The following is a 55929-nucleotide window of genomic DNA, read 5'->3' as shown; positions in this document are numbered from 1 at the left end:
CATATATATTTCTTTACCATAGATATAAACTCTATGCCAAAATCCTTGATTCCTAAGAGACATAACAAATTAAAACTAACCTCAACCCTATTTTAAGTATTAAAGACATTTTGTCGACTTCATACCAAATAATTCTTAATCTATTGATATGTACTGCCACCTTGAACGAACTATACTACTCTTTGGCTAATTTTTTTGACCTTATAACTGCTTTTGGCTTCTTCAAATAGAAGATGATTTTATTATTTTTACAAATTATAATATATAAAATATTAAACTGAAAAAAATGTTTAATTGGTTCTTAGAATTATATCACATTCGAATTTACCATATTTTGATCAGAGTAATTAATGCTTTTTGTGGTGGAGTGTTTAGACAATTCAGTTTTTCATCGTTTTCAATTCAATAATAATAATAATAATAATTATTATTATTATTATTATAAAGAATACTTATTATTATGTGTATAAGAAAATTTATAGAAATGAAATAATCAGCTCTATTACTTCATTTATGAGATTAATATTAATGTAATATTTTCAATATTAAATATGTATCAATTATCTATAAATGAAGTAATTGTTTTTTTTTAAAATATTGTCTTTTTGTATGAACTAGGTTAAATATCGCTAATTAGCTTAGAAGAATTATTGCAATGTCTATAGTTAGTTTAGACGAGTATTTTAGTGTCATTGCTTAACTTAGATTTGTCTCATGGATTGGTTCTAGAGAAGATCCTCCAGACTATAATAGCCAAAGTAATTCGACGATAATTGGCTCCATATATAACAGTTCGATCACAATTAGAAAAAAATTTCTTCTGACCTTTTTCTTCCATCGTGCCATGCTAGTTGTTGGTAAAGTGAGCCCAAATTGTATGATCTAATATACAAACTAAAGTGATAAGAGTAAAGGTAAATATTAATAACAAAAGTTGTAAAATTAAAATTCTATCACTCAATTTTCTTTTTTCCAACAAAGTATATGATATACATTTTAGGTATTGTTATTTTTTTTAGAAATCAATAACAAAAAAACTCCATGGCAAAGCCGTAGAAGAATCAATAATTGCAACTTACAAATGCTCTCATTTGTATTCATCTAAATTTTCTGCCAATTACAATTTAAGAAACTGATCTTGATTGAAATTATTGTAAACTTCCGCCATAAAATACAATATATCAAACTTCATTCACCCAACAAAATCAAATAATTACAAACTTACTTTATTTTGTAGAAGATTTCTCAAAGAACACGCCTTCCTCTCTTTAGACAGGAAGTACAATGGGAGTAGCATAACGATTCTTGGTCGGAGCGGATGTCAAAGGTTAGGGAGATGCCGGTGGTTGGAGGCAGTGGAATGTTCCGGTTTGCTAGAGGATATGTCGAGGCTCGGACCAAGTGGTTCGATCGCAAGACTGGTGATGCTACTGTTGAGTATAATTGTTACGTTTTGCATTACTGATGATGATGCCTAGAAATATATATACCCACTTAATTTAATGGAACTTCTTTTCTCTTTGTTTCTTCATCCATTTTTTATTTACGTATACCGATTTTAATGGGGGGATTATTTTAATACTATTTGTACACTTGTTATCAAAATTTGCATTTTGTGTTGTTAGTATTTGATGTTTCTGCAAAACACCTTTCAGTTGACATTCTTTGCAACTTTAACCAATTCAATCTGCATTATATATAACCTTGGACCGATCGTGTATAGAATTTTGTAATGCATATAATTTCACTATATAACAACATTCCATAGTACATACGTTTTGTTATCCACAATATACAATCTTCCAAAAAAGATGTTGCAAAAGACAAATGCAATGCATTCCCATTTCTATAAAAGATTCATATGCCTATAGAGCTAGCTCTCACTATGAATACTCATAGTACATCATTCCCATGTATTTGATTTTGGATTTAATTCCCTTATACCCTTTGACCAAAAAAACATTTCTCAAATCCCCTCCTTGCCAGATTTATTTTATTTTCTGTTTTCTTTTAATAAAAAAATTACAAAACTACTTTGTAACCCTTGACTTGTCAATATTTACTAATCCAACCACTATTTTTTCGGACCCCCCACCCAAATTCAATTACCAATGGATCTACAACTTACTTTATTCTAGTTTTATTTTATATAGATCTAAAACTCAAAAAACTTCATCTCTCTCTCTCTCTTTTTATCCTATTTGCTCTCATTTTCTCTTGGTTCTACTTCTTCAAAATCTTCTCCGTTGTTTCACAAGATTAATCAATTTTCGTCACATTCTTCAGCCTCCTTGACAATCAAACATCATAGAAATTAAAAACTATAAAAAAAATTGATTGTAAATTTAGGGTTTGTGAAAAGAGATTTGGTACTGGAAAAGCTCATGAAGAAACCAAAGATTTCACATGAATGACACTTGATCTTTAAATTGAAAATTGAATTCCCTTCCATACATAGTAGTATCTTTGTGTATGATGTAGTGTGAGACAAATTATTTATAAACAAATGGATCTCATAGGTACAACTGGATTTTGTATGTACAACTGAGACTATTTCAGTACAACTAGAACTCTTATGTACAACTGAGACACAGTATAGCCTATATAACTAAAATTGATGAAATTTTAAATAAATGAATTTAGATATTGAATAATTTAAAATTAATATTAAAATGAAACATGTGTCATGTGTAAATAAAATAATTATACTAATTTATCTAACGCATGAAGACGCAAAAGAAAAACATGCTTAAAGAGAAAAGTTATATATTGATAATTTTTTCAAGTAGTTGTACTCAAACTTTTAGTTGTATTGGCATTAACGTAGTTGTACTTTGGTAATTTAAAAATATAAATAGTTGTACTCAAATTTTAATATTTTTTTTGCAATTGTACTTATGATAATCAGTAATTAAAATACAATTACAATACGTACATATCAATATATTTGTTCAAATATGTTATTTGTTTGTTTCCCATAATAATGTTGTGATTATTTACAAAGTAATCATAAATGTATAAGGTAGTTGAAGTTAAAATATGAGAATAAGATAGATAATGATATAAATTTGAATAATCTAGATTTCAATCCCCAAAATATGATTTTTTTTTATAGTTACTAATATAGATGTGAATAGTATACAACAAATTTTATTTTTTATTTTTGGTTTGCTAATAAACTTAATTGTAACAGTTGCACATAGTTGTATCACGATGGAACAATTGTGTTTCGAAATAAATATAATCATTCTGAAAGCAAAGATATAAGTGTCCACTATTCTTTTACTCACACCCTTAGTTTATCATTACTAATTAAAAATGATTCTGGTATAAATATTTTATTTTGTATATAACTAGTTTTTTTCAAACGTTATTAAAACACTAGTTGTACCGGCCATATTTAGTTGTACAAGTTTTTTCACGATTTTGTCAAAATTGGTGGGACCAAAATGAAGGTGATTAATGATTGGCTGGGAATTTTTTTGAAAAATAATTATTAAAATTTAAAATTAATGTAATGAGTAAATAATAAATATAATATTCAAGGGTAAAATTGGAATTATCTTTTATTATAAAGGTAAGAGGGTATGTAGAATAAAATGGGATAGTGTAGAAATGTTTTTTTGGTCAAAGGGCACAATATAATTTATTATTATTATTATTATTATTTTTTGAGCTCAACAACAACTTTCATTATCCAAATCATTATCCAAATCAGCTTACACTTGGTTAATCCACTCTTACAAGAGATTTGACCCAATTTGGCTCAGTAGAATACAACTTAGGGTCATAATTCTAGGCACAAAACAGATTCTACGCTCTTGAAAGTTGAGCAGCAAAACTTTTATGTCTTGGAGCATGGGAGCGTAGGCTGGCCATATTTCGTCATTATTGATCAAATTAACTGCCCCCAATGAATACGATTCAAAGATCACTCTATTATAGTTCAGTCGAATCATTGATCTGATCGCTTGCCTTAAAGCCTCTAATTCCACTTCCAACACTGATCTTGCTCGCTGAACAGCTTGTGCGCCCAACCATAAAACCATTCCCACTTTGTCCCGAAGAACCCAACCTATACCACCGGGGTTACTTTCACCATTCCAAGACCCATCAGTGTTGCACTTAACCCAAGCATCCGGAGGTGGTCGCCACACCATTCTTTCAGATGATCGTGGCTCAGTACAACCATTATCTGGTTCATCTGATTCTTTCCTTTGACTCCACTCCGTCGCATCCTCTTGTGCTTTTCTCACTGTATCTAATGCATTGAAGTCCTTTCCTTGGAAGATGAGAGCATTCCTTGACTTCCAGATTCTCCAAAGCAGCCAAGGGATGATCAGTTCAAGGCCATCAGGCTGAGGAGTATGTGTCTTAATATTCAAGACATGGAACATATTTTCATAAATAGAATTACTCCAGGTACCACTCGGTGGAGCCGGAATAGGAGAGAGCCCAAACCTGTCTTGCATAGGAGCATTGGAATAGGAGATGATTCACCGTTTCTTCCTCACCATCACACCTTACACAGTAGGCATCTCTATTCAAATGGCGGTATGACATATTCCTTGCAACCGAGATGCAATTGGTCAAACATTTCCACAAGAAATGTTGGACCTTGGGGCTCGTCTCCGTTTTCCAAACATGGTGAATTAACGGGTTTAAGCTAGGCTGATCCACTTCTTGAATTCGTTTCCTTGGAATGATGATCTGAATTAAATCCTTTGATTTTCATATGTACTTCACACTTATATATTTTTTACTATATTGTAGCAAGTAATTATTATAGTAAAGCTTTTTGTTTTCACAAAATTTATTTAGAATTATGTCTTTTTTTTTCGAAACCTTATGTCTTAGAAATTCTCTTTTATTTTTATGAGATTGAAAAAGGGGAATTTGTATATATATATATATATATATATATATATATATATATATATATTTTTAAAAAAAGAGAGATTTAGGGATTTAACGGATAAAACCCAAAACAAAAGTTCTGAGGTTTGGTTTCAGTTTCAGAGTTTCAGTTTATCATTACTAATTAAAAATGATTATGGTATAAATATGTTATTTTGTATATAACTAGTTTTTTTCAAACGCTATTAAAACACTAGTTGTACTAGCCATATTTAGTTGTACAAGTTTTTTCACGATTTTGTCAAAATTGGTGGGACCAAAATGAAGGTGATTAATGATTGGCTGGAATTTTTTGTTGAAAAATAATTATTAAAATTTAAAATTAATGTAATGAGTAAATAATAAATATAATATTCAAGGGTAAAATTGGAATTATCTTTTATTATAAAGGTAAGAGGGTATGTAGAATAAAATGGGATAGTGTAGAAATGTTTTTTTGGTCAAAGGGCACAATATAATTTATTATTATTATTATTATTATTTTTTGAGCTCAACAACAACTTTCATTATCCAAATCAGCTTACACTTGGTTAATCCACTCTTACAAGAGATTTGACCCAATTTGGCTCAGTAGAATACAACTTAGGGTCATAATTCTAGGCACAAAACAGATTCTACGCTCTTGAAAGTTGAGCAGCAAAACTTTTATGTCTTGGAGCATGGGAGCGTAGGCTGGCCATATTTCGTCATTATTGATCAAATTAACTGCCCCCAATGAATACGATTCAAAGATCACTCTATTATAGTTCAGTCGAATCATTGATCTGATCGCTTGCCTTAAAGCCTCTAATTCCACTTCCAACACTGATCTTGCTCGCTGAACAGCTTGTGCGCCCAACCATAAAACCATTCCCACTTTGTCCCGAAGAACCCAACCTATACCACCGGGGTTACTTTCACCGTTCCAAGACCCATCAGTGTTGCACTTAACCCAAGCATCCGGAGGTGGTCGCCACACCATTCTTTCAGATGATCGTGGCTCAGTACAGCCATTATCTGGTTCATCAGATTCTTTCCTTTGACTCCACTCCGTCACATCCTCTTGTGCTTTTCTCACTGTATCTAATGCATTGAAGTCCTTTCCTTGGAAGATGAGAGCATTCCTTGACTTCCAGATTCCCCAGAGCAGCCAAGGGATGATCAGTTCAAGGCCATCAGGCTGAGGAGTATGTGTCTTAATATTCAAGACATGGAACATATTTTCATATATAGAATTACTCCAGGTACCACTCGGTGGAGCCGGAATAGGAGAGAGAGCCCAAACCTGTCTTGCATAGGTGCATTGGAATAGGAGATGATTCACCGTTTCTTCCTCACCATCACACTTTACACAGTAGGCATCTCTATTCAAATGGCGGTATGACATATTCCTTGCAACCGAGATGCAATTGGTCAAACATTTCCACAAGAAATGTTGGACCTTGGGGCTCGTCTCCGTTTTCCAAACCTGGTGAATTAACGGGTATAAGCTAGGCTGATCCACTTCTTGAATTCATTTCCTTGGAATGATGATCTGAATTAAATCCTTTGATTTTCATATGTACTTCACACTTATATATTTTTTACTATATTGTAGCAAGTAATTATTATAGTAAAGCTTTTTGTTTTCACAAAATTTATTTAGAATTATGTCTTTTTTTTTCGAAACCTTATGTCTTAGAAATTCTCTTTTATTTTTATGAGATTGAAAAAGGGGAATTTGTATATATATATATATATATATATATATTTTTTTTTTTTTTAAAAAAAGAGAGATTTAGGGATTTAACGGATAAAACCCAAAACAAAAGTTCTGAGGTTTGGTTTCAGTTTCAGAGTTTCAGTTTATCCACGACCACAACACATAGCCATCCCTGAGTTTGGCGACGAGTTAGTCTTCTTCTTACTTCCTTCTCATTCTTGTTTCGTATCGTCGATATTGTGAAAATGAGCGCTGAGAGATAGGATCAGCAGAGATAAAAAAGTAGAGAAGATGTCGTCTTTCTTCAAATCTTTTCCGGGAAATCCCAGAGAAGCTGCTGCCATGGCGATGGTTCAGTCTTCATCTTACAGAGTATGTGGTTCACTCTTCAGTCTTCATATTACTTTGAATCCGTCTGCTCTGCATAATATGTTTTTGCAGGAGTACTGAGAAAGTGATAGCCTTTTTTTTATTGCCAAGTTCGATTTTTAGATTACATTTTTCTTCGAATTGGTCCATATTATCATTGCAATTGCAATTTCGGGTTTGTGGGATTCGTTAATGTAGTTCTCTTTTTTTTTTTGTTGTGGGACGGATAAATACGTTTGTCTAGATTGGGGTTCTTAACGTTTACTATTGCACACCAGTTGTTCGATAAAATTTCAGAGACTTCTGGGTTGACTTTTTTATCCATTACAAGTAACTGTGCATCTCATGAAGTGCTTACATGTGTCCTCTGTAATGCTTAGAGAGCCCTTTTATTAACCAAAGCTCTGTTCTTTCTTTAGAAAAATGTGTTGTCTTGCTTGGCAAAAACTACTTCACCTATATCATTCTTCTTGTTGACAACTTGCGTTGAAATAGTTTTTGAGATGTGGTTTTGTCCCCGTTCAGGTATTGTCAGGTAGAAGTTCTTCTAATTTAAGGAGAAACACGCCGTTGGATTCTTTTCTTGCCAAGGGAAGGTCTTCCGTCAAGGCTTTTTCGTTCCTATATGTTTCACGGTATTCAACTGAATCAAACAATGAGTTTGGTCATTCATCAAAGCGAAGGTCTCGTGGGCCTGTTATGGCAGCAAAGAAAGCATCTGAAGGTTTTGCATCTCACAACTAGTACTTTTCCTAATACTGCTATTCTGTTATGCAATGTGACACTCATTTACCATTGTGTTTGGTTAGGGGAAAAACAAGAAGATGGAAAGTACAAGCACACAGTTGATTTGCCAAAGACAGGTTTTGGTATGAGAGCGAATTCTTTGACAAGGGAACCTGAACTCCAGAAGTTGTGGGAAGAGCACCAGGTCTTCAAGAGAGTTTCTGATAATAACAATGGAGTAAGATTCTCAAGATTTTTTCCTACATCAACTTTGCTTTGCGAAACTGGTGTCTAATAATTTAGTTGGAATTTCAGGGGAGTTTCATTCTTCACGATGGTCCTCCTTATGCCAATGGTGATCTGCATATGGGTCATGCTCTTAACAAGATACTGAAGGATATCATTAATCGCTATAAGGTATTCTCTTTTCCTGACTTGGACATCGATTTATTCTCCTTATGGCTTCTCTATCTTTGCTTACGTCCAATATAGGAGTTCTTCTCATCAAAGTATCTGCTTTATGCAGCTGCTCCAAAACTATAAAGTTCAGTACGTTCCTGGGTGGGATTGCCATGGCCTCCCAATTGAGTTGAAAGGCAAGTACATAATGGTTTATGGGCGTTTGAGTTATTAGAAACAGAAAGTAACTCTGCTTTTGTTATGTTCCAGTTAGTTAGTTGCCTGAATAATGTGGCTGTAACCATCAAATATTTCAGTTCTGCAGTCCCTAGATCAGGAAGTGAGAAAGGAACTTACACCATTAAAATTAAGGGCAAAGGCAGCGAAATTTGCAAAAGCAACAGTCAAAACACAAATGGAATCATTTAAGGTGGCTATCAAGCTTTGTTTTCATATCTGAGTTCCTGTTTTGAATGCATCAGTCATTATGAATTTTAGATATCTCAGGGCATAATAACTACTAAAGATATTTTGTTCGGTATTCCATTAACATTTAGCATATCTGGCATAATACTTGATGTTTATAGCGGTTTGGAGTATGGGCAGACTGGAACCATCCTTATCTAACTCTTGATCTGGAATATGAAGCAGCCCAGGTAATGGTCTTACCTCCAACATTATGTACTGGATTAATTATCCATGTAGAAGATGATTATTAGTAGAGTTCTTCAAAGCCTGATAAAGTCAACATATCTTTTTATCGTATATTGTAGGTTGAAGTATTTGGCCAGATGGCCTTGAAAGGGTACATCTATAGAGGTAGGAAGCCAGTTCACTGGAGCCCTTCATCTCGGACTGCTCTTGCAGAAGCTGAACTAGAGGTTAACTTGACTCCCCTTTTCTTCTCAACTAATCTAAGAATAATAATAATAATAATAATATTAATATTATGGCCAGCTCAGAGAAACATTTAAAGTCTGCTAAACCCATACCAGTCTTCCCATTCTTTTTCTTACTGCTGTTGACATTTTATCATAATGTGATCTGTTGTCCATTAGACCGAGAGTAGTTCTTTTTATCCTTAATGAACGCTGGTTTTGTAGTCATCTGTTCCTGTTCTTAACGCATGCTGCTTTCATGAAATAATGTTTTGACGATTCCACACTTTACCTTGTTATCTGATATCAGTTCCACCTGTATCTGCTGATATGTGTAGTATCCGGAGGGTCATATTTCCAAAAGCATATATGCTATTTTCAAATTGGTTGGCGGAGCAAAAACAAGCCTTTTAGATGAGTTTATCCCTAATATATGCTTGGCAGTATGGACAACTACACCTTGGACTATGCCAGCCAATGCTGGTGAGGCGATATATTAGTATATGTTTGCTTTGTATCCGTTCTTTCTCACATTTGTTCTCCAAATTAGTATATGTTTCTCTCAACTTTCAAAATGATAACTACTTTTTTTTTTGTATGGTTTTCTATTTGAATGCTATATAAGCAATTAAGCACATTTGGTGACTCTTCCTTTAATTCTTGTCTAACTTTCAGCTGTCGCGGTGAATGCGAAGCTTCAGTACTCTGTTGTGGAAGTGCAGTCATTCTCAGAAGATGAATCTGTTGTGACAGGCAACAAAAAGAAAATGTCTGGGAAGGTTCTAAAGAATAAACAAAAGCTTTTCGTGATTGTAGCAACCGACCTTGTGCCAGCATTAGAAGCGAAATGGGGTGTGAAGCTTATCATAAGTAAAACATTCCTTGGTTCAGATCTTGAAAACTGCAGGTAACATTCTAAGTTAGAGAATAAATAGGAATTTCAGTTTTGTATGTGGTGCTATAAATTGAATCCCTTAGTTTATGGTCGGTCATCATGGTTGTAGGTACACACATCCAATTGATAACAGGGACTGTCCAGTCGTTATAGGGGGTGATTACATAACTACGGAATCAGGAACAGGGTTGGTCCACACTGCCCCTGGTCATGGTCAGGAGGATTATGCAACCGGCCTGAAGTATGGGCTGCCTCTTGTCTCTCCAGTAGATGATGAAGGAAATTTCACTGAGGAAGCTGGACAGTTTAGAGGGCTCTCTGTCCTTGGAGAAGGGAATAGTGCTGTTGTCAGTTACCTGGATGAGAATATGTCTCTGGTCATGGAAGAATCGTATGGTGAGTTTGATTCAGATGCTTTCTGAGGAATCATTTGAGGAAACATTTGCTTCAGAGTCTCATGATTTAATTTCCTTCTTTGCCATGCAGCTCATAAATACCCATATGATTGGCGAACTAAGAAACCTACGATATTTAGGGCGACTGAGCAGTGGTTTGCATCGGTCGAGGGGTTTCGCACGGCCACTATGGATGCAATCAACAATGTAAAATGGATACCACATCAGGTACCAATTTGAACACATATAGAGTTTATGAGTTTACATTTCTTGAATATCATGTGTGGATGTTAACTGTGAAAGGAGACTCACAGAACATGAACCACATGATCTGATACACCTTGCTCTTCTATTTTCTCAATGTTGACATGGTATCATACTGCTTGCCTAAGCATCTTCCTTGTGTTGTTTGGAGTTTAATTTGGCACCTGTTATATTTTGGCAATTTGTCATTCAGGCAGTAAACAGAATATCTGCCATGACTTCCAGTCGATCTGATTGGTGCATCTCGAGACAAAGGACATGGGGTGTCCCTATCCCTGCCTTTTATCATGTTAAGACGAAAGAACCCCTCATGAATGAAGAGACAATTAACCATGTTAAATGTAAGGGCCTATAAGAGAGTATGGTCTCTTTATTGGTTATTATTTACTGACTGTGTTTTCTGTAACCTTATTTGAATACTTTGTCTGGCAGCCATAATTTCCCAAAAGGGTAGTGACGCGTGGTGGTATATGTCAGTGGAAGACCTACTTCCTGAGAGTTATCGTGATAAAGCAGCTGATTATGAAAAGGGGACTGATACAATGGACGTCTGGTTTGACTCAGGTACTATGATAAAAGAAACATAATTAAAATCAGATAGTCGCACAAAGCACTCAACAACTATTTTACATCACTTTCTTTTTCATTTGTATGTCAGGATCTTCTTGGGCTGGTGTATTGGGGAAACGTGAGGGTCTTACTTTCCCTGCAGATGTGTATCTAGAAGGAACAGATCAGCATCGTGGGTGGTTCCAGAGTTCTTTGTTAACAAGCATTGCAACACAAGGTGATTGCACACCATGATGATTGCCTTCTAAATTGAGATTATTCGACATGTTTTAGCTTTCTTGGTGTAAAGTGGCTTTTCATTTTATTTTCTTTCACGTTTTGCATGATTGTATAGGAAAAGCCCCTTATTCAGCTGTTATAACACATGGATTTGTATTGGATGAGAAGGGTATGAAAATGAGCAAGTCTCTAGGTAACGTAGTGGACCCACGTTTGGTCATTGAAGGAGGGAAAAATTCAAAGGTTTGTCGCTGGTATAGAAACCAATACTATTGTTTAAAAACATCTTCGTTATCTAACAAATCTGTTTCCTGACAAGGGTTTGTCTTTCTATGCCAGGATGCACCTGCTTATGGAGCTGATGTTATGCGTCTTTGGGTTTCTAGTGTAGATTACACAGGGGATGTACTGATAGGTCCACAGATTCTTCGTCAAATGTCTGATATATATAGGAAGTTGAGGGGAACATTACGATATCTCTTGGGCAATCTTCATGATTGGAGAGTAGGTTTTGAACTCTAAGCTTTACATAGAGTAGTGTTTTCTTTTCTTTCCCCACTTTTCAAGATTTCTTGATTGTGTTTTATATCCTGACGTCGGTGAGAATCCTTAAATATTAAGTTGTGGCGGTTTGTAGGTTGATAATGCTGTTCCATACCAGGATTTACCTATCATTGATCAGCATGCTCTCTTTCAGCTTGAGAATGTAGTAAAGAACATACAAGAATGTTACGAGAACTACCAGTTCTTTAAAATATTCCAGGTACCAGACCTCTCCATCTTATTTTGGTAAAGTTGAACTGGCCAGTACCTGCAAAGTAGTCTCTTTAGATGTGTCACGTTTCCTGACTGTGCCAATTTATTTTATTTTCTTAATTTTGATATGGAGAATGGCCACATTAGCTTAAAAACAGGGAGCCACTAAATGATCTACATTATTTTTGTATGTATTCCTTTGCCTGTGACGGAAAACAGACATAGATTACCGTTACAAGAGTTAGTTTATTAATTAGTATCTAAGGAACTTAAATTCACCAATTACTTACTGTACATTGAGGTGAGAGTGGGGTTGATGTATTTGCAATGGATGGCTGAACCTCAGGAGGCTGAATTTCATGTTTTAGATCATCTGTGTTACTCAATGAGCTTTCTTTATTTCAGATCATACAACGATTCACAATTGTTGATCTGTCAAATTTCTACTTCGATATCGCTAAAGATAGACTGTATACTGGGTAAGTTTTCCATCTTCTTTTAGGTTGATATTTGCTGCAACCTTTGTAGAACTTTTCTTAATATGGCTGTGGTACACAAGGTAATCTGGACCAAAAATACTTTTTCTCAGGGGAACTTCAAGTTTTACCAGAAGAAGCTGTCAAACAGTTCTTTCAACACATTTGTTATCCATATTGAGAGTGATTGCTCCGATAGTACCTCACCTAGCGGAAGATGTCTGGCAGAATCTTCCATTTGAGTACAGAAATGAAGATGGCTCTGCAGCAAAATTTGTCTTCGAACTTAAATGGCCTACAATGAATGAACAATGGCTTTCATTTCCTGCTGAAGATGTTCTCTTCTGGCAAAGGCTTCTCGAGGTACCAAAGCTCCCCTAAATCATAGCTGATACGCACAGAATATTTCGCATCTTTATACTCTCTTCTCTACTTATAATTAAAGTAATAGAGTTCCTTAGCTACTGAGTGGTGATGAAGTCAATGAAATGTTACGCAATATCAGAATTTTTACTCGAATGTTATGTCAAATTGATCGTGTAGTCAGTTCTTATGATATTGCATTATCGAAAGTTCTCTGGAAGAACCTTTTAGTTTTTTTTACTGGCCGATTCTTCCTCAGACGACATGTACTTGATGCATGTTATGTAGCGAGGATCTTAAAAATGCTTATGGTGTTTGTGTGACAGTTAAGGACCGAGGTGAACAAAGTGCTGGAGCTCGCACGTAATGAGAAAATGATTGGTTCCAGTTTAGAAGCAAAGGTGTATCTGCATACTGGAGATGCAGGCATGGCTACAAAATTACTAGAGATGAGTGAAGCAAAGAACGAAGCTGACACTCTGCAACGCATATTCATAACATCACAAGTAAGCACTAGACCTACTTATGTGCAAAATCCATATTCCAGTTATAATTCAAGATAAATTAAAACCCTTTACGGCCATCACAACAGATACCCCTGGGGTTTTCTGTGTAAGGTTCAGGTCGCCAAACTACAATTAGGCTCACTTGATCATTATAGTTACTCAATAGGATTCATTAGATACAAGCAAAGTAAAATGTTTTAGAGTAAACAGGATTAGGCACAAAGCGAAATTTTATTTTGATCCAGCCTGGTTCATTCTACTCAGATTTTGATGTGTAGGGTAGGGTCCTTTTTGCACAAGTATCGTAGATATAGGATTGCGGCCAAAAGAGAAATGCTGAATGTTTATAAGATATAGGAAGAGTACTTTTATAGCACTAGATACATGTAGGGATTAGATCTATGGAAGACATTCTCGAACGCCCCAATATGCATAAGGGATAGGTATGAATGAGGAAACATATGGATCAAAAGATTACAGCATTTTATTATACAGGTTATAATGATTCATCTGGCATTCCTCATTATTATATACACAATTTTTAATTAAAGTTGAGATTCGATCATAGTGAGTGCATTTCTATGAGACTAGCCATGAAACTGTTGTGCATGTGTATACAGGTTGAGGTATTGTCGTCAATGAATGAGATAGTAAGCAGTGTACAACACACAGGAGAGTATGTGGAGGGAGAAAACAAAGTCTGGATTGGTGTGTCACGAGCTGAGGGGTCCAAGTGCGAGAGGTGCTGGAACTACTCGGGCCAGGTCGGGTCGTTCTCCGACCATCCTACTCTCTGTGGACGCTGCTTCAATGTCATTGTTGCTAATCCTCCTGAGCCTGCAGTTGCAGCCGTAATCAGCTGAGCTTGAAATTTGCTCTATACTGTACAAGTTTCTTTTGCCCATTGCACTATTTGCACATACTGCAATTCATTTTTGTTTCAAAAGTCAATAGATTCTAGTTGATCTCTATTAAACCAGAAACATTGCGGATTTGAAAAACAACTCCAATTACTCATTTATTTTAATAATTGCAATGTAAGAACATGCACATAAATTGTAAATGAAATCTTTTGGGAATCTGTTGGCATGACACACGAAGATAGTTTTAAATAACCAGGAAACTCTATTTAACCTGGTTATAAAACCAAAAAAACAGAATCATTTGCGTGTGCTAATACTTTAAATAGAGTCGAACCAGACATGTAATACCCAAGATTTAATGTCTGAAAATTATGGCTCGGAGCTAACGTAGGAACCAAACACAGAGTACAAAAACATGGATGGAACTACAAGGATTTTGTTCTAGTTCTATTTCTAGAGCTGAGCGTTTGCGTTATGTTGTAGTACCTCTACTTCGTCCAAGTCATCGCTCTGTATATGAAAGTCGTCCTACACCAAGAAAATGTAAACACATGTTGTAAATTTGTAAAGCTTAGATGCAAAATTCAAAGAATCTATTTGAAGTTGTGCTATACAGTGATCATATCTTAATTGTTTGGTCAAGACAATAACAAATGCTTACTTGCGGCTGAGCTGGTGGTTCCTGTGTAGGGTATACTTGAGGCTGAGACATTCTATAATAGGGTTCCTTCAGATCGAGTTTGCACGATGATGTCTGGAGTATTCCACCTTGATTGGCACCGGGTCCCCACATTTTAGCTGTTTAAAAAGCCAATCAGAATCAGAAACAAAGTCGAAAGTAGATGATATGTATCAAAGGAGAGATGTAAGAAAGCAAGATTAACCTGAGAGTGTTAGATTAATAGTGTAACTCTGAGCACTGTGGGCAACCAAATGAAGTCTACCAGTGATCTCTTGCCCTGCCATGACATGAATAGGCTGCGAGAGAACACATCTTATTTGGTACCAATGGGTTGTTGGTGCTCCAGGAGCCGTTGTGAACCATCTTTGTACTGTGCTGTTATATAGACAGAACAAATTAGGTTTGTATTGTTGCCTTTGATGATTGAAAAAAAAAAGGAATATTAATCTGAAGGATGGAAACATATATGTAAATTGTTATGGCTTCATACCTTCCGTCAAAGAGAACGTCAAACCAGCACGCAAGTCCATGCACTCTAGTACACACTGACGCTGTGAACTTTAATGGGATATCAATCTCGTAAAATTGTTCTTCCTGTGAAAGCGAATTGACAGCTAAATAAGTTTGGATTATGTCATTCACCAAATTAACAAGGCTGCACATAGATATTCCATAGATGTGAAAAGAATGAGAGAAAAATGTCCAATGTAAAGGAAACACTGTGGAACTGACACACAGAAAATAGTTATACCGTCATCTTAGTGAAATCTATCACATGTGACACTGAGGGAGCCACCAATAATCTTGGATCAAATGCATCAACAACAGGCTACAAAATCAGTGAATATGAAGGGTGAGAGGAGAAAAAATTAATCAGCAATTCACCGGTGTAAGTAAGATATACCTGGGAAAAATAACCCTGGTGGGCTGACACGTATAGAGGTGTCAAATCAACTCCATAATAGTTCTGTTGCTGCCAAAACAAAGCCTGCATAGAGGTAGAAAGCCTAATTACTGAAAGCTTTAACCATCACATACTGAATTCAAATCCTTTCTATGTTGTAAGCAATATTAGATATATTTTCCTGATAAGATGTCCGTTATGTACCTTATTTGCCATTTCAACAAATAAGAATTCATCGGCGAAAGGTGCCATATGGATCCTACAGTGAAAAAGTTATATGAGAAAGAAGAGGTTTATGAGATCGAAAAGTAAAACTATCGAAACTTTACCTTCCAACTGTTGGAAACATTTTTCCGTTTGGAGACAGAAATCGGTCTCTAGCAATAACATATGTCTCCAGCATCCTCTCATTGACCAATAGGGTGCCTACAGGCACACATATTTTATATATAAGGAAGGTGCTTTCAAAAAAATCACTAAAACTTTGAATCAGTATTGATGTTTCTCCACTTTTTCTCACAGACCAAAATTTGCCTTCTGAAAGATTCTGATTTTCATGAAGAGCACGTTAAAAGAATCCGTTTGTGAAAGACATACCCATTGGTTCAGAGATCAAAACATCAGCCTTCTCAGGCAACTCAATATCCTCAATCTTTCCCTTGATGACCTACACTTGTCCAACTCAAAGAATATCAGAAAAATGGATATATATGGAAAAGTGTACTAACGAAACTGGACTACAGTCTACAGGTCTTAACTGTGATCCGTTCAGCAAGCAATGGGTTTCCAGCAATCAGCTTACGGGCATATTCAGCCATTTCTGACGCTTCCACAGCATACACATGCTTGGCACCAGCCTAAATTAAGGGGAAGATAATGGACGTCTATAAGAAAAACAAAAAGCAAAAGGCAGATCTATAGTAGTTCTAAAACCTTTTCGGCCCAAAGTTCCTTAAATTTTTGCATACCAGTGCAGCAAATAATGACAAAATGCCACTTCCAGCTCCCACATCTACAACAACACGACCAGCAAAATCTGAACGATTCTCCATAACTGCAGCATGATATGTACCTGAAGACAGTAATATGACATATAAAGAGCTATCCTCGGCCAAATAGCAATGTGGAAAAATTAAAAATATTTATCTTCTGATAGATATGCTCCTAAACCAACAAAAAAGTCGGAAACAAATCTCTAATGTAACAGATGCACAAAAGCCAGAGACCTTACCTGTCCTCACATAATCCTGCAGCATATTTTGCTGATGTAAAAGTTGTCCATAATAATGGAAATACATTTTAGCAGAAGCAGCCTCTATCTTATCATCGAACTTGCTTTTATTAGCTGAAACTGTTCCATTCGGCAAAGTTGATCCTAGAAACGAAAGAACGGGAAAGACATCAAAGAATGAGTACAAACAACAGTCATATGAATGTAGTGTAATCAATATATATACCCATCACTATGGTCAAGTGCATCTGAACATCTATTATTAATTCAAGAAACAACAAGAAAACATAAACAATTTGAGAGAGGCACCTTGCTTAACAGCATCCTTTGTCCATTGCTCAAATGAATCACAAAATTCCTTGCTTTCCTTGTCGTCTCTAAATTTTATTACAACTCCTCGACAGAATGATTTCTGGTTTTAAAATCAGCAAAACAAGTTATATATCAGATACACACTCGATATATATAGTGACCGAGGGTGCACACACTCAATCAAATCATCTCCTGAAACCAATCTCTATAACACTCAGAAGAAACTGAACAAAATAAATGTATCACACACCTCTTTTGCAGAAGAACTCGAACTATCAGAGACACAGATGAACTGAAGCGGCCCCAACTTGAACAGCTGAGCAACAACACAATATGAATACAAATACAAAATGAGTACACTTAATCCAACCATAGAAACGTTTCAAAAAGAGATTAAAAATAGAATCTTGAGAACCACCACCACCTGAGTCGAACTAAGATGGAAAGTGAAACCGTCGGACGATTCAGATTCCTGAAATCGGAGTTCCTTGACTTCATTAACACAAGAAAACGTAGCTACAACAGAAGAGGACGAAAGAGATGATGTGTCAGGAGACATGAGATCAGTGACGGAAGCCAAAGTGAACTCCTGCTGCTTATTCAGAGAAGGGACCTCCATTGTTCTGTTGTGAATACAACCAATGTATATAATAGATACAGTATTTGTATGTCTGGATGAATCGAAAGGGAACTTTTAGGGTTTTTGATTTCTGAGGAGAGAGCTTCCTCGCGAGCTCCGACGAGAAGTGGAAGAGAGAAAAAAAAAAAAAAAAAAAAAAAAAAAAAGGAGCGGCCAAAGGAAGTGTGAGGGGTAGGTGTGTCAAACGGGCCAGCCCGCGCCTATCTAGTCCCCATCTGCGGACATTTAATTCGATTTATTACAATTACAAGCTGAAACATACATGAACTATTTCAATTTTATAAGCTGAAACATACATGAACTATTTCAATTACAAGCTGAAACATACATGAACTATTTCAATTACAAGCTGAAACATGTATGTATATGAACTTGAATTTGAAGTCCTTTTTTAACAATCGTAGAGATATTTTTTTATACATGAATTCAAATGTCACAAACCTTGTTGAAACACATATTGAAACATCTACTATAGTTTTTTTTGTTATAGGGTGTTAAAACTAAAATATTACGACACAAACTAGTTTTACTAGTTGTGTTACATAACACGCAAGCAGAAAACTCAAACACCAAAATCAAATCGAACACATGAACTGTATACTGTAGTTTAGTAGTTATACCAGAAAACAAAAAACAATAGAATTCAGAAAGTTGTGTAGAATTTAACAACATGCCCATCTACTTGAGAAAGCCAATACAATATAGTGTATTCCAAATCCAACACTATATACAGTAAATTTGATTGGCAAAAGGTAAAAACTAGAATTCAGAAAGTTAATATAAACTATATTTTCTAAATTGAGACACTGGTGTTTTGTTTTCTATGGCTAATATCTGTTCACATCCTCCTCCTCCATCAGGATCTTGCATCAAATCTCTTCATCATCAACGCAAGCTGAGAAAAGAAAAATCAAAGGAATCCGAATCAGAGAAATCGAAAAGGAAGAATCAGTTATCCAAATTCAACCATGATTTTTTTAATCAGAGAAATGCTAAACTGATGCCATTTGAGTGATACGAAACTAACATCTTTTTCTAAAACTTAATCAACAATCCAAATTCTATGCCTGAGAGCTGATCAGGTTTCACACAACCTAGTTGCAACCAGAGATCACACAAATACTAGTTAAAAGGGAAAAAGTGTAGAGAAGGTTTTTATCACCTCCACAGCAGAAACAGCAGTAGCAGCAAGAAAGAACCATGGCAACATCTCTGCAAACAAGAGCAAACCCACCACCAAATGAAATCTCGGTGCTGCCTGATTCTTTGTTGTCGCCGTCAAGGAGTTTCTGCTGATTGCTTTGGCTTTGTTTGCCACTGTTCATCCTTTGGAATCTCTTCTGGCTAGGGCTCTTGAAGGAGTTTCGAAGTTTCAATGATGGCCACAGATGCATCTCTTCTAAAAAAGTTGATAACACTAAAGCAGTTCTTGGCCGGAAAAGCTCACACACAGAACGATCTTCTAACGTCAACAGCACCTTGGATCTCTGGTTAAAGATTGGCAAAGAAGTCAACTTAAGAGAAAGAACAAAGAAACAATTTTGACACTACAAGCTAAGGAGAAATACAAAAGCAGGCAAATCTCAAATCCTCACAAGAACTATATGTGCAAGAAAGATTAATTCAACCAAGAAAACTCAGTAAAGAGTTATAGAGATAGTCACCAATTTGCTAACTTCAAAACCAAACTCAAAGGACAATGATTTGCAGTTCTATATGCAATTACCAGGAAATATATTCACTGTTTATGCTGGAAATTGTTAAATCCCAATTACCAAATTTGACAAAGATTTCAATTCCTGTATTTTTTTTAATAGATAAAATTTAGATTTTAGACCACACAGAGTGGTCGGAGAAGATATTTAGGGAAAACCCAAAACCAAAAATTCAACCTTGATCGACTCGAATTTCAAGAAAGCCAACTCAAGATTTGGGGATCTAAACCTCTATGCTCTCTATCCAAGACTCAGCAGAAGAATTTTTATTTGGTTTATGGCGGCACACGTAACGTAAGAGATATTTTAATAGCCTTTTTGTTTCTGTTAACTAAAAAGATCTTTTATTCTTACGGTTTTTGGGGTTACTCGATCTATCACTGAATGGAACAATTACAAACATATCTAAGAAACTAAAAAACAATAATAATCTGATGTGAGGGTTGAACCATTGTAGACCAAATATAGTCTAGTTATGGTTAAAGCCTTAATTTTGGGAAGAAAATGAATAGCTTTGCTAGACTGCAGGGATACTAAAGTTTTTTTTTTATCAAGACATAGGGAAACTCAAAAGTCAAAACAATATAGTAAAAATTCACTATACAACACAAGCAAATCAGGTTCATAACATAATGAACAATGGTAGCACAATCTTTCACTTATGGTTATGGTAGCATTATTGAGCTCAGATCAAGTCAATTTGGCCAGATTCGATTGCTCCTTTAACAATCTTGTAGCGTATGAAGTAGAGATCACCGCGCTCCATTTCCACAGTCTCAGGGCTCTCTCCTCTGCGAAAACCATAGTAAACTCACACTTAGATTAAATAAAGGTTGAGTATGTGTATGGAGGAATAAGGTTAAGGAGGGAAGAGAATTCTCTCACTCTTCATATAGATTGAGGGAGACAAAGTTGTTGCTTCTACAAACAACAAAGGTCTCCAAATGGGGCTGCGGCACTGTAAATTCACAATTATAGTCACCACAAACAGTCAAACACACACAACTCCTATAGCTACTGTGAAGGGATTGTTCAACTATAGTGACAATCTTAACTAACTGATATTATGGTTCAAAGTGATTAGGTTTAGGGAGGTACCCATATCATCCACTTCACTTATTGCGGATTGCTTGAGGACCGACTGATAATTCTGGGGTAATTTAAGCAGGACAGTCTCTTCGAAATGCTTTGCCAAATCATCAGCACACCTGTGAATGTGATCATTCAAATATATGTCTCACAACAACAACCATTAACGTAAATTGTAAAAACTAAAGTTTGAAGTCTGAATTAACCACTCAAACGGATACTCTTGAAAAAGTAACTAGGCTACGTGAGGTTTTCAATTTCCAGGCGAGTTCAGATCCTCCATGAACAAGAGTTATATTCATATGTGGGTTCATTCTAATCCCATTTCTAACTTGTAAAGTACCAGACATATCCCTCTACCACTATCTATATACCACACAGATTCCATACCAAACCTATAACATTTACTACCCCACAGAACAAAGGCAAAACAGCTTACAAGGAAAAAGACAAGCCAAGTAACATAAAAGATCAGACAAGTAAGAAGACAAACTTTGTAGCAAAGACTCTCTCCTGCTCAGAAAGCCGCCTTTCAGCTTCTTCTGATTTGAGGTTGTGGAACATAAACTTCTCAATCTGTAACAAACACTATCCATTAGAGATGATAACTAAACAAAGGTTTTCTACACAACATTTCCTTGAATTAAAACTCACAAAGCTAATCTGAAACTCCCAGTAGACAATGTGAGGGATATATAGAACACACCTTGAGGAGCCTAACCCTGAGATAAGATCTGAGTAGAAACTGGGTTCTGTCCAAATCCATCTGATAAAGAGACACCACCAAAGGGTCTTTACCATTTTCCACATAATCCTCAATTGTTTCTTCCTGTAGTCATTACAAACATTTCAAAACTCAAAATTTCCAAAATTGTAGATAAATTCAAAAAAAAAAAAAAAAAAACCCCAACACAAACAAAAATTAGGGATTTAGAGATATTTACCACTAATTCGATCTGTTCTTTGGCTCTTTCAACAAGAGCTCCTTCGTACTGAAGAATCTCCGGCGCCGCCTTCTCGTTACGCCACGCCCTCTTCAATAGCTCAACGTCCGATGTCGACATCATTGTTTCGTAATCCGCCGATGATCCCCCCACTTCCGAATTCGACGCCATTAAATCAATGCACTCAAGAATCTCTCTCTCTCTCTCTCTGCTTGAAGATTCAGATCAGATCAATTTGGTCGAGCGGGAACACGACTGTTGATTTGGCGCCAAAATGAAGGTCAAGGAAGAAGGGATTTAGTAGAAGCGCAAAATGTGTGCCTGTGTGGGCTTTTGAGTTTGGTGCTGAAGTGATGATTGTCATCATAATACGGGACAGTTTAGTTATTACGTAAACCGAATAAATAAACCGTAGAGAAAATTAAAATAATTTTGGTACGGTTTTGAATATCGGTCCAAATTCGGTTTTATAAATTCTTATACTGTATGTGTCCAGTTTTCTATTCAGGTATCTCATGTTCCTACAATCCTACATGATGACAGAGTCTAAAAGCCTTAGCTTTAGTGCATATACGAACTGATTGTTACACGAGAATGAGTCAAGAGACACATTCCTAGTGGTAATGCAACCATTGGTATACTACATTCCACTATTGCGGTTGAACCAGTAAATAGTTCCAGTTAAAGGAACATAAAAAAAATACTGATAGGACAAAGACAAAAGGCAAATGGACAGTGTTGAACGTCCATAAGCATGTCTTGCCTCTTGGAGTCTTAAACTTGTTAGTTAGGTAAGACAAGAGGTAAGAGCGCATAGATTCTTCACATCCTTAGTGAGTTGTGACGTATCACGTATGTTGTGATTCTCTATTGTATTTTTTTTTTTTTGTTAACTCAAAGAGTAAACCCCCAGACCTATAGAGGGGTCCGACACTAATCTTTTTGGGGAAGGGTATCCCACGGGTAGGGTCTCCCAGGTATATAAATGGACCGTAAGCAATGAGCCCATACCCATGTGGCCAAAGAGATAAAGCTAAGCAATTATGCGCTTGGAGAGAATCGATCCCTGGCCTAGACCAACATGGCGAATCTTCCACCAAAGCTAGAATCACTAGCCCACCACCTCGTGGTTAACGAGCTCTATTGTTTGCAAACCAGTTTTGAAGTTGTGATGCTCTTTAATTAGTGGTAATCGCACTAGTATAATTTTCTATGATAGAATTCACTCCCTTATTATTTCTCTGCTTCAGTGGGATTAGAATTCGTTTTTATTGTGTGTGTTATGAACCAACTATTTGCTCGAGAATTAAGAAACGATTGAAAGCTTAGCTCCCTCTTAACCCTAATTCTCTCTTAGAGATTAAGATTAATTATTGGGGCTTAGTTTCTCATTAATCAATAAAGACCATTATATAGGCCTTTACAACTTAATTAAAACCCTAGTTAAATATAGTAAATACTTTAACTTAGAATGAAAATTATGCAAACCAAATTCATAAACTAAAGCACCAAAACTAATTAGATAAAATGTCCTAACCAATGGCCTAATCAACCTAACCGTAGTCTTGTATCGGTGTGTGTGTTCGGATTAGGGTTTACTCCTTACTTGAGTACATCTTAAAAAAAACAGAGTATAAAAGAGGAGCTTTCTTGTAGACAAAATATAACCCTATAAAAATTTAATAAAACCCAACAAGAATGAAGAAAACTCAAAGCTATATTGATTTCTGATATATCATGGTTTTTGTGGTTTTTAACCATAATATAAGGAGTCTTTTTGAGTCTTTTGATTTGTTTTCTAGGATGTTTTTGAGTCTTTGCAGGTTTTCTAGAACTTTGGCACAGAAGGAGCAAAGTGGAGCAATTTGGATCATTTTGGAGCATAAATCTCGAAGAATCAATTTGGACTCGGATCAAAACAAGGGCATCGATCGACACCACTTAGGAGCATCGGTCGACACCCTCTTCAGCCGATGAAGAATCACAAATTTGGAAGTTTTACAAAGTTGCCCGAAGTTTTTCATATTTGCAACACAAGTCCCTGACGTGTTTTAGGACATATATATAGTGTTTTTGGGTTTTAGAAAACCCCAAAAGTTTTATTCTAGCAAGTTATTTTCTGCAACCTTTTTGAGAGAAGAGATATTGAGAGCTTTTGGGAGATAGATCTGAACTCCTTCGAGAGAAGAATTCCTAAACTCCTCTTTTTACTTTTAATATCTATTGCAAGTTATTCAGAATTATGTCTTGTTCTTCATTAAACATGTCTGAGTAGTTTGCTTGTTAGGTTTAGGGTTTTTCACAGAGATTTTATGATTTATTAGATCTGTTTATTTAGGATTCTTTATCTTTCTATATCTTCATCATAGGTTGTTCTTAATGTTAGATCTTTGATTAGTCATCTGAATTTAGATCTTAGGACTATTGATTGATATGAGAATATAATTGATTTTCCTGACAAAAACCTTTTGATGAGCAAAATTACTTTCTTCAAAAAGATTTGATTTAGTGATTTTGTGAACAATCTAAACCTGTTTTTAAAAAATTTTAACCTAGAATTTTACAAAGAGATTTGGATTTTCTGGTTTTAAATTTAGATAATATTTGCAGTGAGAACTGATTTATTTTACAAAAGAGTTTAGAGTTCTAGATCTGATTTTTAATTGCTTGAATCCTAATTAATTTATTGATTTAATATTTTGTAATTTCCTGAGAAATTCCCTGGACCTAGCTTTTTGATCTTCTGAATTTACAACAGTTTTATTTAATATTTTGCTTTGCTTTTCTTTATTTAAATCAACTTGTTTAGCTTAATTATAAAACTTATTAATTTATTGTGTAGACTTGAGTCCTTGTGGAATTCGACCCCTAAGTATTACAATGAACTCTTAATGAGAGAGTAGCTCTAGGGTAAATTTGAGCACATCAAATTTTGGCACCGTTGCCGGGGACTCTTTGATCTACCATTAGATTTGAGTTTTTAATTTCGTCTAAATTTTTCTTTTTATTTTCTACTTACACATTTTTGTTTTTCCTCTCTTTGGTGTTTCAGGTTCATGCCTACTAGACCTCACACAAGGAGCAACAAGACTGATCCTACTGTGAATCTTTCAAACCAAGAGTTGGGAAAACTTGAGCGTGAGAACAGAAAAGCAGCCAAATCCTTGAAGATGGTTAACACAATCATTCTGGTTCGTGATGAGGATGGTGCTTTGAGAGATCAAGAGGGTCACTTGCGCAATGAGCAGGGCCAAAAGCTTGATGGAGAAGGCAATGTGATTGCTGAAGCTGTTGGCGACGAGCAGGCTGATGGTGTCGATCGACGCCAACTTGGCATCAATCGACACCCCCTTCCTGCAGACGGACGTGGAGCTGCAAACCACGTTAACAATCCGGTTCGAAGACAGGAGCACAACCGAGACTTGATCAGGACTATTGCAGACTTCAACAGAGCTGATTTGATGTATGAAAACCGCTCTGCAATTGTTCCTCCTCCATTCCAGAGGAATGATTTTGAGTTGAAACCTGCATATTTTCAACTAGTTGGGCAGAGACCTTTCTCTAACCTGCCCAATGAGAAGCCTTTGGACCACATTGAGCATTTTGAGGATCTTGTGACCAGTATCAAGGCTAATGGAGTGACTGAGGATTACATCTTCTGCAAGCTCTTCCCTTACTCACTTGCAGAAGAGGCATCTCAGTGGTTGAAGCAGTTACCAGCTGGATCATTGACAAATTGGCATGACGTCAAGGTGGTCTTCCTCAACTACTTTTATGATGATGCAATGTCAGATGAGCTGAGAGTCAAGCTGTCCTCTTTCAAGCAAAGACCAGATGAAGCTTTCAAGGCAGCTTGGGTGAGATTCAAGGCTTATCAAAGGGACTGTCCACACCATGGAATTTCAAGAGTGAAACTGCTAAACATCTTTTTTAGAGGAATTGACTGGGAATATCAGCTAGCTTTGGATGCTGCAAGTCATGGGAACTTCAAGACAATATGCTGAAGCTTTGATTGAGAATTTGGCTTCCAGCAATAGCACTAAGAGAGCAGATAATGAAAGGAAGAGATTACATGGAGGATTTGATTCAAAACAGCTAGCTTTTGTTAATGCCAAACTGGATTTAGTTCACAATCTTCTAGTGGGTAAGAAGCCAGTTCAATTTGCTGCTGAGGTTGAGACATTTGAGCCTGAGCCAGAGAATACTGAGGAGAATGTCAACTATGTGTATGGAGCTGGGTATCAAGGACAAAGATTCGGTAATCAGCAAAGCAACAAGCCTTACAGTGGGAACTCTTTGGGCTACACTGCTAAGCCTGATTTTCAGAAGCAGCAACAAGGGAACAATTTCACAAGGACTTATGGGAACTCTTCCTATCAATCTCCACATCCACAAACTCCTTCTGAGAACAGAATGGAGGCCATGCTTGAGCAGCTTCTTCAGGGACAAGAGAATATGACAGTGACATTCAATAGGAAGATTGATAATGTCTACACAGAGCTTATTGGAAGGATTGATGCACTGAATGTACATGTTAAGCAATTGGAGAGTCAAGTGGCACAGACTGTTGGGTCTGTTAAAACACAAGAGGGTTTTCTTCCTGGAAGAGCTGAGTCAAACCCCAAGCATGCTTGCAATGCCATATCAGTGAGAGATGAAGATGCTGGTGCAATTATTTCTGCAGAACAGGGAGAAAAATCGATCAAATTCTCGGGTTCAGATGATGGTTTCGATCGACACCACCTGGGTGTTGGTCGACACCCCTCTCAGACAGAACCCAAAGTTGCTAAATCTCAGGTTCTAGCAGTTGAGAGGGTATACCAACCTAAGATTCCTTTTCCTAAGCCAAGAAAATCCAAGCAGGAGATGGAGGAAGCTAGATGCAAGGCAATATGGACAAGGTGATGATTGAGATGCATTTGATTGATGCAGTTAAGCTTTCACCACCTCTTAAGCGGTATGTGAAGAGTATGGTATCCAATGGTTTGAGCCTTGAGGATGGAGCACTACTTACAAAAGATGTCAGTGCAATTCTGTTGAACCAGCCTGTTCAAAGGAGAAAAGAGAGGAAGCAAGAAGTGGTAGTCTCTGAGAGAGTGAGTGCAGCAATTCAGTGTAGGACTGCTAAGAAGTTACCAGATCCTGGAAGCTTTGTACTTGATTGCTCAATCTCAACAGGAAGGTTTCCACACTCACTTTGTGATCTTGGTTCTAGTATTAATCTGATGCCACATTCTGTTGATGTGAGACTTGGGATGACAGATTTTAAGCCAACTCAGATATCTCTTATCTTAGCTGATCGATCCCGAAGATTTTCTGAAGGTGTTTTAGAAGATATTCCAATTAAGGTTGAAAACGTCATGATTCCCACTGACTTTGTGGTGCTGAAGTATGATAAAGAGCCTAGTGATCCTCTGATCTTAGGAAGATCTTTCTTGGCAACAGCTGGTGCAATCATAGATGTGCAGAAGGGACACATAACACTGAATGTGGAAGGTTTGAGTCTGAACTTTGAGATGCATAAGCTGAGGAGAGCTCCTACTATTGATGGACAAACTTTTTCTGTTGAAAAAGTTTCTGATATTCGAGCATCAAGCTCAATGTCGATCGACACCGCTGCAACATCGATCGACACCCCTCCACGATTGAGCCCACACTTGACCAGAACTGAAAGCTCGCAGGACATTCTCTGTGCTTCAAGTCAGAAACCTGTTCCATCACAGAAAAATCACCTCTCCACACTCCAGAACCCGCATGTAAGGCCAAGGTACACATCTTCTGCACCTAAACCCCCTCCTATCATCAATAAGACTTTAAAAGGTACAAAAACTGTTTTGCAGTTAACCAAGCCACAAGATTATCGTAGAGCGCTTGTTTCTTCTGTTGATGATTTTGCAGGACATAAAAGAGGCAAACCCATCCCAAAATCCCGCCCTGGTCCTGTTCCTCATATCCTTGGTAGACCTCACTCTTCTACTGTTTATACACCACCTTGGATGAAGAGGACATTCTCTCGGAAGCATGGATTTTCATGTTCTGATCCACCCGATGAATGAGCTTCAACGCAGTCCAGCTAATGACTGAAAACAAGCGCTTAGTGGGAGAGGCAACCCACTTCTAGGTTTCTCTTTTCCTTTTGAGTCATTTTTCTTTTTGCATTGAGTCAGTTTTTGTTTGAAATTTGTTTGAAATCATGAACTATCTATCTATCATGTTGCTTTTAACTTGTGTTTGAGTGTTTCTTAACAGAATCATCATCTAAGGATTGATCCATCAACACAACACTGCAACTAAGGAGTTTCGGCCAAATTCACTGTTCGCCAAGGGTATCGATCGACACCACTCTGGCATCGGTCGACACCAGCTGGTAACCCGAAAACAGTTCATCTTTTCCTTACAATTTTCAATACGTTTTTGTTTCTTTAGCTTTCCTCTTACTTGAAAACACTGGGGACAGTGTCGTTTAAGTCTGGGGGAGGTTAGTACTAACTACTAACATAGTTTTTGTTTTTAGTGTGTCAAAACCGATTTTTGTTTTTATTGAGTCAAATTTTTCAAAATTGTGTTGGGAACTATGATTTTTCTTTTTAGGTGTATTGCCTTGGTTGATTAATGCTGCAGATTGAATCCACTATTTCGACTAATGAAAAATCCAATGGCTGACAAGTAAACCAGAGACATCCAAATTTCCAACAGAATCCATAAAAGTCTGAGGTAACTTCTGCACTTTTCTTTTATCTCATCAAGGAGATTAATGTTCATAGAGCTTGACTCCTTGTTCATACCTGACAAGTAAGATTTCAAAAGAAAATGGTACTCCTCTCCCTTATTCAAGTTAAAAAAAAATAAAAGATTATTCCTGAGAGCTTTGTTTAGAAAAAAAAAAAGAGAATAAAAGATGAGATGATTTTGATCGGTTTAGAGAGGGAGGTAAATTACCAGTGACCTCATTATTCTACTCTTGAGTCAAATGATCACACAAAGCTTAGAAGCAAGGGGTAGGTAAATTACCGATGACCCCATTATTCGCCTACAACTTTGAGAAAAAGAATAGTAAAAAAAAAAAACAAAAAAAAAACAGCAAAGCAAAGCTCAAAGGAGGATAAGCATAGAATAAGTCTGGGGGAGAGAAAGAGTACCACATGTTGTACAAGTTATATCTTGCTTGTTATGGTATAGTACGGGAATGAGTCTAGAAGGTTCTTGACATTGATCAAATTGATGAGACCCACTGATGAAGGCTTAATGGAGGAAGTAGTGGAATTTGGTTTGAATTTGGGATGCTACGAATGTCAACGGAGAAGTACATGGTGGTTCGATTTGGATTTGTCCACTAAGCATATGGATTATGGTTTGAATGATCATGACATTACTTTAGAAAGAAAATGAGTTTCTTTGTTTTCAAACCTCTTTCACATGTCTAAGTTTCTGTTTTGCTTGAGGGCAAGCAAATGCTAAGTCTGGGGGAGTTGATATATCATGGTTTTTGTGGTTTTTAACCATGATATAAGGAGTCTTTTTGAGTCTTTTGATTTGTTTTCTAGGATGTTTTTGAGTCTTTGCAGGTTTTCTAGGACTTTGGCACAGAAGGAGCAAAGTGGAGCAATTTGGATCATTTTGGAGCATAAATCTCGAAGAATCAATTTGGACTCGGATCAAAACAAGGGCATCGATCGACACCACTTAGGAGCATCGGTCGACACCCTCTTCAGCCGATGAAGAATCACAAATTTGGAAGTTTTACAAAGTTGCCCGAAGTTTTTCATATTTGCAACACAAGTCCCTGACGTGTTTTAGGACATATATATAGTGTTTTTGGGTTTTAGAAAACCCCAAAAGTTTTATTCTAGCAAGTTATTTTCTGCAACCTTTTTGAGAGAAGAGATATTGAGAGCTTTTGGGAGATAGATCTGAACTCCTTCGAGAGAAAAATTCCTAAACTCCTCTTTTTACTTTTAATATCTATTGCAAGTTATTCAGAATTATGTCTTGTTCTTCATTAAACATGTCTGAGTAGTTTGCTTGTTAGGTTTAGGGTTTTTCACAGAGATTTTATGATTTATTAGATCTGTTTATTTAGGATTCTTTATCTTTCTATATCTTCATCATAGGTTGTTCTTAATGTTAGATCTTTGATTAGTCATCTGAATTTAGATCTTAGGACTATTGATTGATATGAGAATATAATTGATTTTCCTGACAAAAACCTTTTGATGAGCAAAATTACTTTCTTCAAAAATATTTGATTTAGTGATTTTGTGAACAATCTAAACCTGTTTTTAAAAATTTTTAACCTAGAATTTTACAAAGAGATTTGGATTTTCTGGTTTTAAATTTAGATAATATTTGCAGTGAGAACTGATTTATTTTACAAAAGAGTTTAGAGTTCTAGATCTGATTTTTAATTGTTTGAATCCTAATTAATTTATTGATTTAATATTTTGTAATTTCCTGAGAAATTCTCTGGACCTAGCTTTTTGATCTTTTGAATTTATAACAGTTTTTGTTAATATTTTGCCTTGCTTTTCTTTATTTAAATCAACTTGTTTAGCTTAATTATAAAACTTATTAATTTATTGTGTAGATTTGAGTCCTTGTGGAATTCGACCCCTAAGTATTACAGTGACCTCTTAATTTGAGAGAGTAGCTCTAGGGTAAATTTGAGCACATCAATTTCACAATTAAGATGGAGAGAAAACACAGTACACTGTAACTGGAGACAAGACACAAGCAACACAAACAAAAGTATTTTTCATAGGCAAAGCATGGTTAAACAGTTTACAGGTTGTGCATTATGTTTGGAAGTGAAAGCGACGTCAGCTGTAGACATTTTCCAAAACCTATATATTCAGCAAAAAAAAACGAACGACATTACCCGCTAGCTAGTCTAATGAGACATTCATCACGCAGTAGTAAAAACGAATAGAGTTTGGGATCAGAGGATTTATCAAAGTAACAGTGTCACAAAATAAGCTTAACCATTTACAAGCAAGCGAGTGCAGATGCTTTGTAGGCAAAGACATGATAATTGCATTACGCTTAAAAGTCCTTCATAATTGCATTACGCTTAAAACTCCGTCACTGTTACAAATGTGGTTGCAAGGTAACTAAAATGTTTATCAACACTTTTCATATATTTATTTTAAACAAGAATATTTTTAGAAACTATACTATGACCAAGAATTGAGTTTTTTTATTTATTGAACCCTATAATTTATCGAATATAAAAATTATTTACACATATGTTTTCAAATATACCCAATTTCTGATTTTGTTAAGACTTTTTCTAACCTTCCAAGACATATATGTCAATTTCTATATATATTTTAGAACTTTAAATTATTTTTCATTTATTACTAAATTGAAAGTTTAAAGATACAAAAAAACAACTAATAATGATAAATAAACAAAAAAAAACATTCATTAAGCAGTTGAAAAAAAAAGTTAGGGATCAGAGGGTTTATCAAAGTAACAGTGACAAAATAAGCTTATATATCATCTACAAGCAAGTGAAGTGAGTGAAGAAGATGTTTTTAAGCAAAGACAGCGCGCGATGATAGTTGGATTACGCTAAAAACGCAAAACATTCCTTCATAAGTGGCATACTAAGAAAAAGAAAGCCATATATATAAGGGTAAATTATATGCAGTAGCCACAAGGTGAGTTTTTAATTCAATTTAGGTCAAAGTGAAAAGTATTTTTCATGTGTTAGCCATCTCTATAATTTTGGACAACTAAATCCTTGAATCAAACAAACCAAATGAAGTCTTTAGTTAAGTTAGAATTGTTCCCCTTATGACTAAAATGGTGCTAGTTAGTTTTCTGGCCAACTATAGCGTAACAAGGGAATCAAAGAATAAAAAATTATGAAATATTAAGTTTATTATTATTTATCACTATCTTTTATTTTTGCAGTATTTTCTTTTTCTTTGTTATAACTATTTTTTATTTTCGTACTATTAATTATAATTTATTTTTCTCTATCTTTTAGACCCATTTTCATATATTTTTTTAATTTGAATCGTGTCGTTAAAGATAATTGGAGATTAACACTGACATGTACATATGTGTACGTACATGGTAATAAATTATATACTTTTGTGTACGTATATATTAAAATTTACATGGTAAACATTCAAATCATGTATGAACGATCTTTGTATACATCAAATGTTGAGTTAATATATATATCAGATATTGAGTTATTTATAATCTATGTAATCGGAAACAATGCTATATATAATACGAGAAATTTTAAGAAAAAAAAGTGAACGTACATGAGTTCAATGTATATTGAGATTGTGTACGTACACGAGTTTAATGTATATTGAGATTGTGTATGTACACAGGTTCAATGTATATTGAGATCTTGTACATGAGACGGAAGTAAAATTAGTATGACATGAAAGACATTGTATGTTTGAAGGGGTTATATACGCTTAAGTTAATATGTACCTATATGGTTTTCTAGGGTTTAATTGTTAGGGGTTGTGTACGTTTAAGTTAAGATGATCTTTTACATATACGGGTTGTTTAGAGAGTATGTAAGTTTAAGTCAATATGACTATGTACGTACATGGCTTAAGGTAATTTTTAGGTTTCGTTTAGGGGTTGCGTATATTTAAACCAATATCATGTACGTAAATGATTTATGGTTTAAGTTTTAGGGATTTTGTACATTGAAATCAATATGATTGTGTACGTATACAATTTAGGGTTTAATTTCCAGCATTTGTCAAACTTGTATATGATATCATGTACTTTTGTGAGGTTTAAAGCTTTTTTCTCTTCATTTGTTATTTAATAAGCATGTCTAATCATATTTGCATTTCATTTGTCATTTTAGGTGCTTTGCATGGAGTTTTAGAGTTTAGAATGAGTTTAAAAATAGTGCTAAAGAAGTTGGGAGTTTAAAAACAAAACAAAAAAAATATATTACAAATGACCAACCAATTACTATTATTATATGTATACCATAATAGTATTGCCATATATACATATACAGTAAGTGAAACAATGAGAAATTAGGATACATACACGAGTGATTGTTTACGTGAGGGACTCAACATCACGTTCTCTCTCATTTCAAAGTTACAAATAGTAACTATTTTATTTTAATATTTTCTTTATAAACGAACTAGAAAATTAATTAAGTTATCTCTTATTTTATACTTTATGTACTTTATTCTCGTGTTATCGTATACAACTCTTGTAAAACTAAAACATATGTATTATGTACATACTTACTACAATATAAGTTTTGTGTTGGCTGTGAACATGTATATTTGGATATATACTCCATAATAGTACATAATCTAATAGACGTACACATAATCAATATTACGTACACCATAAAATGCGTACACGTACACAAAATAAATTTAATGAAGGATATTTTTGTAATTTTGCAATCATCTGCAATCTGACTACCCTGCAACCCTAAAAAATTTTCAGCCACCATTCACAGTTTTTTCATAATCTTTTGTGTTTGTACGTTTTTAATTTTTTTTACACATAAATCTTGCAAATCTAGCATATATAATTATGTTTTAAATTCAAAAAACTTAAGTTTATTTTGTAGTTATTGAAGAAGAACAATGACTTTTTCACCACAAACCATCTTCACTTCTTCGTTTCTTCTCTCTTCATTTTCTTTATCTTTAGTTATTTATATATTATTGAAATTAATTAATTTAATCAAAGAACTGTTACATTTGATGGGAGTAAACCAAACCAAAATAGTTTGGTTAGAGGGCATTGTTGTCTAAAATAACATTGTGGCTATTCTCTGAAAGATGTAATTGACTTTATCAAGTCATGAAAGAAAAACAAAAATTGGTGTGTTTTGTGAAAATTATTTTATATATAATAACCAGGTTCATTACGTTCTAACCTGTCAAACAGTAGCTGAGATAGCACGCATGAATCTATAAAACTTAGGGACTGTAAGAACCGCGTCGAACCATTCGACCTTCCCCCAAATCTCATCACTGTTGCGCTTTTCTAGAGAAATCTCTGCACACCAAATCATCTTCTCCTTATACTGACTTGCACGCACATACTTGTCCCACAAAACAACAAGCTTACCACCACAATGCACTAGGTTAACAGTACTATAATAAGCAATATTAGGCAAACCTTCAAGACCCTTCAAATTATTCAAGCATCTTAGCTTAGAGTCATACCATAGGACTCGACCTGGACGATAACAATAACAATACGTTATGTTATCAATCACGCAATGAGAGTGCTGAAACCATCCTGTTTGAAAATTCGGATGCTCTTTTGTAATCGCTATCCATTTATCTTCTTTTGGCTTGTAAGCCACAACCTTATCCCCAAACAGGTAGATATCTCCTTCAAACACTAAGCTCTGGTTCATATGACTACATCTCTTATCTAGAGGGCTTGAGATAGGCTCCCAAGTTTGAGTATTTGGATCGAAAACCTCCATCCAATTTGAAGAAGTGAAGTCATGCAAGCCTCCTACTACATAGATTTTTCCATCAACGACATGAACAGCTTGGTAATCCCGGTCCTTCCGCATGCTTGGAGCCTTGTGCCATGTATGAGATATGCAGTCCAGGATTGAGACGCTACAGGATGCATTCTCAATGGTTCCCAATGGCATAGATATTAGAACCAACAGCCACCACATCCTTATAGTCCATAGGAGGAACTGGGGCCGGAACCAAAACATGTGCAGTTGACTTCTTATTCTTCTTCTTGGGGATGTTGGTTAGGGTTTGATTAGGTTTTTGGCAGAGAGTGAACAAACGTGGTATAGGGTCAGAAGGGAACTTTAAGCACACGTAGAGACAACTCTCCATGTGGTTTAACAAAGACCGAGTCTTGTAAAGCTCCGGTGAAGCAACGAGGCTTCGACAGCTCTTGGAGACTATGGAGAGAGTCGGGTAGTACAATCTAGAGACGCGTGCGAAGCAAGTCAAGAGCAAATCATATGGAAGTGATTCCGGAGACTGCTTCTTCGTCTTCTTCTTTACGGACGTCATCGAGATAAAATCGTCGTTGACCTAACCTTTCGTTTTTTCGATGTCGTCGTCTCCATGTTTTAGAGTTCTTAATAGAAGTAGTGGATCAGAATCCTTTTGTTGAATCGTAATGGGCCTCAAAATAATAAATAATTTTGAGACATGCTTTTTTTAAAAAATTGAAAAAATGGAAATATAAGAACAATTTGGTGGTTAGTTTATTTGTTAATGAAGGCTAATTTTGTAAGTCTATTTCTTTTTGCTAGTTTGTGTTTAGATTGTAGCTTTACCACTGAGTCACTGACTGATTCAGTTTTGATTTGTGGACAAGGTCTGATGATACATAACACGCGAAATATTATATGTTTCGGTGAGGAAAGAGATTGGCGGTAGAAATCCTATGAGAACGAGTGGTAAAGTTCTGGAATTGTTGCTGGTTGAAACGTGAGGAATAGGAGAAAAATAATATGAGAGATGAAGGATAATCAGGGTGTAAGAAGAATAAGTGTGAAGAGTAATGGTGAACACGAGAGTTTAAGAGAATGAGTGTGAAGAGTAAAGTATGTATAAGAATTGCGAGTTTGGAGAGAGAATGTGAGAAAGAGATGATCATTTCTTACTTGATTTGTAACCAATTAAGATACAAACTATAGAAAGACATACAACATGAATATCCTATACAAGATCATTTGCACATTTGACCATGTTGAAAGTGACATGTCATAAGAGGGTTTAAACCCTTAAGGCCACATGTGCGATCTTTCTTTGTCTTGAGCTCCCCCACTTGCATTTGCGCCTAATGGTCATATGAGAAGAATCTAAACTCTCCAAACCCTCCAATGACTTCATCCGATCTTATAGGGGGAGAGAGATTGGTTGTACAATTTTGGTGAAAAGAGCACCATAATTTCGGTGGAGGAAGAGATTAGTGGTAGAGATCTGGTGAGAAGGGAGGGGCATAATTCTTCTGGAGTTGCTGCAGGTTGAAGCGGTAGGGAATAAGAACAAAAGAAACGAGAGATGAAGAATAAAAGAAAGAGAAATACTTGACTTACTTCAGTAATCGCATCTACCTCTCTAACAAAACATTGTAGCTCATAGTTAGTTTGTTAAATCATTTTGGTTTCGTAGTTACTTTGTGCATATAGTCTTTTTTTTTTCTGCAATTAACTTCATGTCCATAACACAAAACTAAATAAAGTCACATGGTTTTCTTCTTAGATTAATAAGTATATGTTTCTTTTCGTTACAAAGTTTTATGTATACATGTATTACATGAATAAAATTGTTAACATTAAAGTTTTATTGTACTAAAAAGTATATATATGGTCCAACGGCGCAAGCATGAATTTTTTCAAGGAAAAAAAATCGTGATTCTCGGAATTCTTAGTGCTAGTTAAGAGAAGCCCGTCAACTGTCAGCTCTGGCTTAAAGGAAAATACTGGTTTTCGAGTCTAAAACATCTTGCATAACAAAACAAAAAATTGTTTTTATGTTTTCTGAGAACTTTTGGTTATATATATTTCCAACTGTCAGAACAATATCAAATGATTATGACTGCAAAGATATAAAGCTACTAAGCCAGTAATTTGAGGATATCGAATTCGAGTTTGTCAACCGTGAAGTAAACATAGTGGCAGATTGAATTGCAAATTAAGAAATCTTTTCTTTTGAATTATCATACCAAACTGTATTTTATTGTTCCAAATTGAGTGAAAAATCTAGTGGATCTAAGATATGTAATAGAAGTTTGGTTAATGAAGAGTGGAAGTTGAGCAAAAAAAGAAAATGGTGAGAAGACACCATATATAATTGGATTCGAACGTTTTACTAGTTAGCCCAAGGATGTACAATAGACAAACAAATGAATTTTTCATAGACAAATTAAGTATGCTTAAACGTACAAATTAAGTATGCTTAAACGTACAAGTTAGTGCTCGCGAGCTAGTCTAATGAAACATTCATTAAGCAGTAGAAAAAGAGTTAGGGTTCAGAGTGTCTTATCAAAGTAACAGTCACAAAATAAGCTTACATAGTATCTACAACCAAGTGAAGTGAGTGGAGATGTTTTTAAGCAAAAGACGCGATGATTGCATTACACTAAAAAACACAAAACATTCCTTCATAACTTAACATACTAAAAAAAAGAAAGGAAAAAAGCTACATAACCAGATTCATTACGTAGTGATGGTGCCTTGAATGGTTGGTTGGTATGCTCCAGACCGGACCAGTCCGCTATATCTCTACCATTCACACAATTGTTTGATAAACTCCGTACCAATGTCGGACCAAGTGCAGACCAATAAAATACATGTTAGTATGGAGTGAACAGTAAATCCATACTGAAATATAACTACCTATTCGCATTTTTCTGGTCTGCTTTAAAAATGCTCCATACTTGGATATGGAGCTGAGCATACCAAATTACTAGTACGCGCATTGTTTAGTATGGAGTTTATAACCAACCATTCAATTATTACTATCTTGTTTTCTCCAAACCCGAATATCAAGACATCTTTTCTGAACCTTTTTTTTTGTTGTGTAGGTAAGACCAAAAACAAAAAACAAAAAATGTCCTTTGTGAAATTTAACATCCGATTGTCTTGGCAGCAGAGCCATATTATAACACAACTGGAAGAGTATTTCTTATACCAACCACAAAAGAGAAGATTAAATGTCATATGTTCATTTTCCTTTATTATGTGCAAAAAAAAAAAAAACATTTGGCATTTAATCATCTCTTTGGGCATTCAATCTGACCCTATCGTATCGTAAAAAAAAAATCGAACCCTATGTTCCGGCTTATGATCTCTGGTAATCTCAAATATTTCCCAAAACCCTCCTATTCTTGGTATGCAATTCCCATGGCTTTTGTTTGACGACATTATATACTGTATGTTTCCTTGATTTTAAAGCAATTTCACATGACTTTTTTTTTTTTTTTTTTTTTTTGTAAATGATGGTTTGAATAAATATTTTGTTTTGGTAAATGATAGTTTGAATGAACACTCCTGCTCTAAAATATATATCTCATGTGAAAATCATGTGAAATATATATAATTAACTCATGTCAAATATATACAATACAATATTGTGAACTTGCATAAACATTTAGGATACATACAATATAGGGAAACAAACCATATATTATACTAGTTACAGTGATAATACTTCCATCTCCATCTCCACTGGTGGTATTAGATGGAAATGACAAAGTTGCTTAGTAATAAAAAGAAATAACGATCGATATTTACAGAAGGAGTTTTAGAACTTTAAGGACCCTGTGTTTGACAAAGTTCCGATTTGATTTCTTCCCTCGACACTCGCCAAATAGAGAGAGAGAAACGAAGAGAGAGAAGTCGGGAAAAGAGGAAGAGAGTAGCAGAAAAAATAAATAAATAAATAAAATTATTTTTTCTGCTACTCTCTTCCTCTTTTCCCGACTTCTCTCTCTTCGTTTCTCTCTCTCTATTTGGCGAGTGTCGAGGGAAGAAATCAAATCGGAACACTCCACCGGCAACATCGATTCATCAAATCCGTTTGTTGATCAAAGCCATCGTTATCATTATCTCCATGGTTTAGAGTTGATCAAATCCGGTTATCATCAAATCCGTCTATTGATCAATCCTTCGTTATCATCGAATTCGTGGTTAAATGATGCTTCAATCTTTGTGAAAAGAGAACTTAATTCATCATGCTTCAATCTTTGTGAAAAGAGAACCTAATTCATGATGCTTCAATCTTTCAGAGGAAGGTCCGTCGTGTTAATGTAAAACCTCAAGTCCAACAACAAGGCAAGTCCCAAGCCCCATATCAAGGTCAACATCGAAGTCACAACTAGCCAATGTGCACAGTCCTTCACTGCAACCATCCCTGCAACCGAAGAAGACAAAAACACAGGTTACACAAAAGGAACAGTAGACCAAACCTGATGACTCTCTGAACATTGTACTATCAAACCGTTTTAATCCCATCCTATCAGAAGAGAGTAGTTAGATGATTGACAAATGTAAAAAGATCCTACATTGTATCAAGGATCTAGAATGTTCCTAAGTAGTATAAGTATCAACACAATGTATCATATGAAGTTAAGCTTGAGATATCAATAAAAGTCTACTTAGCTCAAATTCCTCTTTTATTCACATGGTATCAGAGCTTTTTAAACCTTAACAGGTGCTGTCATGGCAGAAGGTTCTGGTTCCTATCCGTTTCCGTCCACTCTTCATGTTGCTAGTTCCGTTACCATCAAACTGAGTGATAGTAACTATCTCCTCTGGAAAACCCAGTTCGAGTCGCTGCTTCGGTGTCAAAAGCTTCTTGGTTTTGTCCATGGGTCAGTCCCGAAACCCCCACCGGTTATAGTCACTAACACTAACAATCATGCTGTCGAAGCTCCAAATCCGGCGTATGAAGACTGGATCTGCATGGACGAGCTCATCAAGTCTTGGATTTTTGGTACACTCACTGAAGAGGTGCTCGGTCTCTTTCACGCCTTACCCACCTCTCAAGATGTCTGGTTGTCCCTTGCTGGCAATTTTAACAAGAGTTCTGTTGCACGGGAATTTGATCTCCGCCATCGCCTTCAACTCCTGAACATCAAAGGTATAACCTTTACTGATTACTGTCATGAGTTCCAGGCTGTATGTGATAATTTGAGTTCCATTGGAAACCGGTCGATGAAAACATGAAGATTTTTACTTTGCTTAATGGGCTGGGCCATGAATACGACCCAATAACGATGGTTCTTCAAAGCTCGATGTCTTTTACTCCAGCCCCAACTTTTAACGATGTCGTTTTGGAGATTTCTGACTACGATTCGAAGCTCCGGTCGTATGAGACTCCCTCTAATGTCTCACCTCATCTTGCTTTTCATACTCACCGAGGGGGATACTCTAGGTCAGGACGGCGGAGTCGTGGTAACAATCGAGGTCACGGTGGCTACTCCACTCGTGGCTGCGGCTTCTCCTAACAAGTAAGCTCCTCTAGCTGGAATCAATCTGGTAATTCTTCTTCTCGTCCTGTAAGTCAAATTTGTGGTCGTACTGGTCATGTTACCCTCAAATGTTGGAATCGCTTTGATAATTCCTATCAAAGTGATGATGTTCCCCAAGCTCTTGCCGTCCTTAGCTTGTCTAATCCTAGTGGTAAGGAATGGGTTATTGATTCTGGAGCCACGACTCACATTACTTCTACTGCTGAGTCCCTTCAGACTATGACGCCGTACAACGACTCTGAGAATGTAATGGTGGCCGATGGCACTTTTCAACCCATTACTCATGTTGGTTCCACTATGCTCACAACCCAACAGGTAGTATCCCTCTATATGATGTTCTTGTCTTTCCAACCACAGAGAAATCACTTTTGTCGGTCTCCAAGTTGTGTGATGACTATCCCTGTGGAGTCTTTTTTTTTATTCTAATTATGTATATGTTATTGATTTACCAACTCAGAGGGTTGTGGCCAAAGGACCACATCGTGAAGGGCTTTATGTGTTGAAGAATGAGGAATTGGGAGCTTTCTACTCTCATCGTCAGGTTGTAGCCAGTGTTATGGTGTGGCATCAACGTTTGGGACATGCGAACTTCAAGATTCTTTAACTCTTACAATCTAGCAAGGCCATTACCGTTAATAAGAGCAGCACCACTTTCGTTTGTGAACCTTGCCAAATGGGAAAGAGCACTAAGCTTCCTTTTTATTCTTCTAGTTCTTATGTTAAGGAAACACTTGATCGATTACACTGTGATCTATGGGGTCCATCACCTATTGTATCTGTTCAAGGTTTCAAATATTATGCAGTTATTTTGGATGAATACTCTCGCTACTCCTGGATATTCCCTCTCAAGTCTAAATCCGATTTCTGTGATGTGTTTATGGTTTTTCAAAAACAAATTGAGAATCGGTTGGGTAAGAAGATTAAGGTTTTCAAAGTGATGGTGGTGGTGAGTTTACTAGTACTCGATTCAGAACACATCCACAAAGCCATGGGATTCAACATTTGCTCTCGTGTCCATCAACCCCAAAGCAAAATGGGATGGCTGAACTTAAACATAGACTTCTCACCGAGCTTGACTTGTCTATGCTATTTCAAAGTAAAACCCCATTAAAGTTTTGGGTCGAAGCCTTCTACTCTGCCCTGACATCTTTTGTAAGCAGTGTTCCTTCCTCAGGGCTCAAACCATTGGATACCATTCTGTTCACATATCGCTTAAGTGGTGGTGAAAGTTTTACTGCATCAATCAAAGGCATCTCAATCATCACCTTGTCCATCATTGCCTTGTATCTAGCTTCCTCAAGCTCATGCTTGGACCTTCTTGGCTTAGGAAAAGGGACCTTAGGCTTGTACACCCTCTCAACAGCTGTCGGAACCTCAGATTTTGCAGTTTCTGGTTCTGTCTGAGAGGGGTGTCGACCGACACCATTGTCTGAAGTCGAATTCTCCATCTCAGGTTTGGCCGATTGCCCTCCTTCTTCTGCAGTTTAAATTTCTCCATCTTCTTCATCCCTCACTAATATGGCATTGCAAGCATGCTCGGGGTTTGACTCAGTTCTCCCAGGGAGAAATCCCTCTTGCCTCTTGACGGATCCAGCTGTTTGAATAACTTGATTCTCTAGCTTCTTGACATGAATGTTTAATGCATCTATCTTCCCATTCAGCTCAGTGTAGACATTGTCGATCTTTCCATTGAATGTCACTGTCATATTCTCCTGTCCCTGAAGAAGCTGATCAAGCATGACCTCTATTCTACTCTCAGAAGAAGTCTTAGGAAGAGGAGACTAATAAGATGAGTTCCCATAGGTTCTTGTATAGCCATTTTTCTGTTGCTGCTTCTGGTAATATGGGTTAGGAGTGTATCCTGAAAAGTTCCCATTGTAAGGCTTGTTGCTTTGCTGATTACCGAATCTCTAACCCTGATTCCCATATACAAAGTTGACATCTGCTTCTTCATTCCCAGACTCAGGTTGTGGCTCAAATGATTCAACTTCAGCAGCAAAGTGAACTGATTTCTTACCAACCATGAGATTGTGAACTGAATCAAGCTTAGCATTAACAAAAGCTAGCTGGTTTGAATCAAATCCTCCATGTAATCTCTTCCTTTCAGTATATGCTCTCTTAGTGCTATTGCTGGAAGTCAAATTCTCAATCAAAGCTTCTGCATCTTCTGGAAATCTTGTCTTGAAGTTCCCATGGCTTGCAACATCCAAAGCTAGCTGATATTCCCAGTCAATCCCTCTGAAAAAGATACTTAGCCGTTGCACCCTTGAAAAACCATGGTGTGGACAGTCCCTCTGATAGGCCTTGAATCTCACCCAAGCTGCCTTGAAAGCTTCATCTTGTCTTTGCTTGAAAGAGGACAGCTTCACTCTCAACTCATCAGACATAGCATCATCATCAAAATAATTAAGGAAAGCCACCTTAATTTGTTGCCAAGATGTCAAAGATCCAGTTGGCAACTATTTCAACCATTGAGATGCTTCTCCTGCAAGTGAGTATGGGAAGAGCTTGCAGTAGATATAGTCTTCAGTCACACCATTGGCTTTGATGCTAGTCATCAGGTCTTCAAAGTGCTCAATATCGTCCAAAGGCTTCTCATTGGGCAGGTTTGAGAAAGGTCTCTGCCCAACAAGCTGGAAGTAAGCAGGCTTTAGCTCAAAGTCATTCCTTTGGAATGGAGGAGGAACAATTGCAGATCAGTTCTGATAAACCAGGTCAGCTCTGTTGAAGTCTGCAATGGTCCTGATCAAGTCCCGGTTCTGTTCTTGTCTTCGAACTGGGTTCTGGAGATGGTTGGCAGCTCCACATTTGTCTGCTGGAGGTGGGTGTCGATCGATGCCATGTTGGCGTCGGTCGGCACCATCGGCCTGTTCGTCAACAACAAGAACTTGCTCGCCAGCAGCCTGCTCATTGGCAACAACAGCTTCAGTAATAACATTCCCTTCTGCATCAAGCTTTTGGCCCTGCTCATTGCGCAAGTGGCCCTCTTGATCCCTCAAAGCACCATCCTCAGCACGAACCAGAATGATTGTGTTAACCATCTTCAAGGATTTGGCTGCTTTTCTGTTCTCACGCTCAAGTTTTCCCAATTCTTGGTTTGAAAGATTCACAGTAGGATCAGTCTTGTTGCTCCTTGTGTGAGGCTTCGGAAGCATACACCTGAAACACCAAAGAGAAGAAAAACAAAAACGTGTAAGTAGAAAATAAAAAGAAAAATTTAGACGAAATACAAAACTCAAATCTAATGGTAGATCAAAGAGTCCCCGGCAACGGCGCCAAAATTTGATATGCTCAAATTAACCCTAGAGCTACTCTCTCAAACAAGAGATCAATGTAGTACTTAGGGGTCAAATCCACAGAGACTCGGGATCAAACACAATAAATTATAGAGTTTTTGATATTATGCTAAACAGATTAAATTGTATTAAAAACAAAAGAAGACAATGCAAAATATTAAATCAAATGGTTGTGAATTCAGAAAATCAAAAGGTTAGGCTTAGGGAATTTCTCAGGTAATTATGAAGTATTAAATCAGTAGATTAATTTGGGTTAATGCAATAAAAATCAGATCTAGAACTTTTTGGTAAAATAATTCAGTTCTCACTACAATTATTATCTAAATTTAAAACCAGAAAATCCAAATCTCTTTGTAAAATTCTAAGTTAAAAATGAGCTTTAAAAACAAGTTTAGATAAGTTCACAAAATCACTAATTCAAATCTCTTTGTAAAAAGTAATTTTGTTCATCAATGGTTTTAATCAGGAAAACAATTATATTCTCATATCAATTAATTTCCCTAAGATAATAATTCTAGGTGATCAATCAAGAACTATTGTGAAGAACAACCAAAGATGAAGATCATAAAAGATTAAGAACCCTAAAAATCACAGATCTAATAAATCATAAAAACCCTGTGAAAAACCCTAAACCTAACAAGCAAGTTAGTCAGACATGTTTAATGAAGAACAAATCATTCTGAATAACATGAAATAGATATTAAAAGTAAAAAGAGAGAGTTTAGAAATCTTCTCTCTACAAAGAATTCAGATCCTTCTCTCCCAAAAGCTCTCAATATCCCTCTTTCAAAAAGCTGCTAGAAAATAACTTCAGGGTTTTCTAAAACCCAAAAACACTATTTATATGTCCTAAAACACGTCAGAGACTTGTGTTGCAATTTAGGAAAACTTTGGGTAAAATTGTAAAACTTCCAATTTCTTCTTTCTCTCGTCGGATAAACATAGGTGTCGACCGATGCTCCTTCGGTGCCGGTCGATGCTGCTACTCTGATCCGAGTCCAAGTTCTTTTCCTTCTGTAAAATGCTCCAAAGTCATCCAAATAGCTCCACTTTGCTCATTTCGTGCCAAATTCCTAAATAACCTGTAAAGACTCAAAAACAATCCTAGAAACAAATGAAAAGACTCAAAAAGCACACTTATATCATGGTTAAAAACCGTAAAAACCATGATAAATCAACTCCCCAGACTTAGCCTTTGCTTGCCCTCAAGCTCATGGGTGTTCATAGTTCCAAGCTTAACAGCTACTCACATGGTTAAGCTTGAGGGAGAGTATTAAGATGAACACGTCAATACTTGTCTATATGTCGTTTTGTATAGAGTTAGGACTTTCCTTATTTGATATCCCTATATGCATATATATAGAATGTAACTAGGTTAATGAAAACCTAAGGAATGAGAAACACTCCTTCTCCTATTCTAATCTAGCTGTCACTCTCTATTCTCTCTATACTCTCTATACTCTCTCAAATCTCTCTTCTTCTTCTTGAATTCTCACTCACTCTCTTCATTCTCACTCGTGATTAATTCTTACACCAACAAGTAAGCTCCTCTAGCTGGAATCAATCTGGTAATTCTTCTTCTCGTCCTGTAAGTCAAATTTGTGGTCGTACTAGTCATGTTACCCTCAAATGTTGGAATCGCTTTGATAATTCCTATCAAAGTGATGATGTTCCCCAAGCTCTTGCTGCCCTTAGCTTGTCTGATCCTAGTGGTAAGGAATGGGTTATTGATTCTAGAGCCACGACTCACATTACTTCTACTGCTGAGTCCCTTCAGACCATGACACTGACAATGTTGGCCAATGGCACTTTTCAACCCATTACTCATGTTGGTTCCACTACGCTCACAACTCCAACAGGTAGTATCCCTCTTTATGATGTTCTTGTCTTTCCAACAGTGGAGAAATCAATTTTATCGGTCTCCAAGTTGTGTGATGACTATCCATGTGGAGTCTTCTTTGATTCTAATTATGTATATGTTATTGATTTACCAACTCAGAGGGTTGTGGCCAAAGGACCACATCGTGAAGGGCTTTATGTGTTGAAGAATGAGGAATTGAGAGCTTTCTACTCTCATCGCCAGGTTGCAGCCAGTGATATGGTGTGGCATCAACGTTTGGGACATGCGAACTTCCAGATTCTTTAACTCTTACAATCTAGCAAGGCCATTACCGTTAATAAGAGCAGCACCACTTCCGTTGGTGAACCTTGCCAAATGGGAAAGAGCACTAAGCTTCCTTTTTATTCTTCTATTTCTTCTGTTAAGGAAACACTTGATCGATTACACTGTGATCTATGGGGTCCATCACCAATTGTATCTGTTCAAGGTTTCAAATATTATGCAGTTATTTTGGATGAATACCCTCGCTACTCCTGGATATTCCCTCTCAAGTCTAAATCTGATTTCTGTGATGTGTTTATGGTTTTTCAAAAACAAATTGAGAATCGATTGGGTAAGAAGATTAAGGTTTTTCAAAGTGATGGTGGTGGTGAGTTTACTAGTTCTCTATTTCAGAACACATATACAAAGCCATGGGATTCAACATTTGCTCTCGTGTCCATCAACCCCAGAGCAAAATGGGATGGCTGAACGTAAACATAGACATCTCACCGAGCTTGGCTTGTCTATGTTATTTCAAAGTAAAACCCCATTAAAGTTTTGGGTCGAAGCCTTCTACTCTGCCAATTTTATTAGTAACTTGCTCCCATCCCCATCTCTTAATCAGCAAAGTCTGCATGAATTGTTACTTAAGAGCAAGCCGGATTACACCTTTCCTCGTATTTTTGACTCTGCGTGTTATCCCTGTTTCTGATCCTCCACTCAACATAAGTTTGGACCACGATCCCTTCAGTGTGTCTTTCTTGGATACCACACACAATACAAAGGCTACATGTGTCTTTACCCTCCTACTGGTGGCATTTATATTAGTCGCCATGTGATCTTTGATGAGACTTGCTTCCCATTCCACGACAGATATAAGGATTTGGTGACCCTACACAAGACTGGAACCCTCAGTGCTTGGCAGGCTGCGAATGCCTCTCTCCCGACTCGTGTTCTGCCTGTTCTTCCATCCTACATCACCAATTCTCATCATGATTCCCAATGGCTTGAATATGTGGTAGATTATCCTCAGGATGGTTCTTGTTGTGCTTATCCTCAGGAAATCGATCCTTTACGGTGGGAATGACTTTGCGTTGAAGAAATTAACCACCGTAATACAGAAATCACACTTTTTCCAGAATTCTTGGGCATTTTGGTTTGATACTCCTTCTTCGAAATCGAATCAAGTCACATGGGGAAGCTCTTTGAGATCTTTGTATAGATTCTCTTCTATCGAGGAGTTATGGAGGTGTGAGATCTCTCTCTCTCTATTTTGTTAATCTCAATTGGTATTTTATATTGTTTACGAATTACGAGAGAAAATCTAAGGCTATAGGGAATTTGAGTGGATTCGGTGATTTATGTAAACAATCTCTTTTGTGTAATGGTTTGTTACCAAGTTTTGATTGATTAGAAGTGTTGCTTTCATGGATTTGCTCAACTTTTGTATTGAAGAGTGCTTTAACATTGTATCTGTACATTTACTGTAATCTTTACTCAGGAATTATCCTAAGAAATAATGATCAGTTCTCATTATTGCTTCCATCTAACAAGCTAGTTTGGATTTTGTGTACCTTATTATTCCATGTTCTCTGTGTCATGGGTGGCTGAGTTTAATTAAAGTTGTTAACTTGTTGATGCAGTCTTTACAATAACATTCATCCTCCAGCCAAGTGGGTTCCAGGGGCCGATCTCTACTACTTCAACCATAAGATTGATCTGAAATGGGAAGATTGTACCTGTGCTAATGTATGCAAATGGACTATGATGTTCCCTAAAGCTTCACTAGAAAGAACGTTGTAGATGCGGATGCTCAGATAAATAAAAATACCTTGTTCTTGAGGAAACATAACCATGTAGTTAGTGAACTTCCTTAGTTTCCTAAGTTCTTAACGAAATACTAATGAGGAGACTATACAAGAAGAGAATCTAATCTCGTTCACACAATAACACATATATACATTGGCTTATTTTTGTAGCAGTTGGTATAGAGATCACAAAACATCTACACATTGAAGCATGATGAATTAGGTATAGAAATCGATCCTTTCCTGTTGGTATAAACTTGAAAACATCTTATACTCCCTCTTTATTACAATGGATGATTTCCTAAAACTTTTAAGTATCGCAAAGATTGATTTTTCTGTAAATTTTTATCAATTAACATATGAGTTTATAAAAACAAAATATATGTATCGATATTAGTTTGCTGACATCTTCATATTTTTATGTGGTGCTGGTGGCTGCTTTCCGTGCATTGGAGGAAAAATTGGAAATGGCTGTTTTCCATGTATTGGAGGAAAATTTGGATATGTCACACTGAGAAACTGATTTGTTAACATCTTCACATTCTTATGTGATGGTAGTGGTCCTGGTGGATGTTTTCCATGTTTTGGAGGGTAAAATGGATGTGTCACGCCTGGAAATTGGTTCACCGATACTTTTGCATTTTTGTCTTGTATAGAATGAAATGACTTGGTTGAGAAAGTTGGGTATCTAGCATGTACAAGGCCAAATGCAAGAAGAAGCAAAATAACCACCATTTTTATTGGAGAGAAGTTGATTATCATTTTCATATTTTTGTTTGCGATTAAAAATGTTTATACAGGATGAAGTGTTATATAGAGACATAGAGTGGAAAGTGAACATTAATTGCTTTGATCTATTCATTTAATTGCAATACATATACATTTAATAATTATGAATTGTAAAAGTAAAAGTATTAAATTATTATTTGACTTAAAAAAATAAAATATATTAAATACACTAAAAGAAATCATCCTTTGTGATACAAAAAAATTCCTCAAACATCATGTATTATAATAATGTACAGAGGGAGTATATACTAATAAAAAAGGAGTTTTTTCCCAGCTTTTGTCCATATACACTTTTTTTTAAAAAGTTTGGTTAAATACGTTTTAAGATATAAAAATAGTCAATTATACCCTTAATTATATTTTCAGATAAAATTTGTAGATTTTTTGTCTCCTGAAATTAAGAAAACAGCAAACTTAATCGAAATAATTTTGGGGCTCCATCGAGTGGCCCTAATTTGTCGTAATGGGTCTGGACAAATTAAGAAAAATTTCACTTTGTTTCGATAAAGTAAGAAAACAATTAAGGTAAAAAAATTTCCGAAAGGGCTAATCGAGACAAAACCCTTCCGCCGTATCTCACCATCGTCACTACCGTCGTCTCTCACCATCGTCACCATCTCATCGTCGTCTCTCTCCTTCTTGACCATCTCACCGTCGTCTCTCTCCATCGTCACCATCTCTCTCCATCTTCACCATCTTCCGCCGATTCGATTTCTTCACCGTCTTCCGCCGTCTATCCATCTTCACTGTCTTCCGCCGTCTATCCATCTTCACTGTCTTCCGCCTTCTATCCATCGGCTTCTTAGTAGTTTTGGTGGTCTCCTCTTCACTATCTCAAGGTCAATCCGGTTGGATTTCTCTTCTCCATTGCTCCTTGTCGATCGAATTAGGTATGTTAATTTGTGTAATTTTTTTTGCATGTTTAAATTTTTGTCCTTGTTTAATCTTATTATGATGTCTTAGTTTCATTAGCTTATGTCATTTTTTAAAAAATCGATTTCAGTCCAGATTTGTGTAAATATAAGTTTTTTACGAACAATTTCAATGATTTTACTTAAAAATGTGAATATGATGACATTGAAGCTCTTCGTTTGTTTTATTTTTAGTATTATATTGTCTTTAAAGGAAAAATAGTGGACCAGGGTTGATGAAACAAGAACAAGAGTGATGATCGGAACAGCCGTGAACATGAACAATAAGGTTAACTAGAGTTTTGCACTTTTTGGGATTTTTGACCTTCTTATGTTTGATTTTCCTTCTGGGTTAGTGAAAAAGTTTGCATAAATCTCTTGCTTTTTCTTATGAGTTCTTCGTTTTTTCTTTTTCTTAGATTGTTTGATTCTAAGTACGATGATATGAGCTTAGATATTAGCGATTACGTTGTTGATTGAAGCGTATCCACAGTTGTAGCAACAACAGATTGTAACGTTGTTTTGTTTTTATCATCATTTAGATCGTTAGTGAAAAAGTTTGCATAAATCTCTTGCTTTTAGCTGTGTTTGAAAAAGTTTCCATAAATTATATGGATTTATTGAATGCTTGATGGTAGAAAATGTTGCTACTACTGGTTTAAGTTTTTTATTTTTTGTAATTTCTGCAGTTGGAGGTGGAAATAATCGAAATTGGGAAGTCAGTGAACTCAGGTTAGAACTATGTTGCAGCAATTTTCTCATATGATTTAGCGTCTCTAGGCCCTTATTGTTGCTAGATATTTTTTTTCGAAAATCGGATCAGAGGAATCTAGGATACACTGCATAAATTGAAAAAAAACTGAAGTCTTAAAACAAAACAAACTTAGACTCTTTCTCAACCAGCCACAGTTTGGCATATACAAATGGTTGGTTGAGTTAGGTTGCTATTAAGAAAGTGTCTTCCAGAACAGTACATGTAATCATCATCTCTTTGTTTGAGACCTTTTTTCATCATTGCATACTTTAAATTCTTGTTTTGCATCTAAATGATTAATAATCTAAGTATTGTTGCTCTTAAATTATAGTTTCTAGAATCTGTATTAATTTTTTCCGAAATTGAACTTTTTAGTATATAACTTTCTCATGTCTTTGTTGATTTTTGTTATGATTTCAGGTGTTTCCTTCTCTTACTGCTTCTTAGCTTGTCACATCATAACATATTTTGCATCTTCACCGCTTAACATGTATGTAGAATTCTATTACAATTTTTTTTTGAAACCAGTTATCATGTCTAAATTAATTTATACTAATTCATCTTTTACTATATTCAGCAGGAATGGAACAATTGATGTATCCTAAGCGGCTTATGGAAGATGGAAGTGAGCCACAAGTTGGACAAATTAATAACTCATGTCGAATGTCTATTTTGAACAAAATCAAGAGCACATTACCAGAGGAGTATGAGATTGTGAAGGGGGATCCAGTTTTCGCAAGTATATTTGCATTGTATGAGAATGGTCTTGGGTACTCAGCTCGGTTGATACACAGCATAATGTGTAGGCAGTTGATGACTAAGCGAAGACATGAGCTGTGGTTTGTGTTTGGTAAGAAGCCGCTTCGATTCTCGATGCAAGAATTCCATGCAGTTACTGGGCTAAAGTTCAATGATGATTTTAGTGGTGATTCAGAGGAATGGACAGATGATAATGGGTTTTGGATTAAATTGTTGAAGAGAGGTGGTATCATTACAATTCAAAGTTTGATGAAGACCCACCTTGAAGCAGCTCCATCGTGGAGTAAAAAAGAAGATAAGATCCGGTTTGTGTATGTTTGTGTAATTGCTGGGTTGGTAGTGGCTAAGGATGTGAAGAAAGCTATACCACATTCATACATCAAGCTGGTCATGGATCTTGAGAAGGTTAGGAGTTATCCTTGGGGTCATGTAGCTTTTGACCATTTAGTTAGCTCTATAATGGAAGCAAGAAAGAAACTGAAGAACTCCATAAGTTACATCCTCAATGGTTTCTCATACGCTCTTCAAGTTTGGGTTATGGAAGCCATTCCTGTCATTGGACAACTTATGGGAGAGAAGATTGACAAAGAGATTACAGTTGGTCGATGCTCTAATTGGGAAGGTGCTGCAAAAGTATCATATGATGAGCTCCTCCTTGTAGAGAAATCAATTGGAAACAAGGTTAGTTGACTAGTTTTTTTTTTGTATATATTCGAATATGTTGAATTTTTTTTACTAATTGATAAACGAACATGAATGTATGTTGAATTGATTTTTTGTTTTTGTTTTCGCAGGATGTTGTTTATGCATACATTTCCTCCACCGGAAACTTTAATGTATTGGAGTCCATTGAATATTTGAGGAGTGATGAAATTGAAGATTGTGAAGTGGACAACTTGGATGCTTTGATCAGATCTGGCTATGATTTTGGTGATCATATTTGGGAGAGCGTCGAAGGATATGGTGTGGAAGATGATAATATTGAGGATGTTGAAGAACAATCTCAGACTGTTGGAGGGAACAATGAAGTTTTGGTTGGTTTGGAGAGTGGTGAGAAGCAAGCTAATACCCCAGAAGTGTCTAGCTTGAAGAAGAGGAAGAAGAAGCAAGTTGATCATGGAGCAGAGACACGCAAAAGGATTGTTCTATCTCAGCGAGCATCAACTTCACATTGTTCTTGTGGAGATGACATGAAGCGGTTCTTTAAGGAGTTGATTGACTCTTCTTTCAATAGCTTCACAGAGACCTTTGGGGAATGATTGCAAACATTGGAGAAAGATGTATCAGATATCAAGGCCTTGATATCCAGACCAGCAAAAGTGGATCCTAGATAACTTCCAATAGCAGGACTAATATTGTTAATTCGCGCAAACTCTTTATCAAACTCAGCAACTCTATAAGCTTTTGACGCTTTTGCAACCATACCAGCGACACCTCTGCCCTTATTATATGTTATCACATTACTAATCAAGTGGTGGATGCAAATACCATGTTTAGACAATGGGTAGATGTTTCCAATTGATTTAGCAATCGATGTATGTCTATCTGACACAAATGATAAACCTTCTTCATCAGCTATAACCATCTTAAGTTGCATAAAAAACCACTCCCATGAACAATCATTATCAGAATCAGCAATTCCAAATGCGATTGGATACAAATTGGAGTTACCATCTACAGCTGTAGAAACTGGTAGAACTCCTTTGTATTTATTCTTCAAAAATGTTCCATCAACTACTATCACTTTCCGCATTGCCTTGTAGAACCCTCTTCTTGATTGACCAAAGGAAATAAATAGATATTTGAATCTTCCATCAAAGTCAATTTCATAATTCGTGAACGTACCAGGATTCACTTCTTGTAGCATGTGCAAGTATTTTGGTATCTTAGCATAACTTTTCTCAGGAATTCCTCTAACTTCGTTAACTGCATACTCCCGAGACTCCCAAGCTTGGTAATATGTTAGATCTCAGCCGTACCTTGAATGAATAATATTAATTATATCAACCGGTTTAGGACCTTCCTACACACCCTCATAGCTTTTCTTAATGAGATGTCCAATTGTTCTTGCAGATGGAGTCCTACAAAATGATTTTTCTTTAGAAGGAGCACATGTATGGTTACCCACAAACTTGTTGATTTTGAAATATGTAGAAAGTTGTAAACACTCAGCCCGGAGCCTCCATTTACAAGCACTCTCAATGCAGCGTATACACCACCATCTCTTATCAGATTTTTTAATCCTGTAGTCGCAGTTATATTTCATTGCATACATTTCCATAGTAGCCTATAAAGCTTCGTTACTGCTAAAATATTCTCCCTTCTTTACCATTGAATCTTCCAACTTTGAACCAGCAGCATCACCAAGGTTAGCATCAGTAGGCTTTTCTAATACAACATCAGTTGGCTTAGGGTGAATTTCTTGCAATAGTAGCTACTGATTTTCCCATATAAACTCCCACATCATCACCATCACTTGTATCATGTGGGTACTTGTTCAGATCGAACTGGACTTTACTCTTATCATCATCAACTATTCTTTTGAACATAACACACAACCGAATCATGTTTTTCCTTTTCAGATATGCAAGAAAAATTTTCATTCCTCTATCATTTATCAATACAACGGGAGGAGAATCAACTCTAACCTCTGTGGGTAAATAACTAAAATTCCCATCAAACATACTTTGCTCTATTTCAAAGTCTTCTGAAACCATCACCTTCAATTCTTCAAGAGACGTAGTGGGTTGCAAAGTCAATAATCTCGCACGTTTTTCTTAATCATCAATAAATCTCCACTCCTTGTTGGCATCCAGTGTAAATACACCACAAGTAACATAGATTTGCATCATAAACAATTAGGTGAAAATTTCGAGGAAGGTGGAAGAGATGGTAAACAACCGATCATAAGTAAAGTCAAATGTCAATTTTTCCTGTTTTTGTGTTTTTTCTAAATAATTTAGAATCCACATTTAAAAAAATATTAGAACATATCTAAACAATAAATACAGAATCATAACCATAAATTTCGATTATTCAAAAAATATTCACTTTCCTTATTTAGTTTATTTTCTTTCTATTTCTACAGTATTCTAAGTTTTACAGATTATAAATTCTAAAATGTTTAGGGTATATCTTCTACTTCTTTTAGTATACAGGGTAAAACGTAGAAAATATATTCTGAATTGATGTAGAATGAAGAAAAATGTAGAATACATATTCTTAATTTGGTATAACATACAAAATTCAGGTTTTGATATTTTTAGAACAAATTTCCCCTCTAAACTTCGTAGAACATGTACAAACTGTAGCATGAATAATCTAAATGTTTCAGAACTTCAAAAAATCATAGAAAGTCTTTTCTGAACAATTTAGACCAGAAATCATCAATTTACAAACCGATTTTTGACATTTAAAACATTTTTTTTCAAAAAACGTTTTGCACAGCTGTATACTAACATGAGTTTACTGTTTATTTTTTGGTTTAAACTCCTAAAAACTTCAATATATTTGTTAGTAGGAGCATTTTCGTCACAATTGACAATCTTCAAAAAAAGGTGTAGATGACCAAATGTTTGGTATAAGCTCATTTTTTATAATTAAAAATATTAGTGAATATCACGACAATTTATTCTTTACAATCTTATAAATCATCGTATTTATGATTACTAAAATAATCTCTAGACTCTACTTTTTTTTTCTTCTTTACAAGAAAACGCATTTAATACCCTAAACCAATCTCTAGGCTTTTTTTTAATCTTCTTTTATGAGAACAACCAACGAATTCTTTCATCATTAGATTCAAAGAGTTTTTGACTTTTTGGGTTTTATACTCCAAAACTCATTGACGAGACGAGAGTATAGGAGGTACATGACTTTGCCTTTGCTAAAATTAATATCAGCCTACCTAACTTACTTGAGACTAAAGGATAGGAGTATCCTCTTTTCTTAAATAAGTTCACGAACTATTTTGATAGGCCGTTTCGGCGTTGCGTTGTTGGCAGCCAATTTAATTTGTTGTCATGCATTAGTTGTTCCAAGAACGACCTGCTTAGAATTCATCAAGAACATACATGCATGTTGGTGTATAGTTATACATGGATATAGATTATTCTTATCAATGAGAATATTGACAAGTGTATATATATATGATAACCTGTCCCGTGATCCCCACTAGCTCCCGCTAGCTTGCTCCCATAGACTCCAAGTTGACCCTGCAGGGCATTGATCCTAATCCCTCACTATGGATATCCAAATCCACCAGTAGGTTATTGGTGCACCAGGCGTTCTTCGAACCCTGGTCCCCACCCTTTAACAACCTTTCCACAGGACAAGTTGTCACCAATTGATCTGCAACTCCTGTATATTTAATGAGAGACTATTGAAAACAGAAAACAGTTCTTCTTTTTTCTTCATAATTTAACCGAATCTTTCCAGTTCAATTGTTGGTTTTCCTCCAAGTGAAGAAACCAATTGGGTCTGGTTAAACAAATTAAATCTAGATTTGGCCGCTAAAGCACCTCTAGTGGTGGTTAATAGACCATTTGGGGTTCTTAATATTGTAAAAATTAATAATTCAGTTAAATAATTAATCTAAATATTATGGAAAAAAAAACTCAAACCACTACTAAAAAGACTAAATTTTAGGGTTTTTAGAGCATCCACGTTAGTGATACTCATTAGAGTGTCTTAAGTTTTGATTACTATTAAGTTAAGATTAATTCAATAAGCACCCATTAATGTGTTATTAATTTTTCTCAATGGATCCTTAACCATGGGTGTCTTAACATTAAAAATTAATTATATAAAATGTGACTTTAGTATATTTTGTAATGTTACTTATAGAGTTTATACAAAATTAGGAAAATAAAAGTCGAAAAATGTATCTATAGGCTGTGAATGGTTGTCTAGTTGAAAATTGCCCCTTTTTTAGCATTGAATCTTCCAACTTTAAAGGAGTAGCATCACCAAGATTAGCATCAGTAGGCTTTTCTAATAAATCATCATTCGGCTTATGTGAATTCCTTGGAATAATAGCTGCTGATTGTCCCCTATCAACTCCCACATCATCACCATCACTTGATCATGTGGGTCCTTATTCAAATCGAACTGGACTTTACTCCTATGATCATCAACTAGAGTAGCATCGAACATACTTTTCTCTATTTCACTTGATCAATTCATTCATTCATCCGGAAGTTATGCCCGATTTACCGAGACGTGTTATAAACCGACGTGAAGAGAAGCAACCACCCGATGGGCTTTCATTCAAGGCCTGAACAGCGACCATCACCACAGCCCAGTACAAGCCTCCTCCACAGTCCAAAAGCCTCCTTTGCCAACCCTTGTCCTGCACTTAAGAAGAGAAGACGTTTCTACCCTTACAAAACCCTAACCCTAAAACAAAACCCTATAAATACTCTTAAGACCTAGGGTTTTCAAGTGTGCATCTTCTACAGCCCTTGGAGCCGCCCTAGCCACGACCAGAGAAGCTCTTTCTCTCTCGCTCGCCGTCTCTCTTGAAGCTTGAAGATCTGCCATCAATCTCTCTTTCTACTCTTTCTAGTTTTTTCATACTATCATTGCTTTTGGGATCAAGTTACTTTTGTGACAAATAGAGAAGTTTCCCTTGAACCCCTTTTTGTTTATTGATTCACTTTTGATGCTATACTTTATAATATTAATGTCGTTTCTTTGCATCATGAGCGAGTAGTTTACTTTGTTGGGTTCTA

General features: G+C 36.1%; 5 protein-coding genes, 1 non-coding gene and 1 pseudogene across 10 annotated transcripts; 1 reads left to right on the top strand and 6 right to left on the bottom strand.

Moving 5' to 3' along the window:
- The first annotated feature begins 6659 nt into the window (after nt 1-6659).
- LOC104725390 (isoleucine--tRNA ligase, chloroplastic/mitochondrial) lies at nt 6660-14493 on the top strand. The gene is made up of 22 exons (XM_010444054.2): nt 6660-6970; nt 7493-7691; nt 7777-7931; nt 8009-8110; nt 8220-8289; nt 8410-8522; nt 8680-8748; nt 8866-8973; nt 9309-9453; nt 9646-9877; nt 9975-10261; nt 10352-10488; nt 10718-10865; nt 10957-11088; nt 11183-11311; nt 11429-11556; nt 11653-11817; nt 11951-12076; nt 12475-12548; nt 12659-12908; nt 13235-13414; nt 14035-14493. The coding sequence occupies exons 1-22, from the start codon at nt 6890-6892 to the stop codon at nt 14275-14277; spliced, it is 3273 nt and encodes a 1090-aa protein (XP_010442356.2). The 5' UTR covers nt 6660-6889; the 3' UTR covers nt 14278-14493.
- Nucleotides 13877-18251, bottom strand: LOC104725391 (putative histone-arginine methyltransferase 1.4). 2 transcript variants are annotated; one of them, XM_087499776.1, is made up of 16 exons: nt 17831-18242; nt 17657-17722; nt 17404-17506; nt 17095-17238; nt 16832-16935; nt 16622-16720; nt 16461-16530; nt 16193-16289; nt 16068-16122; nt 15864-15947; nt 15711-15788; nt 15450-15553; nt 15162-15334; nt 14939-15075; nt 14764-14805; nt 13877-14251 (listed from the first exon to the last, which is right to left on the bottom strand). In XM_087499776.1, the coding sequence occupies exons 1-16, from the start codon at nt 18023-18025 to the stop codon at nt 14237-14239; spliced, it is 1566 nt and encodes a 521-aa protein (XP_087355902.1). In that variant the 5' UTR covers nt 18026-18242; the 3' UTR covers nt 13877-14236. The 2 variants fall into 2 exon arrangements, with proteins under 2 accessions (XP_087355902.1, XP_010442359.1); XM_010444057.2 differs by lacking the exon at nt 13877-14251 and having other exon boundaries at nt 14578-14805; nt 17831-18251.
- Nucleotides 18252-18621: 370 nt separating this feature from the next.
- On the bottom strand, nt 18622-20123 carry LOC147922818 (uncharacterized). Of its 4 annotated transcripts, none has more exons than XM_087500018.1 (3): nt 19991-20123; nt 19209-19533; nt 18622-18941 (listed from the first exon to the last, which is right to left on the bottom strand). In XM_087500018.1, the coding sequence occupies exons 2-3, from the start codon at nt 19438-19440 to the stop codon at nt 18916-18918; spliced, it is 258 nt and encodes an 85-aa protein (XP_087356144.1). In that variant the 5' UTR covers nt 19441-19533; nt 19991-20123; the 3' UTR covers nt 18622-18915. The 4 variants fall into 4 exon arrangements, with proteins under 4 accessions (XP_087356144.1, XP_087356142.1, XP_087356143.1 ...); XM_087500016.1 differs by having other exon boundaries at nt 19939-20077; XM_087500017.1 differs by having other exon boundaries at nt 19773-20000.
- A 167-nt stretch (nt 20124-20290) lies between these two features.
- Nucleotides 20291-22171, bottom strand: LOC104760888 (DNA replication complex GINS protein SLD5). The gene is made up of 6 exons (XM_010483885.2): nt 21795-22171; nt 21557-21679; nt 21344-21426; nt 20860-20969; nt 20647-20719; nt 20291-20552 (listed from the first exon to the last, which is right to left on the bottom strand). The coding sequence occupies exons 1-6, from the start codon at nt 21963-21965 to the stop codon at nt 20447-20449; spliced, it is 666 nt and encodes a 221-aa protein (XP_010482187.1). The 5' UTR covers nt 21966-22171; the 3' UTR covers nt 20291-20446.
- A 3417-nt stretch (nt 22172-25588) lies between these two features.
- Nucleotides 25589-25695, bottom strand: LOC147922817 (small nucleolar RNA R71). The gene has a single exon (XR_015589940.1). It is a non-coding gene; the product is annotated as a small nucleolar RNA R71 (small nucleolar RNA).
- A 7995-nt stretch (nt 25696-33690) lies between these two features.
- Nucleotides 33691-34807, bottom strand: LOC104763271 (F-box/kelch-repeat protein At5g49000 pseudogene; annotated as a pseudogene).
- A 16673-nt stretch (nt 34808-51480) lies between these two features.
- LOC147922816 (uncharacterized) lies at nt 51481-52472 on the bottom strand. Its single transcript, XM_087497799.1, has 3 exons — nt 52229-52472; nt 51686-52123; nt 51481-51494 (listed from the first exon to the last, which is right to left on the bottom strand). Exons 1-3 carry the CDS (start codon nt 52470-52472, stop codon nt 51481-51483), a joined length of 696 nt encoding a protein of 231 aa, XP_087353925.1.
- Between the last annotated feature and the right edge of the window lie 3457 nt (nt 52473-55929).

This window comes from Camelina sativa, chromosome 18 (assembly GCF_030686135.1).
Source record: "Camelina sativa cultivar CO46 ecotype springtype chromosome 18, ASM3068613v1".
Lineage (NCBI taxonomy): Eukaryota > Viridiplantae > Streptophyta > Magnoliopsida > Brassicales > Brassicaceae > Camelina > Camelina sativa.
This window is presented reverse-complemented; position numbering and strand designations above follow the sequence as displayed.

Bases quoted from the DNA above. Each gene is read 5' to 3' on its own strand.
- LOC104760888 (XM_010483885.2), bottom strand. From the start codon at position 21,965: ATGGCGTCGAATTCGGAAGTGGGGGGATCATCGGCGGATTACGAAACA. The intron at 20,970-21,343 runs GTTTGTCTTCTT...TCACATTCACAG, and splicing joins GAGAGAGTCTTTGCTACAAA to GTGTGCTGATGATTTGGCAA. The intron at 20,720-20,859 runs GTACCTCCCTAA...GTGAATTTACAG, and splicing joins AAGTGAAGTGGATGATATGG to TGCCGCAGCCCCATTTGGAG.
- LOC104725390 (XM_010444054.2), top strand. From the start codon at position 6,890: ATGTCGTCTTTCTTCAAATCTTTTCCGGGAAATCCCAGAGAAGCTGCT. The intron at 7,692-7,776 runs GTTTTGCATCTC...GTGTTTGGTTAG, and splicing joins AGCAAAGAAAGCATCTGAAG to GGGAAAAACAAGAAGATGGA. The intron at 8,290-8,409 runs GCAAGTACATAA...CAAATATTTCAG, and splicing joins CCTCCCAATTGAGTTGAAAG to TTCTGCAGTCCCTAGATCAG.
- LOC147922818 (XM_087500018.1), bottom strand. From the start codon at position 19,440: ATGCATCTGTGGCCATCATTGAAACTTCGAAACTCCTTCAAGAGCCCT. The intron at 18,942-19,208 runs GTGATAAAAACC...TTCTTTTCTCAG, and splicing joins CTGCTGTTTCTGCTGTGGAG to CTTGCGTTGATGATGAAGAG.
- LOC147922816 (XM_087497799.1), bottom strand. From the start codon at position 52,472: ATGTATGCAATGAAATATAACTGCGACTACAGGATTAAAAAATCTGAT. The intron at 52,124-52,228 runs GTGTGTAGGAAG...GGGAGTATGCAG, and splicing joins CATTAAGAAAAGCTATGAGG to TTAACGAAGTTAGAGGAATT.
- LOC104725391 (XM_010444057.2), bottom strand. From the start codon at position 18,025: ATGGAGGTCCCTTCTCTGAATAAGCAGCAGGAGTTCACTTTGGCTTCC. The intron at 17,723-17,830 runs GTGGTGGTGGTT...GTTGTTGCTCAG, and splicing joins TCCATCTTAGTTCGACTCAG to CTGTTCAAGTTGGGGCCGCT. The intron at 15,335-15,449 runs GTATGAAGCCAT...TCTATATAACAG, and splicing joins GACGTTCTCTTTGACGGAAG to CACAGTACAAAGATGGTTCA.